General features: G+C 35.9%; 3 protein-coding genes, 1 long non-coding RNA gene and 1 other non-coding gene across 5 annotated transcripts; 1 reads left to right on the top strand and 4 right to left on the bottom strand.

The window, feature by feature from the left end:
• Positions 1-17971: 17971 nt before the first annotated feature.
• On the bottom strand, positions 17972-22883 carry LOC141689720 (nitrate regulatory gene2 protein). The gene is made up of 4 exons (XM_074494078.1): positions 21646-22883; positions 20476-20651; positions 19350-19573; positions 17972-18945 (listed from the first exon to the last, which is right to left on the bottom strand). The coding sequence occupies exons 1-4, from the start codon at positions 22685-22687 to the stop codon at positions 18150-18152; spliced, it is 2238 nt and encodes a 745-aa protein (XP_074350179.1). The 5' UTR covers positions 22688-22883; the 3' UTR covers positions 17972-18149.
• A 908-nt stretch (positions 22884-23791) lies between these two features.
• LOC141693934 (uncharacterized) lies at positions 23792-27119 on the bottom strand. Its single transcript, XM_074499124.1, has 6 exons — positions 26810-27119; positions 26574-26706; positions 26251-26354; positions 25523-25667; positions 25278-25418; positions 23792-24840 (listed from the first exon to the last, which is right to left on the bottom strand). The coding sequence occupies exons 1-6, from the start codon at positions 26848-26850 to the stop codon at positions 24010-24012; spliced, it is 1395 nt and encodes a 464-aa protein (XP_074355225.1). The 5' UTR covers positions 26851-27119; the 3' UTR covers positions 23792-24009.
• A 9073-nt stretch (positions 27120-36192) lies between these two features.
• TRNAH-GUG (transfer RNA histidin (anticodon GUG)) lies at positions 36193-36264 on the bottom strand. Its single transcript has one exon. It is a non-coding gene; the product is annotated as a tRNA-His (tRNA).
• Positions 36265-36311: 47 nt separating this feature from the next.
• Positions 36312-37625, top strand: LOC141693880 (uncharacterized). Its single transcript, XR_012563297.1, has 4 exons — positions 36312-36447; positions 36548-36603; positions 37342-37383; positions 37486-37625. It is a non-coding gene; the product is annotated as an uncharacterized LOC141693880 (long non-coding RNA).
• Positions 37626-39386: 1761 nt separating this feature from the next.
• LOC141692801 (pyridoxal 5'-phosphate synthase-like subunit PDX1.2) lies at positions 39387-40637 on the bottom strand. Its single transcript, XM_074497743.1, has one exon. It carries the CDS (start codon positions 40451-40453, stop codon positions 39530-39532), a length of 924 nt encoding a protein of 307 aa, XP_074353844.1. The 5' UTR covers positions 40454-40637; the 3' UTR covers positions 39387-39529.
• Between the last annotated feature and the right edge of the window lie 31452 nt (positions 40638-72089).

Raw genomic sequence — 72089 nt, 5'->3', positions numbered from 1 at the left:
CGTGATTACTTGTTATGTGAAATGTAAATGAATGTATAAACTGTATAAATATGCTTACCTATTATGTGTATATGTGATATAAGAATAATAGGAAAAGAAGATGATACGATTGGGGTAGAAAGTTAGACGTTCTGAGAAACGTCAAGAACTGATAAGGTTTGTAATTGGGGTTCATTTTGTATTGTAGATTCGGAAAGCGAAGTCGTTCGAACTAGGAAAGGAAAAGAGGTTTTAGGTGGAAGTAACTCGAACCCCGTGAAAAAGGAAAATTTTTTGAGGCAAGTAACTCTGCCCTGTTATTGTGATTTGATTATAGAGAATTGTTGATGATATGCATTGATAGAGTAAAGGACCTCTTTAATACTGTTATTGAATCATATCGATAAACCCTGATATTAGTTCATTTGTTTCAAGTACATTTACCCTGTTCTTATTTCCTGTTATCCTTACAATCCTTTGATGCCATGTAATTTGATGAATCTTTCCTACCTGATTCCTTGTTAACCTACATTCTTATAATAGTAAATGTGTGCCTTGATAACGTACTGTTCCTTGATACTACACTGATAATAACTTTGATAATACTTGTGCTTGATGATTGATCATTTTTTCGACTTACGTACCTTTCGTTTTCCCATTTGCTTATTTCTCTTAAATTCTTGAATTGAACCTAAGAATGATTTTCGAATTGAAAGAGTCCAAATGATTTTAAATGCTCGTAATGTTAAAAAGAATTTAGTTTAAAACTTCTATATTTTTCAATATAAAGATTTTCAATGAATTACTAAAGATTGGATAGAGACGTAAGAGGCTAGCGGGGCTAGCAGTCACGTAAGAGTCTAGCGGGGTTAGTCCAGTATTATAGGCCGAAATAATGTCATAGGTACCTTAATGACCTGATGGAGGTCAGTACAGGCTGATCACCCGTATTAAAAATAAAAGATGGATATTCCAATTAAGGGTTCTATATTGTTAAAATAAAAGTGAAAAATTTATAATTTGTGCAATGAGCACCATTTAATGCAATTTGATTTGAAATTGAATAGTATTGATTGAACTTCTTAAAGTTTTGATAATCCATTTGAGAACCATATCACTTGATCTTGAAAACTGATTATACAGAGCTTAAATCTCCTTTTTCCTTGAATCTTTACCTTGAAATTATTTCCTAATTATTGTTAAGATACTGCCACCTAGTTTATCGAGAATAAGAATGCCCTTATTGTTTGATATTTAGAACTGTTTATTAGTTACTTGCTGAGCCCTTTTAGCTCATTTATGTGTGTTGATCTAATTATGGTAGTTAAGGAAGAAGATGGCCAGAATTAGGCGCACCGCTCGTAAGAGTATTCCTGGCGGTCCATTTTGTACCATCAGATTTCAAGTGTCAGATCATGTAGATGCACTGTGAAAAGGCGATGTTAGTGGATGGGAAATATATTAGATGGTTCAGTTACTTTTGGGTTATCTGGCGATTACAAGTCGGAATCGTATTTTGGAATTATGTATAAAAGGGTTGTAAATATTATAATTTCTAGTTGGTAGTTGTAATCTTGTCTCATATTTTATCCTATTTAGATCCTTATAGCTTTTGGGGTTTAATTTATTTCTGCTGCTATATTATATTAGTATATTAGTATTGTGGGTCCTTATTCATAACCCCGAGTTTGAGGGCGTCACAAATACACCATTATCTTTCTCAAGTAATGTTACTTACTTTTTTAAAATGTATGGTAGGAAATAAATACACACACAACTTTAGCTAATATTCTTCATAAACATCTGACCATATTGGTTTATATTGGTGTTTAGATGCGCCTTTACACGCCACAGATTGAAAAAACAATTTCGATTGAAACGGATAAATTTGATAAGATTTATGTATCAAAAGCAACTAGGAGGAGCCAAACATGTTTAGAGATATGCATATGTTAATATTGAACAATGGAGGAAGAAAAATTACCAAGATCAAGAATAAAAATTCAAGAAGACTTAAATTAAAATAACGATTATTAAACAAAATTAGAAGTGTACAAACTACTATATTATGCAGTAGTTCAAACAAACACGTACATTTTTGTTGTGAATATGTTGTGAACTTGATGATTACCTAAACAAAACATCTAAGTAGATTTTACTTAGTGAAATAATGTAGCACTCGATGGATAAGAATTATAGTCCTGATGGATAACTCAGTTTGAGTACCGACGGATGAGTAATTTATTATCCATCGAGTGAGTAGCTTATATAATGATAAGTTTGTAGCACAGTGTTGTATGCACCTTTGTATAGAATCTGTAGTAGCATATAAGTCATGTTGACTTTAACTAGATATGCAGAATAGGTTGATTAACTGTACATAAGCAATGTCTTGTAATTCTGTATAAGTGAAATGAAGTCAAGTGCCAAAATAGCTATCAACGGATGCTTAACAAAGCTTCGACGGATGATCAAATGACTTTCAATGGATGTTCAAAATAGCAGTCGACGGATGATCAAGTAAGTCATCGACGGATGATCTGAAAGTCGACGGATGATAATATCAAGATTCAAACATCAGTTGAACAGTAAAAGCTGACACATAGCCGTCGAGATTGGATACAAACACTGTGGAAGCCTATTAACTGGGTCATAGAGGACGAAAAGCAGCAAAGATCAAGACTGTTAGATTTTATATTTATTCAGTTCTTTTGACTTTGTAATCTTGGTAACATATATAAACCAAGAGAGTAGCAAATATAAAATAACTAAGAAAACTAAGTGAGCTTAGAAAAAAAAACACAGAGAAATCTTTGTAAGCACTATCTTTAGCATTTCTTGTGTTCTTAGTTGTTCTATCTTGTAAAAGCAGCTGTGAGCATTTCTGCACACAGAGTTCTCTCGATATATTAATATATATCTCTGGTGGAATTGTTTAAATCCATCAGAAAGTTTTTAAAGACTCTTGTTTTTAATTACTCTTGTTTTGATTCATTAAAGTTTATATTCCGCATTGTGCTAATCAAAACAGATATATCTATAATCGAGTTGAACATTTTTATTTCAAGAAAAAAGATAAAGAATTCCATTCAACCCCCCTTCTGTAATTCTTGCTATATTGTTAAGGGACTAACAATTGGTATCAGAGCAAGCTCTTAATCTACAAAGAGTTTAAAGATCAAAACAATTCAGCAAGATGAACAAGAAAGATGTTGGAGTCAAGATTCCTTTTCTGGATAAAGATAATTACCATCATTGGAAGGTAAAGATGCATCTTCATATGCTTTCTCAAGATGAGGCCTATGTGGACTGCATAGAAAGAGGCCCTCATGTTCCAATGAGAGCTGCAACAGGAAATGAACCATCAGTTCCAAAGCCAAGGCATGAATGGTCTGATCCTGATCTTGAACAAGTCAGGAAAGATAAAAAGGCCATGAACATTCTGTTCAATGGTGTTGACGCAGATATGTTTGATAACATCATCAACTGCAAGACTGCCAAGGAAGTTTGGGACACAATACAGATAATCTGTGATGGTACTGAGCAAGTAAGAGAAAATAAAATATAGCTCTTGATTCAGCAATATGAGCATTTTCACAATGAAGAAAGTGAGTCACTCACTGACATTTTTAGTAGATTCCAAAAGCTACTAAATGCTCTTAAATTGCATGAAAGAGTCTATGAGACTAAAGACTCCAATCTGAAATTTCTCAGATCTCTTCCAAAGGAATGGAAACCAATGACAGTCTCATTGAGGAACTCACAAAATTATAAGGAGTTTACTTTGGAGAGACTGTATGGCATTTTGAAGACTTATGAGCTTGAAATAGAGCAGGATGAAAGAATGGAGAGAGGAAAGAAGAAAGGAGGATCCATTGCACTAGTTGCTGAACTGGAAAAGGAGAAGGAAGTGAAGATGGAAGCTGTGGAATCAACTGTAAAGGCCTGTGAAAGCAAGGGTAAAGGGCTAGCTGCAGAAAGTGAAGATTCTTTGAGTCAAGATGACATGGAGGACATTGATGAGCACCTAGCATTCCTTTCAAGAAGATTTACCAAGCTCAAGTTCAAGAAGAACTTTGGAGCTGCCAAGCCAAATAGAAACATGGTGGATAAGTCAAAATTCAAGTGTTTCAAATGTGGCTTGGCAGGGCATTTTGCAAATGAGTGTAGAAAGTCAGATTCCAGTAAGAAGAGATTTGAGTCTGTGGATTATAAGCAAAAATACTTTGATCTACTCAAACAGAAGGAAAGGGCTTTTATTACACAAGAGAATGATTGGGCAGCTGATGGTTTGGATGAAGATGAGGAGATCAGCTATGTCAATCTAGCCCTTATGGCCAAGTCTGATGAAACAGAGACAAGTTCCTCAAGCAATCAGGTGATTACTACAAACCTTGCACATTTATCTAAAGCTGAGTGTAATGATGCAATAAATGACATGTCTACAGAATTGTATCATTTGCGTGTTACACTTAAGTCCCTCACTAAAGAAAATGCTAAAATCAAAGAAAACAACTTGTTTTTGAGTGAGAGGAATAATGTGCTTGAGTCTCAGTTTGTTGAGTTTGAGAAACTAAAAATTGAGTGTAGAATTGCTAAGGAGGAAAAATAATACAACTTGTTTTTGAGTGAGAGGAATAATGTGCTTGAGTCTCAGTTTGTTGAGTTTGAGAAACTAAAAATTGAGTGTAGAATTGCTAAGGAGGAATTAACTAAGTCCTTGAAAAAGGAAGAAATTTTAAAGAAGCAGCTCGATCGTGAACAGGAGGTGATTAAAGCATGGAAAACATCCAGAGATGTTCATGCTCAAATCACCAAGGTTCAAGGAATTGAGTCCTTTTGTGATGAAGCCTGGAAAAAGAATAAGGAGAAACTAGAACCTATTTTGGTAGATGGATTGCTGACAGATGTAGACTCGACGGATGATGAGGACTATCCGTCGGATAACAAAATGTGTTATCCGTCGAATGATAAAAATCCTCATCCGTCGGCTGTGAACAAACCCATTAGTAAAGCCAAATTAACCAAGCTAAATGAAAAGTATGGGTCTGTTTCCAAGAACTTTGTTTCAGGGGAGTCAAGTCAAGCCAAGAATGGGAAGAAGGCTAATGTTGGTCACATGACTGTCAAACAGTTGAGTGACAGACTTGAGAAGATAGAGGTAAAAACAGAAACTAAAAGGAAAAACAATAGAAATGGTAAAGTAGGGATTAACAAACATAACAACTACACACCTGACAGATATGCTCCTAGAAAAATCTGTGTTAAATGTGGTAGTATAAATCATTTGTCTGTTAATTGCAAATCTGCCATGCCTACTCCCATGTCTGTTCAGCCTCAATTCTCTAACATGAATGCCATGCCTCCCATGTCTGTTAATGTTATGCCTACACAGAACATGAATGCACAGTTTGCTAATATGCCATTTACACCTAATCTATATTATGTTGCATACAATATGCCTCAAATGCCATTTAACATGCCTTACTGGAATAACATGTTTGCACCAAGCATGCCATTTCCTGTTAGCCATAACATGCATAATAATTCTGTAGCATCTAGTGGTTTCAAAGGCCCAACCCAAATGACTAAGGAAGAATCTGAAATTCCTATGTCAAATGAGTTAAAACCTAAGAAACAGAAGAAGAAAGCTAACAAGGCAGGACCCAAGGAAACTTGGGTACCAAAATCAACTTGATTTGATTTTGATGTGTGCAGGGAAACAGAAGGAATCTTTGGTACTTGGATAGTGGTTGTTCAAGACACATGACTGGTGATTCTACCCTGCTCACAGAGTTTAAAGAGAGAGCTGGCCCAAGTATCACTTTTGGAGATGACAGCAAAGGTTATACTGTGGGATATGGCTTGATTTCAAAGGACAATGTCATCATTGAAGAGGTTGCCTTAGTGGATGGTCTCAAACACAATCTGTTGAGTATCAGCCAGCTTTGTGATAAAGGCAACTCAATAACCTTCAACAAAGAAACCTGTGTTGTGATTAATAATCAAAACAACAAAGTGGTTCTCACTGGTGTGAGAAGAGGAAATGTGTATCTAGCTGACTTCAACTCAAATAAAGCAGAATCTGTAACTTGTCTTCTCAGTAAAGCAAGTCAAGATGAAAGTTGGCTATGGCACAAGAAGCTATCCCATTTGAACTTCAAGACCATGAATGAGCTGGTAAAGAAAGAGCTAGTTAGAGGCATTCCTCTGGTGGAGTTTATAAAGGATGGACTGTGTGATGCTTGCCAAAAAGGGAAGCAAATTAAAGCATCATTCAGGAAGAAACTTGATTCTGCAATTGAAGAACCTCTGCAACTGCTTCACATGGATTTGTTTGGACCAGTCAATGTATTGTCAATCTCAAAGAAAAGATTTTGCCTAGTAATTGTAGATGATTTCTCAAAGTTCTCTTGGACCTATTTCCTAAAGTCCAAAGATGAAGCTAGTGAAATCATCATCAATCACATAAGGCAAGTTAACAATCATCCTGATTTCAAAGTTAGAAGAATCAGGAGTGACAATGGAACTGAGTTCAAGAACTATGTCTTGAGAGCATTCTGTGAGGAAAATGGGATCCTGCATGAGTTTTCAGCAGCAAGAACTCCACAACAGAATGGAGTAGTGGAAAGAAAGAATAGATCTCTTATTGAAGCTGCAAGGACAATGCTTGAAGAATCAAAATTACCAACATATTTCTGGGCTGAAGCTGTCAACACTGCATGCTACACTCAGAACATCTCTCTGATTAATCAAGCAAAATGCAAGACACCTTATCAATTATTCAAGAACAAGAAGCCAACTCTGAACTTTCTTCATGTCTTTGGCTGTAAATGCTATATTCTGAGAAATCAAACTGATCAAAATGGGAAGTTTGATGCTAAAGCAGATGAAGGAATTTTTGTTGGATATGCTGTTGGTAAAGCATATAGAGTCTACAATCTAAGAACCAACATTGTTGTTGAATCTATACATGTTGTATTTGATGATAAAAAGATTGAAGGACTAAAAGATGGAGATTACCATGAGAGCCTCAAATTCGACAATATTGAGATGGTCAGTGAAGAAAGTGATGATGAAAGTGATCAAGAAGCAGTGTCTAAGGATAATGCAGACAAATTTACTACAAATGAAGCACAAAACTCAACATCCGTCGAGTTACATAATGCTTCATCCGTCGGAAGGCAATCTGTATTATCCGTCGAAAGACAACCTGCCTCATCCGTCGGTACTCAAAATTCACCATCCGTCGGGTTATCAAAAGGAGCAGGAAGTCAAGGCAGATCACCCATAGAAAGCACCCCAATTTCAAATCAAAGATCCACAAACTCAGGGGGAGTTTCTAGCAATCAAAACTCAATCACACATCAAGACAACATTGAGGTCTCTTCATCTAGGGCTAATCTACCTTAACCAAGAAAATGGACAAAAGATCACCCCTTTGAACTGATTATTGGTGATGTTTCTTCCAGAGTTCAAACCAGGGGAGCAACTCAAGAAGAATGTCTAAACAGCAGCTTCCTGTCTAAGGAAGAACCAAAGAAGGTAGAAGAAGCCTTATTAGATCCTGATTGGATTTTAGCTATGCAGGAGGAGCTAAACCAATTTGAAAGGAATAAAGTATGGAAGTTGGTACCCAAGCCTAAAGGAAAGAATCCAATAGACACCAAATGGGTATTCAGAAACAAGATGGATGAAAATGGCATAGTAGTAAGGAACAAAGCAAGATTGGTTGCTAAAGGCTATTGTCAGCAAGAAGGGATAGATTTTGATGAAACATTTGCTCCTGTTGCAAGACTTGAAGCCATCAGAATCTTCTTAGCCTATGCAGCCCATGCCAATTTCAAGGTCTATCAAATGGATGTCAAAAGTGCCTTTCTGAATGGAGATTTGGAGGAAGAAGTGTATGTAAGTCAACCTCCTGGCTTTGAAGATCCAAATTTCCCAGAGTATGTCTACTATCTATTGAAAGCACTTTATGGACTGAAGCAAGCACCTAGAGCCTGGTATGACACTTTATCAAAGTTCCTTTTGGAAAATCACTTCACAAGAGGTACTGTAGATAAAACTTTATTTTTCAGAAATGTGAATGGCTCTAGCATACTTGTTCAAATTTATGTAGATGATATTATTTTTGGCTCTACAGATGAGAAACTTTGTAAAAAGTTTGCCAAACTGATGCAAAGCAAGTATGAAATGAGTATGATGGGAGAACTAACTTACTTTCTTGGTTTACAAGTTAAGCAAGTTAGTGATGGAATATTCATTAGTCAAACTAAATATATTTTTGATCTTTTAAAGAAGTTTGATCTAATGGATTGCACATCTGTAAAAACTCCCATGGCCACTGCAACTAAGCTTGAACTAAACACTACTGAAAAGTCTGTGGATATTTCAAGTTATAGAGGCATGGTTGGCTCACTTCTGTACTTAACAGCTAGTAGACCAGATATAATGTTTGCTACATGTTTGTGTGCTAGATTTCAGGATGATCCTAGAGAGTCTCATTTGATAGCTATTAAAAGAATTTTCAGATATCTCAAAGGAACACCAAACCTTGGCATTTGGTACCCTAGAGATTCTGGTTTTGATCTAACTGGTTATTCAGATGCAGATTATGCAGGTTGCCGAATAGATAGAAAAAGCACAACAGGAACCTGTCAATTTTTAGGAGACAAGCTTGTGTCCTGGTTCAGTAAAAAGCAAAATTCAGTTTCTACTTCTACAGCTGAAGCTGAATATATTGCTGCTGGCAGTTGCTGTGCACAGATTTTATGGATGGAAAATCAATTGCTAGACTATGGTTTGCAAGTTGAAAGGATTCCTATTTTCTGTGACAACACAAGTGCAATTGCCATCACTGAAAATCCAGTGCAACATTCAAGGACAAAGCATATAGACATCAAGTACCATTTCATAAGGGAACATGTAATGAATGGTACTGTAGAGTTACATTTTGTTCCAAGTGAGAAGCAACTTGCAGATATTTTTACCAAGCCACTGGATGAATCCACCTTTTCTAGGTTGGTAAGTGAGTTAGGTATGCTTAATTACTCTTGAATTTATCTGAATTATTCTTGCAAGTTGAAAAGAAGCCATAAATTTAGTTGATTTTTAGTCTTGGATGAAATTTTGGCTAAGTCAAAATTTGTCTCTCGACGGATGACCATTATCCATCGGGTTGAGTCATCCGTCGATATACAAATTGTAAATAAAAATCAATTACTTTTCTGGAATATTTTAAAGCTCGACGGATAACATTTTATCCTCATCCGTCGAAGTGTCTAAATCTTAACCGTTAATTCCCTGAACATTATCCATCGAGTATACTTACAGTTTATAAGCATTACACGACGGATAATGGGTGGAATTTTTTAAGTTTATTTTAAAACGGTAATTTTAGGCAGTTTCTATTGGGTAATTTATTTCTTTTTATTATTTTTATCCGTTGAGTTTGAGCAAAGTATAAAAGCCTATTTCATTCTAATCATTTTCTTTTATCATTCTCAAATTCAACTGTCTTATTTCATTCTCTCTCAAGCAAAAATCCTCTTTCTCTTCAAGCTTTTCTTCCCTAACAATGGCACCCGTAGTAAAGATCATGTCACAGACTGGGTTCATCTATGAGAAGAACAACTTCACTGCCTTGGTCAATAAGGGGATTCAGCAATCTGAAGACTATCATAAGATGATGGACTTCGTGAAGAACTGCAAGTTAATTTTTGCTATGCAGGAATCACCCACAATTTATTGTGAAGTTGTTGAGGAGATGTGGACAACAGCAATCTACAACTCTACTGACAAAACCATCACTCTGACCATCAAAGGTAATATTTTATGTATCAATAGTGATGTCATAAAAGCATGTTTCAAGATTCCTGATGACAATGTTACTGCACCACACACTGACACTGATATTGTCAATATGCTAAATTCCATTCATTATGCACTTCCTACTGCAAAACTAAGTGAAATTAGAAGACTGGGTCTTAGAAAGGAATGGAGTTACTTGTGTGATGTAGTAACTAAGGTCTTTTCTGGAAAAATCAGTAATTTTGATTCTGTGAACATTTCCATGCTTAACATGCTATACATGCTAGTTACAGACAAATATTACAACTTAAGTGATCTGGTTGTGTATGAGTTAGGTTACAAACTAGGTGACTTAGCCAAAAGAGGAAAGAATATTTACTATGCTAGATTTTTTATGCTTTTGGCTAACCATCTTTGTGAAGAGATTGTACTTGAGAACCCAACCAACAAATTAGCATGTTGGGTTCAAGAGAGAAGAATCATTGCAGATCTGAACAGAGCCAACCATCACAAGGATGTGCCAATGTTCTATTTTCCTGTAATGCTGGCACCTCAGGTAAGTGAGGTAAGTTCATCTACACTCTCAACTATTCCAAACCCTTCTATTTCTTTGACTTCAGGCATAGCTATGGCAACTGTGACAATGACCAAACAGTTGCCTACCAAAGATGCCAAAACAACTGCAATTCTTAAATACAAATCAAAGAAAACCCCCTCTGGTATCTCTCAAAAGGTACCAGTTGAAAATTCTACCAAACACAAAGAGGGGAGTGTGAAGGAGGGTAAGATAGGTGAGGGAAAGGGTGAACATCAAAGAAACCCCAAGGATAAGGTTGGAGAGATAAGTGAATCCCAGCCTAGCCACACTGTAGTTTCCCAACAAACTGTAGTGCTTAAAAAGGACAGAAGCTCACTTCTAGCTGCATCCTCCCAAAAGGATGTAGCTATTGAACAAAGCTCTCATCCAAGAGCACAGGCCAAGAGGGTTAGGGACACAAGCCTACACCAAACTTACACTAGAAAGAAGAAATCCAAAACAACTGGGGATGCACAGGACACACACTTAGTGCAAACTGGTGCTAAAGACACAGTCCCTGCACCTTCTCAAATTCAGATTGATGTGGCTCCAATAAATGTGGAGTCACATCCAAAATCTCTCTTGATAGAAGCCACTGAAACACAATACTCACCAACCAACTCACTGGAAGTGGACATGATAAACACTTCAATTCCTGATTCCCCTTCTTTAACTCTGTTGGGGAAGCCAAAATCTAGTGCAAGTGAGCATCATCTTTTAGATGATTTGTTGGCTCACTTGCCAATTCTTTCTGATTCGATTGTGACATCTGTGCCTCAAATAACTTCAATCAACACAGAGTCAACAATAGTTTCTCTTCCCACCTCATTCATTTCTACTCTCTCGATGGATATTGCTCATCCGTCGAGTAGTGATTGTATCCCGATGGATAAGCTTAACAGCAGTTATCCGTCGGATAGCTTTACCACTCACCCGACGGATATCATTTATCCGTCGAGTGTCTCTGCACAACTTCAAACTTCAATAATTTCAAGTGCAGAAGATTTAGTGGTAATACAATCACTCTTAGGACTGAGAGAGGAGAGTGTATTGAGTGAGAGGCTGGGTTGCTCCCAGGCAAAAGGAGAGGAAAAGAGTGAATCTCAGCAATCCATTCATTCAGGATTGGCAAAAGTGAGTGAGAGGAGTCCCACCTTAGTAGGTGAAGGTGAGGGTGTGAGGGTGGGGAGCCAAGGTGAGACCCTGATGCAACAAAAGAGAGAACATGAGAGAAAAGCAGGTACTGGAGCAATAAGGATGGAGCCAGCCATTGCTAGTGAGTCAATGATTGTGGATGATGCTGAAAAGGAAAGACAATTTCAGCAACATTACAAAGCTGGAATTGATAACATTTCCTTGGATGCTGACACTTTTACTCACCCTGTTTCAGCCTATCAACTGTTGGCTGCTCAGGGCAATATGGAGGCAGAGCAAACTTTACACTTAGTGCACACCACAGAATCTCTTCAAAGAGATAAAGCTGTTGTCAACAGGATGCCTCCTCAAGCTGGTGAGCCATCTGAAGAATTTGGAGTAAATTCTGATGATGATGACTCTAGTTCTTTGAATGGAAGCATGAACTTAGGGGGAGCTGAAGGCCAAAGTTCTGCTTTAAGTTTAGCTGAATGGGCATGGGCAAAGGACTTTACACCAGGGCAATTTGAGGTGTCTTTGGTAAGACAAGTAACAGCTATTCAGCAAGCCCTTCAGGAAGTTTCAGATGCTGGTACCAAGGCTGTTCTTAAAGCTCATCTAGACTCCTTGCATTTAATGAAGATCCAACACTCCAGACAGAATATCAGTGTGGATGAATTGAAAAAGGAGATAGCTGACTTAAAGACATACAACTCTGAGAAACTGGATTCACTAATGCTATATGGTACCATGCATGATTTATTACAAAGGTTGAGAAGAGAATCAGATTCTGAAAAGAAGATAGCCAAGCTGGAGACCAGAGTTCAAGTTATTGAGAATTCAGTGGCCCTACTTCTTCAAAATCAACAGACTCAGACAAATCTTCTCATGCAACTGGCTAAAGCACAAGGCCTAACTCCTTCACTTGATAATAACAAAAAGGGGGAGAGAGAATCAAGTAAGGGGGAGAAAGGACCAACTAAGGGGGAGAACATTGTAGTTCAAATCAGCAAAGTAATTGCACCTTCAATTACTATCTCCAAGCCACCAGTTGCAGATGGTATAGATCTTATAAATGCAGCAGCAGCAAGTTTGAAAGATGCTGATAAAGAAGAGTTGACTCTGATCAACTGGAAAAAGATTGATGAGGAAATACAGAGAAAGTTTTAATTAGTCAAGGAACCAGATCAGTCAGCAATCCATCACTCTCATGTCAAGCCAATCAATGTGAATGAGATGAGCATGAACTATCTGGAGAAAGGACAATCTTCCTGCATCAAGACCACAAAGGCTGAGATGATTCTTAAACCAAGGGCAAACTATCCAAAGTCATCTTTGAAGAACCCTATGGATACTGTGTATGAGACACCCAAGCCTGATGAAAAGAAGCTTCTGTCAAGATCTATTCTTCTCTACAAAGATCCAGCTGATTCAGCCTCAAGAGAGAGAATTGCAAAGATATTCAGAAATGGGAAGGAAATTTGTGTGGTAGCTGGACATCCACAATTTGCTCAAGCAAAGGAAGAAGAAAAAGCCAGATTGAAGCAGGAAAAGAGGCAAGCTGCTCTAGATGCAAAGAAGTCTAAACAAAAGAAAGAACAATTTGCTATCTTGACCAAGCTACAGGTTGTGAACTCTTCTCAACAAATTCCCTCTCAACCAACTCAAGCTACTGGATCAAAGAAGAAGATTGAAGAACAGAAGAAATCTCCAAGAAAGAAAGAATTGGCTAAAAGAACAAAAAGAAAGTTGGATATTGTTAACAAGGAATTGGAAGATCAATTTCCAATGGAATCCACTAAAGCTGAAACTCAAGCATCAAAGCCCTCTGTGGTATTTGAAGACATAAGGGTGGTAGACCCCTACAGGAACATACATGGAGAGCCTATTGTGCCAAAGGATGAGCCAATAGAGTGGGATAAATTACCAATTCCTGACTTCAACTTGCCAATTCTCACCAAGCCAAGAAGGACAAAATCAAGGGCAGTCAAGAAAGTGAAGCTGTCACCTCTCAAATCCAAGGCAGTAGTCAAAGCTCAACCCAAGATCAACAAGGGAGACTACTTGTACTTGTGTGACATCAAGGAATTTTCAGACCTAAACCTTTATCTGGAGGAGCTGGATGAGGTAAGTGCAATTGATGCATACAGAAACCTACCTGAAAGGTTGGTATTCAAGTACAAAGGAGGAAGGGAGATTCAGTGGCCTCTTCACAGGATACTTCAAGAAAGCCAAGCTGTGTTGATCACAGTCTATTCATCCTTCAAGAAAAACTTTGGATTTAATGTAACTGCAAGAAGATTAGTATTGAAGAAGATTGAAGAGCTAAGGAGTGTTAGAGTCAAAGATGCACTACCCAAAACTCTTATCATCCCATACACAGGGAGAAGAGTGCATCTAAGGCCCTACTGGCTGATGGAATTCATGGATGACAAGGGTGTGAGAAGATTCTTCAGACTAGAAGACCAATTGAGTATCTCTAGCAATGAGACTCTTTTGGAAATGCAAGAAATATTAGATCTCTCAGAATTTGATGAATTAGAATTCCACAGACAGCTCCAGAATTAAATTGAAGAAAACAACAGAAAGCTTAGAAGAAGATCCAGACCTTCAAGAAACTAGAAAAATCTGCTCAGGCTAGAGGAGCATCTTGAATTGACTGTGAGCCAAACCTTGTATACCTTGTTTAAATTGAAGCACTTTCAGTTTTGTCTACTTATCTTTAAAGATATATGTTTAGGATGTTTTGTTATCATCAAGTGTCTCTTAATTTATGGCTACAATTCCAGTAGACATAAATTGGGGGAGATTGTTGTGAATATGTTGTGAACTTGATGATTACCTAAACAAAACATCTAAGTAGATTTTACTTAGTGAAATAATGTAGCACTCGACAGATAAGAATTATAGTCCCGACGGATAACTCAGTTTGAGTACCGACGGATGAGTAATTTATTATCCATCGAGTGAGTAGCTTATATAATGATAAGTTTGTAGCACAGTGTTGTATGCACCTTTGTATAGAATCTGTAGTAGCATATAAGTCATGTTGACTTTAACTAGATATGCAGAATAGGTTGATTAACTGTACATAAGCAATGTCTTATAATTATGTATAAGTGAAATGAAGTCAAGTGCCAAAATAGCTATCAACGGATGCTTAACAAAGCTTCGACGGATGATCAAATGACTTTCAACGGATGTTCAAAATAGCAGTCGACGGATGATCAAGTAAGTCATCGACGGATGATCTGAAAGTCGACGGATGATAATATCAAGATTCAAACATCAGTTGAACAGTGAAAGCTGACACACAATCGTAGAGATTGGATACAAACACTGTGGAAGCCTATTAACTGGGTCATAGAGGATGAAAAGCAGCAAAGATCAAGACTGTTAGATTTTATATTTATTCAGTTCTTTTGACTTTGTAATCTTGGTAACATATATAAACCAAGAGAGTAGCAAATATAAAATAACTAAGAAAACTAAGTGAGCTTAGAAAAAAAAACACAGAGAAATCTTTGTAAGCACTATCTTTAGCATTTCCTGTGTTCTTAGTTGTTCTATCTTGTAAAAGCAGCTGTGAGCATTTCTGCACACAGAGTTCTCTCGATATATTAATATATATCTCTGGTGGAATTGTTTAAATCCATCAGAAAGTTTTTAAAGACTCTTGTTTTTAATTACTCTTGTTTTGATTCATTAAAGTTTATATTCCGCATTGTGCTAATCAAAACAGATATATCTATAATCGAGTTGAACATTTTTATTTCAAGAAAAAGATAAAGAATTCCATTCAACCCCCCTTCTGTAATTCTTGCTATATTGTTAAGGGACTAACAATTTTTATAGCAATTTATGAATTGCGCTTAATGGTGGACAACAAGGAACTCCGCTACCGAATCATATTGTTTCCGCCTAATGTCAAATATCCAAAAATATGTCCAACACCAATGTCATCACAACTCTCATATACACAAACAAATACGTCTTAATATACCGGATAATAACATGAATATACCATCAATAATTACATTTTAATTAACATAAATATGCTTAATTTAGATTATGTCCATGCATTGCACACACTGTAGAACTAGTTTTTACATATTAGCTATCAATGCATATTTATAACTAATATCTTCTGTTACCTAAACATATCACATTGTAGTAGATTATAGATGCAATTACCAACTCAAACATATAAAATCTCTACTAACAATGTAAAAAATAGTCTCAATTGCTTCTATCCACAATTTGAACCTTGACATAATAACGAACTAAAACATACTTCACAAATCAAGCGCAATCAGAGATAGATTATGCAGACTGCAGAGTACCATTTAAAATACAATTAAAAAACGCAAAGAACACGATGTCCGGAGGCAAAACCTGTCTAACATACTGGTATAATCAAGAAATCAACTAACATATGCTAAGTTATGTGTTTAACAGAATAATCGGGGTATTGTCGAGTAGCATATATGTTAGCATCTTCCTTCAATCTCCTAGAAGGACTTATAGTTACCATTTATAATTTTGGGGAGAATAATTGGCAAAAAACATGTAATTGACCATGCATGTGCTGATTTATATATCAGTCATTAAAGTGAAAAAAATTAATATAAACCACCGTAGCAATTTACACTAATTGTTATACAACACAACACTATAGAGACTTCTAACTGTTAAAACATTTATTTATATATAACAGAGAAACAAAATATGAACCTGAGAATAGAGAACAAAACTAGCGTGCTGTTCTATTTACTTAATGCAGAAGTAATACAAATAAATAGAGAGTGAACTAGAGTGGCTAAAAACAAGGGTCAGGTTGAAAACTAACTCTCCTAATGCAACTACACGTTTGAGACTTATTCCTTCAGTTCCTACATTGACTCCACGATGCAAAAGACCAGCTCAACCATCTAACTGATGCCTGACTATTATAAATAAACAAAATAATTTATTTAAAACAAATAAACAAATAAAATAATTAAAACAAGTTTAAGATTATTTTTTCAACATTCACCCCCATAATCTTAAACTTATGAAGCACTTCTCTTCATTTTGTGATGCACTTCTAACCACCATTTGTTCATTTTGTGATGCAATTCTCACCACTATCAAGTTTGATGCATTTCTCATCAAAAAAATTTTAGAGTACTTCTCTCCAGGGTGCACTTCTCACCCACAACTCCATAGGAGTGGTTCTCCCTCGATCAAATGTGTCATGTCTTTTTCGTCCATTTGGGATCTACAATTCTTTGTCAGACGCCCGTATCTTTTGCATTTGAAACATTGTAGCTTTCCTTTGTGCCAACAGTCTTTTTCTTCGTGACCCATCTTATGACAATGGTTGCATTGAACTTTGTTGCCTGTGCCTTTTGAGGATGAGGCTTTAGCTAATAGGAGTCCCTCATTTTTTTTCTCCAATTTCTTCCTCCCTCATTGATCTCCTTTGGTCCACGGCATGAAGTGAATTGATCAATTCTGAAACAGTTAATTTCGAGAGATCTTTAGTATCTTCAAGTGAGGAAATTTTAGTTTCATACCTCTCGGGAAGAGTCACTAAAAGCTTGTCCACAACTCTTTGACTTGAGAAGTCTCCACCAAGTAATTTGATTTGGTTAACGATGGACATCAACCTACTCCCATATTCCTTGACGCCTTCATTACTTTTCATTCTCATCATCTCAAACTCTCTCTTGAGGTTCAGAATTTGCATCAGTGTGGTTTGTTAGTTGCCTTCAAATTCTTCCTTAATTTTTGTCCATGCTTCTTTAGGAGTATCACAACCCATAATAGTTGTAAAGATCTCTTCCGACACAGCCGAATGTAGACATGAAAGTGCATTTGCTTCTCTTGCCACTTCTTCATCACGTTTTTTGATTTGGGTTGTTGTTGGATTTTGTGGAAGAGGGATTGGCTCAACATCACTCTCAATTGCTTCCCACAAACTCATAACTTTCAAATATGATTTCATTTTGATAGCCAATGAATTATAATGATCTCCTTTGAATAATGGAATAGAGACCGGGAAGTTGTTTGATGCCATGGAATATTAAGGATAATATAGGTGTATCTATAAAAATAACTCACAAGCCCTAGATCATGAGGCTCGGATACCAACTATAACCTTTATTTATATATAACAGAGAAACAAAATATGAACCTGAGAAAAGAGAACAAAACTTGCGTGCTATTCTATTTTCTTAATGCAGAAGTAATATAAATAAATAGAAAGTGAACAACTAGAGTGGCTAAAAACAAGGGCCAAAAACTAACTCTCCTAATGCAACTACACTACACGTTTGAGACTTATTCCTTCAGTTCCTATATTGACTCCACGACACAAAACTAATGCCCGACTATTACAAATAAACAAAATAATTTATTTAAAACAATTAAACAAATAAAACAATTAAAACAAATTTAAAATTATTTTTCCAACACTAACAGGACTTGACGCTTTACCAAAAATTTGGGCCTACTACTATTACTATTTTTTCCAGTATAGCTAAGTATCTCAGTTTGGATGCTGTTCATCTGGAACATGTAGTTCATGAATTATACAGGTTATGAGAGATCTCTGAGAGATTTTATACAGAACACAAAATACAAACAAGCTACACTTTTACACCTATGAAATCTCATTTATATTACGGGAAATGGATACTGATCTCAAGTCTCTGTACATTTCTGAACAGGAATAAGAAAATTCTGTCATTGACCTGAATAGCTCCGGCAAACGAGTTTTTAGACTTGTCAGAGACTTATCTCGGACTTGAATACACAATTTCCTATACTCTTCTTCCTCGTCTTCCAGCCGTTTCTTTACTACATCCACAGCAAACTGCCGCTCTGCAATGTGATCTTTATCGATTCCACTATCTGCATCCATTTCATCTGGCCCTGTCCTCCGCTGCATTTGCTTGTTATACCAATCCTCTAATTGTTGCTGTTTGCGAGATAGCTCCTTTCGTGTGTCCTCGCATCTGTCCCTTTGTTTCATCTCCTCCTCCTGATATTGCATTATAGTGTTCACTACAGCTGCAAAATTATATATAGCAGTTCTTGCTAGCTCCTCGGGTAGCTTGTCAAGGTGATCATGCCAGACGTGGAGGAGATGCTGAATTGGAGGATTTTGGGGCCTTTGAGGAGACGAAACCTTCTCCCGCAAGTTGTTATCTATAGGAATGAGATTGATTCTCAACCAATTGCTTAGTTCTTTTATGTATCGTTTCTGTTGTCCCATAAGTTTCTCAAACTGTAAATGCCACTCTTGGCAAACGCCCCACAGCTGGACTGTACGTTCATGGTGATGATCACTTGTTTCTTTTGCAGCCTCCTCGGAAATGAAAAGAGACCCTAGGGCCTGTACAATTCTTGACTGGCTCTGGTGGTGCATCTGCATCGTCTCCCACATTGTGGCCATCCTACATTAGCAAAAAATTCGGTCATGCTTCGAGGTTAAAGATAATTAAAGAGCACCGGCACCAGGTATACTATTTTCTGCTATATAAACTATATAGATGCGAAGGACAGGAAGTGCACCTTCGTCTACACCAGAAAGCAATATAAAGCTTATGCCTAAGTACATGAAAAGGTGCAAAGGGTAGTTGTAAAAGTATATTTTCGTCATATCAATTCATGTAGCTAAACCAAGCATATAACATACTTGTAAAGTTGGATCATTTTAGCCCACTAAAGGGATACTCCTAGGTCATGAGTCATGATTTGTTGGTGTCTGACAAAATGGCAATTACAATAATAAATGCATACATAAATTCACAGCAGTACTCCAACATATGTCCAAGACAGATTGCAGGACATAACTTACCCGTCAACAAGTGCTACAAGTTTTGGGTACAGTTGCTCATCACGAAGACGATTTATCTCAGAAACAGTTGAATCCATCGACTGCATATCGACAATATATCTTGTATGCAGACGACTGACTGCTGCTTTTGCTCTTTCCAGTGATTCAGTACTGGCACCGCGTTTCTTTAACTTGTTCAGTGAAGCAACTTTTTTTTGATAATCAAGTTTCATCTGCTCTCCTGCCTGTGGATATCAGTCCAGCATGTGAGAGTTAAACTAATGCTCTTTTGAAAAAAAATTCTACTGTTACGATTCTAACAATATTACATACTGAAGTAAATAAGACACTCTAAGTTTGAGAAAAAGAATGACAGAGGCATATTGGATACACTGTTTGGATGAATTTTAGTGTAGGTTTTGCAGTTTATTGTACCAGCATTACACTAGTCTACACAAAACTTACTAAAAAAATTTCATAATTTACAGAAATTGACAATTTACTTGACACCCAGCATATATATATATTCAGATGAGAACATATAAAAGGTAACAGAGGAAAGTATAAGAACATACATATCAATAAATTTGGGCACATCAAGAAAAGAATTAGTCAAGCAAGATGCTCCTAATGCACCTTACGTTAACAACATAGCAAAGATGGATAGCTGATGCAGGAAAGAATATAGAAACAATGAAACTATTTAAGGAACTCAAATCAATAGAGACCTAATAAGACAAGGATAGAAGGTAAAGTAAAAATACTAGAAATTACCCTAACGGACTAAGGTCCTTAAAAACAATTAGGCTTATTAAAATAACCTAGTACATATTTACTAGCCCTGCATATGCTAATATCCATACATTATGTACAATATACTATTTACTAAAATAAAAGACCTTTTATTTTTTATTCTTGTTCCCCGTCAATAGCTAACTTTACAGGGGAGCAGGTATTTCAATTTTCCCTAATCAAGTATACCAACCGTTCAAATTACACCTTATCCACTGCACGAAGACCGATATAAGTGTTAATATGCCCGATATTATTTACTAAACATTAAGTTCGGGAGAGGTTTCTGATAAATTGAAGGAACTAGTATAACCCCCTAAATATTTAAATGTATGCCTAATGAAGAATACCATACCTTGACCTCATCATAAAGTTTTTTCTCCCATGCCAGCATCTTGTCCAAAACTGTAGCATGCGTTTCATTCTCTTCAGAATCGAAGTCATCATCTTTCTCTTCTGTATTTATTAAACCTCGAAATGACCTATTCCACGTGATGACACGCATGACCCTCGCAGAATGATCAATGTGACCTACAAAATACCACATTCACATAAATGTGAAGTTTAATATTGAATGATATGCGCTCCTCATCAACAGTTTCTATGAAAAAAATGTGATCCTTTCCATGGGTAATTCTTCTGCCTTAAAATGTCGATGAGCAATACGGACTAACATATCATACTTCGTAATTAAAAGAAGCAACATCAAATATAATTTTCAAACACAAACAGGTTTATTATTTACAACTGCCAGATACTGAATTGGGGTAAAAATCTTGACCATTAACTTTGTTAAAGATACACATGGCGCTTATTGCCAGCATAAAAACAAAGGTTCTTTCCATCATTCTTTATCAACAGCAGTATAAAATATTTACAGCTTTAGCATCATTATAAATAAAGCAGGGGTATCACACTAATGAGATTAGTATTGATAGTCTAATATTTTCAATGAGTTTATAGTTTGTCACCTGTGGTATCTATCCAAAATTCCAATCTAGAGGTGGGAGTCATTGACCAAATTCACTATGCTGAAAATATGAATATGACATCTTTCTGAAATTTAAGAATAAATGCCAGAACCTTGTGCAATATGTATGGACATGTAATATAGGCCTAAGGCCCTAAAAGCATTCTAAAGATCACCATTTATGAAATAGTTATACATATATAGGAATGGGACTTTAAAAAAACAAGATGTCTCATCAAGCTTGATGCTACGCAAGAATGGTATCACTTTTAAACAAAAAATTCTTGAACGAACAACTAACTAATCAAGGGGTATCAAATTATTTATTTACTTACATAAGTTGGCAATTAAAAAAACTCTCCTGCCAAGATTTTTTTTTTCAGAATCTACACTAGCAATGTCCACTGCATAGTCCATAGAAAAATTGAACATTATGGTTTTCAGGGCGACATACTAATTAGTGAGTACTAAATTGTCCAATTTCCACCACATAACAAAACAAACACCAAAAATACTTGAAAAAGAAAGCAAAACCAAAAATAAAACTTAAATCACCTCTATTATCCGCAAAATTAGAGTGGTAATGCAACCGATTAGCCTCCAACATCTTGGAAACCTCATGAGCACTCTCAAACGCCTTAAGAAAACAATCATCAATGTCACTAAAAACCTGCAACAAATTCAACCCTCCACCACCTTTCCCACTCCTTTTCCCATCCATCGGAGCTGCAACATGCCTCACCTTCTTGATCACTTTGGCAGCTGCCTCTGGTGGAGGCGGCTGCGGTGGCAATTCCAACTCCCTCTCCCTCTCCTTTTCCCTCTCTTTTGCGGCCTTTTCAGCAGCAGCAGCAGCAGCCTCCTTAGCTTTCCTTTCCGCTTCAGCAGCTGCAGCCATCCTAGCCCTCTCCTCTAATGCCTTCCTCTCCATCTCCTCCCTCTCAATTCTCCCCTCATCAACCTCCGCTAAGCTCGGATTAGGCACATTCTCCATCGGAGCGAAAAAGAAGTCCCACGACATCCCATTCATTTCAGGACTTGGCGGCGGAGGAGGCTCCCGATTCCTCCCCACCGGCGCATTAACCGGTAATTCAACACCACTCTTCCCACCACCACCACCGCCGCCGGCACCGGCACTTCTCGTACTCCGATGCTTCAAATCATGCCCACTCTCCTCATAAAACACCTCCTCCTCTTCGTCGTCGTCCTCCTCCTCATCCCCTTCCTCAATAATCGGGTCGGATCTCGGGTCAGGTTTCGGAATCGAAAATTCCGGCATAGTCGCCGCCCGCTGAAGCGGATTCGCCGGAAAATTAGGCAAAGGAGGCGGCGGAGGAGGCAAAGAATCATAAGACGGCTGAGAAACCGCGGGAATTCCAGTTCCGGCGAGAGGAGCAGACGTGGCCGTCGAAAACTGAAATTCACCGTTAGCATAGTCACTGAGAGCAGCGCCGGTGTTTTTCAACGCCATGGTGTAAAGAGAATGAGCGGCGGCGAAAGCGTTACGAGCAGAAACAGCTTCTTTCATGTGGTACTTTCGATCTTTGCATCGCGTAACAGTTTCTTCTTTGTCGATCTTGGATTGAGTGCATCCCATTTGATCTGGAAGCTTCTAGAGATTTGTGTGAAGGATGAGAATGAAAAAGGAAAGTGGTGGGAGTGTGAATAAAGAAAGTGGGCTTAAACAACGCCACTTTCAATGTGGATCTATCTGTGTCAGTGATCCCCCCTTTTATGTACTTGCTTCAAACGACTGCGTTTAACAAACTGCCCCCCCCCCTGCAATTGCAATTCCTACCTATCGGATTATCAACTCGTTATCTGATCATTATAATTACGATTCAGGACAACTCATTTCCTATGATAAAAAAACAAATAATAATAATATAAATATTTCTTGTAGGCGGAATTCGAACATAAATATGGAGCAGTGTATAAATAATATAAAAATATTTGTTGTTGCGGGGTCTGAAAAGGGGAATTTGAGTAGTATATATTATTTTAGTATTTGAATTTAACGGTCCTGATCATTTGATTAAAAAGATCTGATGGTGATAAATGGGGATAACTAAACCAACCAAAAAAGGTATATCAAATTATACCACATTTCCGTTATTATAATATAGTATAGATTGCACCCTCACATATGATATTTTTAATATTTTATATTTTTTGTAATAAATCAGACTTATATACCTAAATATTAATTTTCAGAAATTTTAAAACGACGCAAGAATCGTAATGAGTAAAAATATAATCCATGTGAATAAATAGAGAAAATAAATTGATGGTGAAAATCGAATCTAGTAAAAGATCATAAACCCTGCGAATAATAAATGAAAAGAAAAGGTAGAGGGGGGAAAAGTGAATGTAACAGGAAATGGGAATAAAGTGGAAGTGGGGATTCCACAACCATAACCAAGGAATAGAATAGAAACTGAGCACCGACTAAAGAAAGATAATACTGCTTGCTTTCTTTCTTTCTTTTCCTTGCCATTTTGCTGCAGCCTACAACACATTCGGTGATTACACACCATCACACAACTAAACTCTACTCTATCTTTTGCCAAGTATTATTACTACTAATTACACTCTGTATTATTTCTTCTTGTAAGGGGCTTCAATTACCCTATTTTTGGCATTCCAATCCTTATCAATTCAACACAGCCACAAATACTATGGAATACAACACTAGGACAAATCTAAAAAAATCAAGAAACCTTGATTACATCTGTCACAACTATATGTTTTATGCTACCATATTAATATATAAATTTTCCAATCAAATCCGTTTACAGATATGTCTATAGAATGTTAACTGCTATGAGAAACTAGTAGGTTTCTTTTACTATGGAGTGCCCCTTTTAACATATGTATGAATAAATTTTTGTAAGGAATTAGACTGTGTACACAAATACTTCATTTTGCCTCCCCTCTAAATGCAGCAAGCCGAGCTACGAAATCATCATAGTCCGGTAGTTTGGGATGAATGTGACCGTTAGCATTCATGTCCGTCTCATAAGAAGTAGCGCGAGCGTGTCCCCTTTTTGTCTCTACTTGACTTGTTACCTCAAGAGGCAACGACGCAGCTCTGCTTGGAAGACCAAATTCTCTGCGTCTGGATTTTGGTTCTTTGCTTGCTTCAGGAGTTGCATTTTTGTTACTGTAGTGCATCAGAAGCTTATCCATCTTTCTTTCCTCTTCATCTGATAGATCACGGCCATTTTGGTTTGCATCTTCTTTCATTGTTCTGTCAGGGTTGTTCATTCTTTGATCGCCTTTGAAACTGTCAATGTACTCCTGCTCTGGTGGAGTATTTAGAAGTTTTGCAGGTCTTCTCCTCACTGACTTTGGTGTTGCCGTCAATTCTTTATCCAGTTGAACATCCAGATTTCTTGATCCTTTCCCTCCAGCATCAGATCCATTAGGAGGAACATCCAAAATGGGATTAGTTTTGCTTACAGATTGTCTAGTATAAGGAGGAGGAATTGAACTGTAACTGGAGATACTCTTGTCACCATCCACTTCTTCCCTGAATGAACTCCTAACAGGATCCTGTTGAACAATTTGATCTATCTTCTTTGGCTGAAACCGATTGCTGGGAGTTCTCTTGCTTTTTATAAATTTATTTTCATCTTTTGAAACTTCATCTTTTTTGTCCGAACAAATGTCCTGCTCCCTTACTCCTAAAGTTACTCTTTGATTGTTTTGCTTATTTCTATCAGCGACACTGCTGTTCTTAGACACATTCTGCAAAAAAATTAAATAGCTGGCATTAGTTTAGCTTGAAAAAGATCAGTAAACGCAGAGGTCACACCACATTCTCGTCAACCTTATTATCATAAATGAACAGTAATCATAAATGAACAGTAATTTCGACTCCTCATACATATCACAAAACTTTCCGTCAGGAAGCATGGCATAATTCATATTATTTTTTAATTGCAACCCCAGCACCACCACAAAAACCTCTGACGGAAGTTGCCACCAAATGTTTAATATTGTCAAACTTCCGATTTAAAAATATAATAAGAGGGAATACATTTTAAGGTACAAAAGGATAATTGCTTGTAGTTTTAGCCTAATATAACTGCAATTTTTTCCATGCAAAGGTCCCAATGCTAGGCTTAGAAGTTTTGGATTTAAAAAAATAAGTACATAAACAAAAAGATGTGCAGAAAAATTACCTCCTCAACTGCAGGTGGCTTGTATAATTTCTGCTCTAAAACCTTTGAATTCCACTCGATGCCAGATTCATGTGCTATATCTTGCAACAACTGTAACCTTTTATCCTTTGAATGAGGCAATGACTTCAGATTTGCAACAAACTGGAACACAAAAATTACCCTTTTAGTTTCACTTACTAGAAAGTATATAATTAGAATTTCTTTCTTATGGAACATGTCATCTGCACTTAATTATGGACATTCACCTCTTTGTTGGCATAAGATTCAAATAACTTCCCATATCTCTCCGTAAATAGGCTTCTGAGTTCACGAAGCTCTGGCAAATCGGCAAATCTTGCAGCTGCAAACATCAAAGATGATACAGCCTCTCTACAATCCTCAGGACATTCCCTGCAAAAAATACATACTGACATCCGATAAGCAAATCGGACTTGCAATAAACTGCAGTGCGAAACAAAGCAACCAAGTACATAATGTTGGTCATAAGATTCTCTTTCGATTAATTATGTTTTCAACACTGATTTATTCATCATTCCAAAACAGGTATCATGTTTTGAACATAACTAACTAGCAATATGGTTACCACTATCTCTGAAATTCACAAATCAAATATGGAATATATACGCAATATCAATCTAATGCTGACTGTATTCTAAACAAAGAATAAACTTGAAAAGCCTACAACTATAATTTCTAATACATTGTAAAGTAGTAAAATACAAGCAGAGCAGCTACATACAGCCTGTAGACACCAAGAAATAAAAAATGTTGGGCTGTCTTAGACCAAGCAAGAGCCTTATTATCATTCATAAAACATACAAAACCACATATACAGATATGGCCTTTTAAGATTACAAGGATAAAAAAAACATTAAGAATTGATATGCTTCAAGCAAACAAGGCATTATCAAGCAAGATTAAGAATGACTAATGACAACACGAACACAAAAAAAAATGTGCAAGAAGAAATTACCTATTCTTACTCATGGCAGAAATATGAGGATAGATGCATGAACAGGCCAAGTCAACAAACTCATAACATGATGACAGATTCATCTCCCTAAGAAACCCTTCAGCCTGAAATCATCATTTACATGAATACAAATCTAAATTACAAAATTGGAGGTGGGGCACATATACGTCCTGAATGAAACACATGTCTGTGATTGACGCAATGGTCATGCCTGTAATTGACCCAATGCTCAAGTGTCTACTTGATATCGCAATGTTATGTAGAAGCCTTGTGCAATTAAGGCAAGAATTACATATAGAAACAGGAAATGAAAGAAACATTACCCTTGAATAGGCATTAGAATCAAGACCGTTTTGAAGAAGATCAGCAATATCAATCTTCAAATACTTCTGCATTGCACATCTTTTCTTCTTTATCATCTCAAGCCTTGTCTTTGTCATTTTAATCAAAGACTTGCTGCATCCAAAACACAAACAAAAACATACTAATTACAAAACTTTTCATAATCCAACATCAAGAAAAGAAATATAAAACATGGGATCAAGCTTTGAACTCTCACCATTTGGTCTGAAACTTGCTTTTCAACAACCCATCAAACATCTTGTTATCTCTGAGAAATCTTGATGTCTAATATCTTATGTTTTATTAGTAAAGAAAATAAACAGAACAGTGATTTAAAGAAAGAATATGAAGAAGCAGCAAAATGTTCTAAAAATGTAAAATCAAGGTACGTCAAGAATCAAGCATTAAAGAGCATCAAGAAAAAGAAGGCTTTTAAGAGAAAAGAAAATCAAGAATCTATGAAATAAGAAAGTTAAAGAAGAGATGATTTGATACTCTTATACAAGACAACTAACATTAAAATACAATGCATTATACAAAACTGATGCTAATGAATGAGTACATGTATAATTATTAGTAGTGATGATTGGAGAAGCTAGCTTAGCAACAAATGGACTCTTATTACTCTTGCCAGAGAAGGCTTATTTTGTTGTTTTGACGAAAAAGGACATGGTTTGTTGGAATAGTAAGGGTGAAGTGGCGGGATATGTGAGGGTAAATTAGGGAGATGAAAATTGAATGTTTAATGCGGGAATATAGGGGCCCATGGGAAACGAGACGTATATCTAGCTAAGTATGAGACGGACAATGACAAACATCATAGTCATTCAAGAGTAGTTTTCGCTGGAGACAAACGGTTGACGTTCCGGCCGTTATTGGGTGATTTTGATTTAATTTATTTTTTAAGGTCGAAATTGATGGTTTATGATTTTTTTAATTAATTATTTTTTTTTTTATATTTATCGCTTTCAAACATTCAAGTTACAAATTTACGAGATGAACGGCACTAAGCTACACTGTGAGACCTTGTTGAATTGCAGAACTTAATAGTTAAAATATTTAAATTAATAGTTAAAGTACGTATCATGTCGAGAATGTCATAACATTTTTGTTCATAATTATTATTTAAGTTTATATGGTGTTTTTGAAATTATATTCATGTTTTAAAGGCTTACGCTCTTTCAATGACAATCATTAGTTTGTGGATCACTCGAATATAAGTTAAAATAAATAAATTACAAATTAATTAAAATAGATTTTAATTATATGTAATTTTACGTATATTTATCAGAAAATATTTTAAAAAACATATAAATTTGATATTGTTTGTGATTTTTATTTTAGGAACGTTAGCTAAACCAAGAGTCAAGTAATAATGTCTTCATCTGTTTGCAATTTTTGAGTGAGGATAAGAAAAGGGGTCACCCATTTTACGTGTTGCTCTGTGTATGAGCTTTTACCAGTGATTCACATGATATTAAAGGCAATGTAACATATGAAATGTGAGAGAATTATTCTATTTTGGCAGAAAGCAGATCTTTTTTTCTGATTGGATTGCAATTTGCTTGCCAATTGGATAAGAAGAGTTGGTATGAAAAATGTTAGCAACTTTTCCAAACACGATTATGCACTCACTAATAAAAAAGAGTCATTTGTTAGTCAGGTCATATGATAAAAGTTTATAGGATATCTAACGGTCTAGCAATATTCCATGTTAAACAATCACAGTATTAATAAAGAAAAAAAATTATATAAGAAAATTGAGAGTGAGAGTTGTTTTCTGATTTTGCTCGCAAAATGGACAATATTTGCAGATATATGAGAATTTATGAACTTACCAAAAATGTTATTATAATTTATAGCTGCTCTAGTTTGCAACCCTATAGAATAATTTAGCGGGAAAAGGGTTGCTAGTGAAAGAATGTGTTGCTAGTAAAGACTTTTGCCGTCTGTGGTTAATGTTATAGCCAAATTTTGGTATTGGATCATCTCGGATCAAATACGGGTCAATTGGAATTGAATTGAGGCAAGAAGATGAATAATTAGGTTTTGGTCTACATTGTATGAAGCGAAGACGCGCCCTGTATATGTAGGATGCGTCCATGATTGTGTAGGCTGTATTTTGGGTTGTCATGTAAAGAGATGAGGAGGAAGATATTGAAAGGAGGAGGATGCGCCCAAGGCGCAGGACGCTCCCTGATAAGTATAAATAATGGGATGAGCTGTACAGGTAATAAGGTTGTCATGCAAGCAGAATATGTGTATTTTACAAGGGGAGGACGCGCCCTGCTTCCTGGAGATGCATACTTTGGGATGGTTGAGCTTGTTCTCATTCAAGAGAAAGCAAATAGAGATACTTGGAAGATATAACAATATGTGGAGTTCGTAGCGACAGGACGCGCCCAATCGTTCAGGACGCGTCCTATGTGTGAAGAATGCATGATCAAGAGTAAGTTTAAAGCAAGACAAGCGTGGAAGGAGCAATGGAGGATTATTTTCACTAACGTATTTGTTGCAGGTACTCTTTGAAGAATTCCCTCCTTGAGACGGTCAAGGAGGGGGATGTCCGTGAAAAGCTTGAAGGCTTCCAGGGGTATGCCTGATGATTGAAGACCTCCTCCTGTATTCAACGGGTGTCCTCGTTGGGGATGCGGGGTTAACTTTGGTGTGTGCTTTGGGAACTCTATTCTTGTATTCAACGGGTGTCCTCGTTGGAGAACTTTGGAGTCATCCTGCACTTTGCACCCAAGAGCTTGGGATCACCTGTCCTGCTATCTGGTGGGTTATCCTCATTCGGGGGACAGGGACGCGTCTGGCATTTGGGGTGAACCGTGGTTATACCTGCGTTCGTAATTCAAGGGAGATAGCTGTAGCGGAATGTTATCCTTGCGCAGGGAGATGCATTATCCGTGAAGTCCTGCGATTACAAACGAGCCTTGGGCCTTCGCGGTTGGGCCTCATAGTTGGACATTCCTAAAGCTAGCGGAAGATGGATTCTGGACCGGGTCTGGGAATAAGAAGTCTAAGCCCATTAGATTTCTTGTTCCCCAAGAACTACGTTGGCTTGATTCCCTATAAATAGGGATACGTAGGCAAATTGTGAGGGGTCGGAAGCGAGAGCCATAAGGAGCCACCACCAACCCTAAGCAATCTCAGCCCCCAATTTATCACAACCACCACACTCCGCTCACTTTTCAAGCGAAGAACCACCATCGTAGATCTTGATTCCGGCGACGAACCTCAAACTTTGTTGATACCAAATTCCTCCGTCAACAAATTGGCGCTAGAAGGAGGGGTGCTGATCAAGATCATAATCTCAGGAGGAAGAGATGTCTCGTCACGATGAAGGTTCTTTGACGCAAGAATTGAAGGATAGCCACGGAGGAGTTGCATACAACGACCACGAAGGAGATCCGTAAAATAAATAATTTTGGCCAGGGGGGTCGAAGGAGATTTGAATGTAGTATTCACGGCCACGAGGGAGATCCACGGATGATGATTTCCAGCCATGAGGGTTGAAATTTACAACCATGGCCCCAAAGGAGCAAAGTTGGATGAAAAATTCGGATTTGGTGGGTTAAGCGATTTGCTTACACTGTTTGGGCCGTATCTCGAGTTCCGTAAGTCAGATTTGAACGATCTTACAGCCTACGCGAAGCTTATTGAATTCTCTTTAATTCAGAGATGATATGGATATGACAATCCAAGTTGAGCAGCCCAGAAACAAAGGAAAACAGCAGCTATGAATTTTTACCAAAAAATCCTATTTGGCTTAGAAGATTGCAAGAAACCCATTCCATTAAGAAGATTGGGAGAAACCTATTTGGTATAGAAGATTGAAGAATCCTATTCTAATTAAAATATTGAAGAATTCTATTCGATCTAGATTATGGGAGAATCCTGTTCTAATTAGAAGATTGGAGAATCCTATTCCATTTAGAAGATTGGAGAATCCTATTCCAACGAGAAGACTGAACAATTCTATTTGATTTAGAAGATTTGAGAACACTATTCAGTTAAGAAGACTTAATCAGGCGCAAATCTGAGGACGATCGGGAGGAGAACACTTCAAGAAGAAGGCATTACTATCATGAGCTAGTCATCGCCTTTAACAAGATCCCTCAAGGTAACATTCCACTAGTTTCGTTGTATTTTCCATTACTTGTTTTTGGGACTTGTGCAGGAAGAGGATTGGGAAAGAGATTTGGCATGGAGAAAATCCCCACAAACTCTTAGGACGCGCCTTGATTAAAAATTTGGGCCCCAGATGACTTCCAGCAAATTCCAGGAAAATTCACCGACTGGACACGTCCGTCCCTCTAGGACGCGTCCTCCAGGTAACATTCCAAGTTCCATATTAATTGTGTTTATTGTAGGTAGGAAATCTTATCAGGAAAAAATCTCATAAGTTACCAAGTGTTGCGTCACAATATATGAAGGCGCCCCCTCTGCATGTGAAACATTCAGTGGAGAATTGCCCTCCCAGGGCGCGCCCTCAGAAGAAAAAGTCTATGGAAGTTTTCAATGAAGATGTCATGATAATCATATGAGTTATAGTCACTAATTGAAGAATGGCTCGACTGGAACTAATTCCTCATCTTTCAAGACGCGCCCTTTCCTTAAGGCGCGCCCTCGAAAAAAAAATTGATGGTGAGGTGAACTTTATTGACCACAAGGAGAATCTTAATAATTGGAATTTCGAGAGAAAAGAATCTATCAGAGTAGAGGTACCATGAATCCTAAGACGCACCCCTTGATTGTCAAGGTGAGGCCCCAGGACATGAATGAGCTCCTCCATCTAAGGATATAATGTTATATCCTCAACAGTTATAAGTAAACTCTCCAAGGCTATCTCTCTCAAGGCGCGCCTTCATTGAAATACCCATGTGATCTTCCTCGACATTATATACATGATTTATAAAGAAGCAAATGAAGTACAATGATCGTCCTAGTATGTCGAGAGTTTAGTTTCAGCGAACGCGCCCTCACATCCTCAATAATCTGAGTGAGTTTTCAGGACGCGCCCTGAGCATATCTGGCTCATATGTTAAGGCTTCTACTTTCGATATGACTACCAAGGTCATCTGGTTGTCTTTAGCAAAAAAGGAATGTGGGAGTTGCATTAGTTCAGATGAGGAAGATGAGGCTACAAAGTACTTTTGACAAGGTGCACGCTCGGGGGGTAGGTTACCTCTCATTAGTTATGTGGTGTTACATATTGCCACATGAGTAAGGTACATGGCTTTTCCTAAAAATAAGAGAGATGCGTAAGGTCGAAAAAATACTCATGTTTAAGGAAACGCTCAACTTCAAGAAAATGTCTCTGTGAGTGAGATGCCCTTTATCAGATGTCACTTCGTGAGATGCCTCGTTGGGAGATGTTTCAACAAGAGATAGTTTCTGCATCGCTTGAGCTTTGTTGAAGATAAAAGCCTTCTAAAAATATTGATATTTGATTTAGTTTTGTTACATGAAGATTTTGTAGAAGACCCTTGTCGAGGTAGATGCTCCTCTTATAGAGGACGCGCCCTCCAAGGATGTTAGCTTGTCGAGGTAGATGCGTCACTTACAGAGGTAGCTCCCTCAAAGAATGATTTCCCTTGACGAGGTGGATGCGTCTCTGACAGAGGACGCGCCCTACAAGGATGAATACCCTTGTCGAGATAAGACGCTCCTCTTAGAGAGGACGCGCCCTCCAAGGATGAAGACCTTGTCGAGATAAGACGTTCCTCTTAAAGAGGACACGCCCTCCAAGGATGAAGATCTTGTCGAGATAAGCCGCTCCTCTTAGAGAGGACGCGCCCTCCAAGGATGTTAGCTTGTCGAGGTAGACGCGCCTCTTACAGAGGTAGCTCCCTTAAAGAACGATTTCCCTTGTCGAGGTGGATGCGTCTCTGACAGAGGACGCGCCCTCCAAAGATGATTTCCCTTGTCGAGGTGGATGCGTCTCTGACAGAGGACGCGCCCTCCAAGGATGAATACCCTTGTCGAGGAGGATGCGTCTCTGACAGAGGACGCGCCCTCCAAGGATGAAGACCTTGTCGAGATAAGCCGCTCTTCTTAGAGAGGACGCGCCCTCCAAAGATGAAGACCTTGTCGAGATAAGCCGCTCCTCTTAGAGAGGACGCGCCCTCCAAGGATGTTAGCTTGTCGAAGTAGACGCTCCTCTTAGAGAAGACGCGTCTTCTAAGGGTGATTCCCCTTGTGGAGGTGGACGCTCCTCTCATAGAGGACGCGCCAATGATACCCTTGTCAACGTGGATGCTCCTCTCATCGAGCAAGACGCTCCTCGTAAAGAGGACGCGCCCTCTAATGATGTTAATTATTTGAGGAAGACGTCGCATCTTTAAAGGGCGCACCCTCTAAAAATAGATGATTGAAGAAGATTGTAAAAGTTTTGACTTTGATTTGAATAAATGAATCACGTTATTTGTGGAAAAGATGAGATCAACGGTTTGGAGTCATGATTTGGAAAGAAACAGGAAATCAAATATAGAATGGTATTGTGTCATCGGTGGAAGGATCACTATCACCAACAAGACACGTCCTCCTTGCGTCAAAGATTATTTATTACTTGAAGATCAGAGAGGTAGTGTTTTATTCTGGTCGCGCTTTCCTTAGAGTGCGCCCTCATATGATGACCCTTTCAGTTTAAGGCGCGCTCATGGGAGACCAATATTGGGATGAAAAGTTAGAGAACCCTCAAACCTTTGTTAATGGATTGTGCTTTTCCAAGGTATGTGAGGTGCACACTTTTGTACAAATTCTCTTGTTTCTTACGCCGAGTTAGCTCATGTAAGCTTAGAGATATGGTACAATAGTGGTAAACCTCTCTAGACAAACCAAGGTTAAAGTTATCAAGAAGAGAAGGGGTATTCATAGGTGAAGGCGGGAAGAAATGTGAATGACAATTGTGAACGCGACAAAGAGTGAGAGCGCGCCGTCATGGTCAATAAGGAGGATAAGATTCCGAAGACGCGGCCTTAATTGAGAATGTGCCCTCATAGAGGAAGATGCGGAAGACGCATACTCATATGAGTGGAGGATGACACAAATTTTTGCTTGGATGTAGATATTAGAATTCCAATTTTGTTTCCAACTTCAGATGGAATTCGGGAGGTAGTTGTTATTGCCAAATTTTGGTATTGGATCATCTCGGGTCAAATACGGGTCAATTGGAATTGAATTGGGGCAAGAAGATGAATAATTAGGTTTTGGTCTACATTGTATGAAGCGAAGACGCGCCCTGTATATGTAGGATGCGTCCATGATTGTGTAGGTTGTATTTTGGGTTGTCATGTAAAGAGATGAGGAGGAAGATATTGAAAGGAGGAGGACGCGCCCAAGGCGCAGGACGCGCCCTGATAAGTAAAAATAATGGGATGAGCTGTACAGGTAATAAGGTTGCCATGCAAGGAGAATATGTGTATTTTACAAGGGGGGGACGCGTCCTGCCTCTTGGAGATGCATACTTTGGGATGGAGCTTGTTCTCATTCAAGACAAAGAAAATAGAGATACTTGGAAGATATAACAATATGTGGAGTTCGTAGCGTCAGGACGCGCCCAATCGTTCAGGACGCGTCCTATGTGTGAAGAATGCATGATCAAGAGTAAGTTTAAAGCAAGACAAGTGTGGAAGGAGCAATGGAGGATTATTTTCACTAACGTATTTGTTGCAGGTACTCTTTGAAAAATTTCCTCCTTGAGACGGTCAAGGAGGGGGATGTCCGTGAAAAGCTTGAAGGCCTCCAGGGGTATGCCTGATGATTGAAAACCTCCTCCTGTATTCAACAGGTGTCCTCGTTGGGGATGCGGGGTTAACTTTGGTGTGTGCTTTGGGAACTCTATTCTTGTATTAAACTGGTGTCCTCGTTGGAGAACTTTGGAGTCATCCTGCACTTTGCACCCAAGAGCTTGGGATCACCTGTCCTGCTATCTGGTGGGTTATCCTCATTCGGGGGACATGGACGCGTCTGGCATTTGGGGTGAACCGTGGCTATACCTGCGTTCGTAATTCAAGGGAGATAGCTGTAGCGGAATGTTATCCTTGCGCAGAGAGATGCATTATCCGTGAAGTCCTGCGATTACAAACGAGCCTTGGGCCTTCGCGGTTGGGCCTCATAGTTGGACATTCCTAAAGCTAGCGGAAGATGGATTCTGGACCGGGTCTGGGAATAAGAAGTCTAAGTCCATTAGATTTCTTGTTCCCCAAGAACTACGTGGGCTTGATTCCCTATAAATAGGGATACGTATGCAAATTGTGAGGGGTCGGAAGCGAGAGCCATAAGGAGCCACCATCAACCCTAAGCAATCTCAGCCCCCAATTTATCACAACCACCACACTCCGCTCACTTTTCAGGCGAAAAACCACCATCGTAGATCTTGATTCCGGCGACGAATCTCAAACTTTGTTGATACCAAATTCCTCCGTCAACAGTTAAGAAAAAAGAAGAATGATTACTAGATTATAGTTGTCTGTGACTTAAGATTAACGTGGCCGTCACTATACTTTGCACTAAACTAACCTTGGAAAGAATTGATAAAACCCCGGATTAAACTTAAAAAAGATGATATAACTTTGCCAGTTGTTCGTATCATCAAGATATAAAGATTAGTTGTAATTGTGCCAATTGGATCTGATTTGATTTTTTTTTTTGGGGGGGGGGAGTCACGTAGTCTTGTCAAGATTTTGAGGAAAAGAGAACATGGAAAGAATCTAGTTGTTGGATGTTTCAACTCTTCTAACTTGCATTTGACGATTAACTAATACAACTTAATGAAGTTAGGTGTTTTAAAGTGGTTAATCATGTGAGGTTTATTTCATGTTTCAATAGACCCTGGAAGAAACTACTGTCATAGTATCACGTTAATTTACAAAGATTTTTTTTACAAGACATAATTATTCTTTTGGAAGCATACTAAAATACATGTTTATGAACAAATATGAAAAAATAAATTTTAAACAATTGCCAAATAATAAGTAAAGCCGAGAAAAAAGCAATAAACTTAAATTAGTGGAAGACTTGCGGCGGATAAAGGGGTTGCCAAAATTGTGGTAGTTAATGTTTAATATATGAAGGATAAAATAAGTAAATGAAGAACAAGTCCATGATTGCAGGCGAAAAATGTAACATAAATTTTTAAAAGGAATGATCAACAACAGCCAACATCACAACTATTGTGCTACTAGGGGTAGTTGTAGTTAGTGAGCATACCCTGCCTTGGGCAAATACTAACTCAAAGCAGCATTGCTTGATTGATATGATATGTGCCAAAGAATATGGATTACGTATCCAGTGTGAAGTTGGAGAATGAAGAAAAAAGGGAACCTAACTTTAAGTGGAGTGGAGAATGTATAGTTGCGTTGTTAGTAAGTAAACCTCTCCTACTTTTGTTTGTTGACCCAGTTGCACAAGTAATTCACTAACCCCCCATTTTTTCATATCTCCAAAGTCCTTTATCACTGACTTGCTTGCTTTTGGCCTTTGGGGTGGATTCAGACTACAATCAACTTTACAAAATGTACTAATATTTACTTATTTGCCTCACTCTCATCCCAGCCTACAAACATATAAAATTAATCGTAAAAAAAATGAATTTGTGGCTGCTGGGATTCGAGCCCAGGTCTCCACAGCCACAACGTGGAATTCTTACCACTAAACTACAGCCACACGATGATATAAAATACCTCTGACTCACATAAAGATCATAATAGCAACTGCAGATTGAGACTACTAGTATAATTTCCATTTCACACATTCCCACCCCTTTTTGTTCCACCTTTCTTCTTCTCTTGGACTACAAAAAACCCTAACCCTAAGAAAAAACCAATCAAGCCATGTCGTCCAAGCAAGGTAACGCCTCCTAATTAATGTTAATTAAACACCATCGACCTTATTAATCTCGATGATTTATTTATTTTAATTTATGTTGGGGGGGGGGGTTGTTGTGCAGGTGGAAAAGCTAAACCTTTGAAGGCTCCCAAGGCCGAGAAGAAAGAATACGACGAGGTCTCTTTTCTCTAAATTGTTTGGATAATTGTTTTTATTTTATGTTAATTCTGGATAAAAAAATAGCTTTTATTCTAGATTTCTTCAATTTCTCTTAATTTATGTTAATACACTAGTCTGGCCTTTTTTCCGTAAATATTTTTCTTATGTTGTTCGCCTTTTTAGTTATGAGTCAATGAATGATTAGTTGCTACTGAAATGATATTGCCATGATTTCTGCTTTTGTGTATCTTTGTATTGGAGAAATTGAGACACTATTCGAATTTTTATTTTTCTTCTCTTTTAGTTTCCGTTTCTGGATTATTATTGCATTTCAATTTCCTGACCCTTGAGTGTGATATAAAGCTACAAGCTGTTTTTATAATCGAGAAGAGCACATAGATAGATAGCATCTCAGTCTGTCTGTTAGATTATTGTTCTGTTATGTTTATTGTTGTGATTCAGTGATTGTGCATCACATATGATGTAAATTTTACGATAATACTAGTCCAAGTAGTGGGTGAGATAGTATTAGCACTGTACACTGGGATATGATGTTTATTTAAAAGGTGCGCCTAAGATGTTCCAAGTATCGTATCTCTTCCAAATTTGAATTGTAAGCGTCCAAAGAGTTGTGTCCAATTCTAGTACCAATTTGTTTTAAGAGTTATAGAGAAAACAGATGCTTGTCTTGACTACATCTGTAGTTATGGAACAAGTAAAGCATTGTCAAGTACTAAAGTCTATTTGTCCATGCAGGATGATTTGGCTAAGCTTCAGAAGAAGAAGGAAGAGGAGAAGGTAATACTAGTGTTTCCATCTTATTTTCCTGACACTATCCATTTGTTTTCTTCTCCGCTGTATCATTGAAAATGGTGCTCTGGCTACCCTTCTGTTCATCAGGCGCTGAAGGAGCTTAAAGCTAAAGCTCAACAGAAAGGTGCATTTGGAGGTTCTGGGCTAAAGAAAAGTGGGAAGAAATGAAGCTTCAAGATCAATGAATATGAAACTTGTCTACAATGTTTCTATTATCTATACTGTGATTTGGTTGGAAAACTGATTTGTACTTTGTACTAAATTCAAGTTGAATATTTATCACATTATCTTATGTAGTATAATAAGATTGTTATTGCTGTGGTAGAAATGTGATAAAAATTAAATCCTTTTAAGCATTTGTTACCACTGAGATGAAACTGCTGTGGTAGAAATTTCATTATTTCACTTATTCGTCCAAGAGACCTATTTTTGCACGTCCTTAACTCTGAAGGGTTGTGATTCAAAAGTATTTCATAGGAATGTTAGTATGAAGTATCTCCTCTTTGATTTACATTACAAATGACATGGGTAGACTCTCTAATTTCCATCCGGGTTAAACATGTAAATAGGAAACAATGCATACTCAATACTAGTTCCAGAATTGAGATGAAAGTTGGGCATGTACATGGGATTGATAATATTGCAGTACTGCATGTTCGTGTACGGCCTTCAGTAAATTCAGAAGATTAGCCATACTTTGTTGAATTTTCCGGTACATAATTGACTCATAGTAAGGTAGCCTTCTTTTTCGAAGTTGGCTTTGGGTTTAATCAATGATAAGACCCACAACTATTGCCTGTAATCAACAAGCAGATGAAAGTAGTTGAGTTGAAATATCCGGAAGCACTAGGCTCATGCCAATCTAGGGCTAGGCTGAGCATTCGGTCGAAAACCGAACCGAACCGAAATAACCCAAACCAAATTAGTAATTTTTTTTTAAACCGAACCGAACCGAAATTATTTAAAAACCGACCGAAAAACCAAACCGAATTTTTCCGGTTTATTCGGTTCGATTTAGAAAAACCGAAATTTTAAAAACTCAATATAATGATGTTTAAATTTTTATTTATGTTTGTGATAAAATAATATTTAAAAAATGGTAAAATAAATAATAAAAAAATGCAATTAACAGGAGGATCATGAACTTCGTGGTGTGCAAGTGACACTGACACTGCTATCTTAAACATTGGTACACAAATATTTTTTTTAAAAAAATTTCTTCGTGGGACATGAGTTTTGAAGGGATTTGAGTTTAATAAGAAGGATTCCTAGAGAACTAACAGTAGCTATAGAACACAACATGCAAAAAACAAACCTAACTCGAATTCAGATTCAATGATCTTGAATTCAGATACAATGACTGCAATATCCTAATTAACAAGCAAATTGTTAACACAAACACTATCATTTTCATGATCAAAGTTCCCCCAATTTTATTGTTATACTTATAATAGATAATAGATGTTGTATTATATAAAAAATATAATTCAAATGTATGTATATATAATTCGGTTAATTCGGTTAAACCGAACCAATATTCTGACAAACTGAACCAATCCGTTTTTATTTCGGTTCAAACCGAAAAACCGAATTAACCGAAATTCTGAAAAAAATTCAAACCAAACCGAACCAAAATTATACGGTTCGGTTTTTTGGTTTCGGTTCGGTTTTGCTCAGCCCTATACCAATCAACCAACCACATTTTCAAAATGCTAGAAGCACAATGTTCACTGCCACCAAAATCATCCCGGTTTCAGAGTTACTGCTGGGCATCCATATGTAGAACATATGAAATAACACTAGAAGAAGGCTGTGACATAGATCACCGCAGCCAAAACAATGATGAGCTATGGTCAAAGCTCGAAATGGCAAGATCAAAAACTTTCTGATGCCAAATTGCAATCTCAACTAAAAAAACAGGGTACATAACAGAGCACAAATAAAAGCAGACAAATTCATGAACACATCTAACAAATTAACTCTAAATCTTAAAAAAGTTATTATCGTTTATACTTAATATTATTTCGTTTCACATACAAAACAAACTACACACTCGAGTTGACTGAACACCAACTCTCAGTCTCTCATACACTCAATTGAAGCAAAATCAGAACAGAACAAGAACTTCCAGCTAGTACGTACTGCTGCTGTCAAACTGTTCAACACTACTCTCATTAAGATTAAACCTAGACATTGCCTCATTAAACCCCGAACTGACCTCTACCAGCACACGCGGATCACTATAGTTCCTAACAGCCTGCACAATTGCCCTCACTTTCTTGTACGGATCAGCAAAACTAAAAACCTCCGGTCCAACAAACACACCATCACATCCCAACTGCATCATCAATGCAGCATCCGCAGGAGTCACAATTCCCCCAGCAGCAAAATGAACTACAGGAAGCCTCCCCATTTGCTTAGTTTGCGCCACTATATCATAAGGAGCACCAATTTTCTTTGAAAACGCGAAAACCTCATCATCATCCATGTTCGACAAAACCCTAATATCCCCCATCACTTTCCTCACATTGCCAACCGTCGCAACAATGTCACCTGACTTATACAAATCCCCTTGAGTCCTGATCATGGCAGCCCCTTCTCGCACTCTCCTCAACGCCTCTCCCAAATCTCTACACCCGCAAACAAAGGGGACACGGAAATTATGCTTATTCACAAAATGGTTCTCATCAGCAACAGCAAGAACTTCACTTTCATCAATATAATCAACCTCCACAGCTTCAAGAATCTGCGCTTCAACAAAATGCCCAACACGGACTTTCGCCATTACAGGAATGGAAACAACCCTTTTAATCTCTTTCACTAAACACGGATCAGGCATTCGAGAAATGCCTGATTCAACAACCTCCGTGACAATAACACAACAAGCTCCAGCAGATTCAGCGATCTTGGCCTGATCAGGGCTCGTAACCTCTACAATTGCGCCTCCACGGAGCACTTGGGCAAGCCCAACTTTGATTGTGAATGAATTCTTCTTCTTATTGGTGTCGGTGATAGCGCTGTTGGTGTAGATTGTAACGGCATTGTCATCCGCCATTGCAGACGAAGTGTTTGATGTAATGCTTGAGAGGAGTTAGAGAGTAAATTAAAGGACTGAATTACAGCTTACAATGTTGATTTTTTGTTTGAGATTTGAAGTGGGGGATGTTTGGTAGTGAGGTGACATTAAAAAAAGGGGTGGGGGACGGTGTTAATTTGTCAGTTCCAGAAGTCTCCACGAGCTTTCCTGATAATTGTAGCATATTCGGACTTCGGAGTTCTATGTTAGATCGCCTAAATTATTTAAATTAATATAAATAAAATTACTCCTTCTGCCCCTGTATACTTGTAAAAAATTAAGATAACTTGTATTTTGGGAAGGAGGGGTAGTATTTTTTGAATAATTATAAATTAGTTTATAACTGTGCGATGCACGAGCTAATTGTCACATTTGCAATTTTTTATTTTATTATTTTATATAAATTATAAAAAATAATAAACGTGTTGGTGCATTATTAAGCGGCGGTGTATGCATTTCATATGTATTTCCACTTTTTCGAGATTGAGATTAATGAAGTTCAAATATTTACGTATTATTTTTTATATGTCATATTATTATTATAGGGTTCAAAATTTAGATAATTAAAATCTTAAAATGTCTTCCACTACGGTTTATAGGTCGCTTTGCTGCGCCGGTGCAAAACTTATAGGAAATTGGGAGTTTTGAATATAAGTGGTATATGTGGATGCCTTGGTAGGTCAGAACAGACAACCCATAGGAACAAGATCGTACCTCTCTAGCCATTGTGGGATAATGCCGGCTGGCTTCATGTCCCCACCTCCGGACCTCTTGCCATTGTGGGATATTACCACCAGCCTTCGTGTCCCCACTTCAGGCAACTTGACGCATCAAGCTTTCGAGAGTCGGCTTTGATACCATATGTGATAACCCCGGTCAAATCCCGAACCTTTTTTGAAAACCGAGTCAAGTCCCGATTACGAGTACGAAATAAGCCGAAACATACTGTCCTGAGTGCAACCAATTTGGGTTACGACAAGCCCACCACAGGCCCCCAAAAGATCATGATTTGTTGCTGCACATAGTAGTAGCAGTTAGAACCGGCAATTTCGTACACGACACGAAAATGACACAAAATAACGGGTTTGGGTTGACATTTTTGGTACACGAACACGAAAGTACACAGATAAATTTAGTGTCGGTTTTGGGTTTACATTTGGATACATGACATGAAACGAAAGTACACGAAATAAATAAATATTTAAATAAATTTATCAAAATTATTTGAATACATATATCTTACAATAATATTTTACACATAATATTTACATAAAATAGATACAAAATATATTCAAATTTAAATTTTAATAAAATTTGACTGCATTTGAGCCTTTATGACTTATTTACTTAACACTCGACTAGTAAAATCTTAATATTTAAATAAATAAATATATATATATATATATTCTTTATTTTTACTATTAATTTTAAATTACATGAAACGTACACGAAATGAAGGTACACGAACACGAAACGAATTTTTAACGGTTCGGGTTTGGGTTAGGCATTCATGACACGAAACATGAAATTACACGACACGAAAGTATACGAAACGAACGAATTGCCGGCTCTAGTAGTAGTACTTTGCCTTATAAACTGAACAGAAGTCACAAATCTCCTCGGTGTGGGACTGGGGTGTTATAAAAATGTAGCCCTATTTTTCCTGAGCATGTGAGTAAGAGTAGAGGAAAGTAAGCCACCTGCTGCCTAACTCGCTCGCCTACCATACAATACATTGAGTAGGGCAGGCTGACTCAGCCGCTTACTTATACTAATGTAGGGCTAAGTAGCGCCTTTTCCTTTTTGAATAACCCGTTCTCGTTATCTTTCCGCACAGAGTTAGCCGGGGCTTCTTCCTCGAGTCCTGTCATGATCGCGCACTTGACGAAAGAGCTTTATAAGCGGCATTGCCCTTCTAGCTGCAATGACTTCCTTCTTGCCCGGGAACAGCGGGACCTACGTAGGGAAACCTGTGGATGGATTGAATCATTCGCGATTGTTTTTTTTTAATTTTTTTCTTTATTTATTAATTTTTTTATATTATAATTTGAATTACTAAAATTAATTTTAAAAGCATTTGATTATCTATAAAAGAGGTAAGAAAAAAGTTGAGTGCAAATAAAAATTAAGTTGGATAGTAATTCATAAGTTTGTAGTTGTATTACTTACATGATTTAATTTTTTAATAAAATTATATTTTTTAAAAAATTTATTTTGGAAGGTGTTAACATAATTTTTAGGAACGTGTTAACCAACTGACCAAACGAAATCATATTTCGCTTATAATAGTATAGATAGTATAGATACGTATCTTACAAATGAATATCTATTATCATAATTATAGGAAATGAGAGAAAATCAAAAACAAAATATGAAACAACAAAAAATTTATATAAAAAATTAAGCAAGAAATATCGAATTTAGAATCTCCAGACAACAAGAGATAAGAAGTTATCTCATCGAACTAAAATTAGAATAAGTGCGTAAAATTACAATAAGTGCGATATTAATTTAAGAAAGACATATAAGACTATTTTATCGTTTAAATCTTGTTACGATGATTAGACTAGAGATGGCAGTTTGTACCGAACCGATGGATACCCGATCCGTACTGATCCGATCGGGTTTTACCGAACCCGAATATTTCGAGTTCGGGTTTTCTAGTTCGGGTTCGGGTTTGGGTATGATTTCTAAACCCGAACTCTTTTCGGGTCGGGTTTGGGTTTAAGGCATCCCGTTTCGAACCCGACTCGAAAATCCGAAACCCATTTCGTTCTTACCCGAACCCGACTCGAAACTTGTGTTAACATTTAACTAATATTTTATATTTTGAAAGTATTAGTATAATATATGATATCATATATTACTAATATTAGTAGTAACATATTATACTTTGTACAATATAAAGTATAACGTTAGTGTACTACTACTGTTAAACATGTTTTCAGTAGTAGGGTTCAATACAAATATACTACAGGACAAGATTGTTGCATTTTTTAAACAATAATTTCATCCTTATAAATTCTGATCCATTGCCTACTCTGAATCCTCTTATTCAACCCCAAAAAAATCAATATCGTTAGATCTATGAACCCTTTACTCGAATAAGATCCCATTAATCCTTTAATAAAATTTGTGGGAATCAAGGTGCAATTTTGTAGATATCTATAAACTAGAACCCGAACCGAACCCGAATAAAACTCGTTGGGTTCGGGTTCGGGTTTGGTGATTCAAGTTTTTTCTTTGGTGATTCGAGTTTTTTCGGGTTCGGGTTCGAGGTTGAAAAAAATAATTGGGTTCAGTTTTGGTTTCCGCAAAACCCGTTTCGACCGACCCGATTGTCATCCCTAGATTAGATAAAGAGGAAGCTGTTCTTTTTTGTTGTGTAATACTCCCTATGTTTTTTATATGATATTTTAGGTTTTCTTTCTTGTTTATAAATATATGACGTTCTCTCTTTTCAAGGATATGTGTATAGTATTTTACCATTATTGCCCTTATTTACTGCTTATACTATTTTCAATAAACCTAGAAAAGTGAAAAGTCTGGGTGATTTATTCATATCACTAACCCATGATCTTTATATAGGACTATAGTAGAGGAGCATTATACATACATATACATACATTTTTATTTATAAAAATTCCATGAGTGCAATGAGGAATAACAGTGATGGAGAAGAGAATGAATGTCCATTGAAGTTAAAGAAAAATTCTACAGGTAAAGCTATTCGTGAAGAATTAATAATAATGTCATATATATACATATCTAGTGTGTGTTCTTTTTTTACCACATGATGATGATAATAAAGAGCAGATATAACACCCTCCAAAACCGGGGTATAAATTTGAGACATTATTAACAACAATTACCAACTAAACCTGCACAAGCGGAATATAAATATAATAATTACCCCGAACTATCACTACTCAGGATCTTTTAAGGTCTGAGTTTGAAAACAAGAACCACATACTACACTTTATTACAAACCCAACTAAATAAAATCTGTCTCAAGAACTCTCTTTGTTACAAAACTTTATTCTATCTACAATCTCACTACACAACTTTTATTCAACTACACAAGACTTTTATTCAACCCAACATTACTAATTATCCTGCTACACCTGATCTGGCAATTCAAAGCTCTCTTCGGGAATAGGAAGGAACACTCTTGGTATAAGAGGGTCCCGCTGCTTGACTCGCTTCTTGACTATGCGGGTCCTGATGGGTTTCATTCTCTACCTTAACTGTAAAACAATAGGAGTAACAATAAAAATGGATGAGCCAAAATTGCTCAACAAGCCTGCAACAAAATATATAGTATAGAGAAAGAGAAATGAGTGAACCAATAAGCTGCTGGTTGGAACAACCATCTGAATCTGTATAGGATAGTAATTTGCCAATGCTGGCGAGTACCAAATGAACAAGACTGGAAACAAGAACCAACATATGCACTATAACCTGCTGATCAGTCAGAATATAGTGCAGATCTATACCCAACTGCATAGACCCAACCAACATAAGGAGTACTCAGGCAACTATGGCCTATTAAATAATGGTATGGGTAAAACCCAGCCTGTATAGTAACCATCCAGTCCAAGGCTTAGCATCCGGAATAATCGGAATGCTATTGATATATCCCAACACCAGGATATACCAGAGTATATGTAACAAGGGTAAAGGAATTGAAATATGAATAGGGAATTCAATAAATTGGGTGAATCAAGAATTGAAATAAAATTGAAAACAAGCAATAATAAATGGGTAACAGTGTATATGAATAATGATTATCAAAGAGAACTGATACGATAGAAAAGAAATATAAATCACTATTCTGAATTTAGAATAGGGGAAAAATTTGCCTTGCGCGTACTTAACCTGGTTTAACTCACCGCCTTCTGACCCTAGCTTGCTTTGCCTTGCTAAATTTGAACAAATCATGGAAAGATAGGCGTTTAGATAACTTACTATATACGTGTATCTTGAATTGATATCACGCAACCTTATCAGTCTACCCATGCGTTTCTATCTGACTCGCATATATACACATACATTTATACAGCACATCTATTCACATAATCACGTAAAGCACGTAGCACATAAAGCACATAATCAATTTCTAGATTTATAATTATTTTTAGAATCAATTCTAGACTTATACCTGCATTACTAGTCTTATCTGATTTTATTATAATTTTTCGGGATTTATTCGGCTCAATTATACCCCTATTAGGACCTACGAACTATCAATTATCACCCAACCACTCTCTTTTCGGAAGAAATTATAACTTACAACTATTTTTATTGGATTTGTCTCATTTTTCTGAGTCTAGAGGTCTTCGTTTCACTCAAATCGGACTAACGGTTGAATTATTATGAATTAAACAATATTTAATTAATTAATAATTAATTATAAATAATTAATTATAAGTAAACAATCCTTAATTATATTTTTAAATAATTAATTAATAATAATTATATTTTAAAATAATTAATCCCTAATTATTAGGAATTATTATTATTTATTACAAATTATTATTACTTATTCAATCAGATCGATTTTTTACAAATAATCAATCAACTTAATTAACCGATACGCTATTTATCGAATAACTACGAATTACTCGAATTATAAATCACTTAACGATTAATCACTCGTATAACTACGAGCTACTCGCAATTTTCGCCTAATTATCGAACTATTCTATTATTATTGAAACTCATACGATTCGCTAAACAGATAATTACCGATAACTATTTATACGATACGAATAATTATTACAATATTATTCGAATAACTAACGCTCGAATAATAATTCTAATTATCGAATCATTATTCGCACTATTAACTAATTATTAGATTATTAATCACCTCATCTAATTATTTCTAATCCTCATTTACTAATTAATTACCTAATTATTAATTAATTACCTAATTATTAATTAATTAGATAATTAATAAATAATTAGATAAATAATTAAATAATTAATTAAATAAATAAATTCGAATTTATAATTTAATAAAATAATTCAGAAATTATAAATACTATTTTTCAGAATATAAAACTAATTTTTAATTAATTACTAGAATTATTAAAACTGATTTTTAATTACCAAAATATAAATAAATCATTAATTTAATCAGAAACACAAAATCAGGAACAGGTTTTGGGTTGCAAGGATCAAACCCGGGTCGAAACCGGGTTGCAACCGGGTCGTCCCCAACCCAAACGGGTCGGGAAGAACACCGGCCAAAAACCCAGAACCCGACGCCGGCGTTTGATTCCGGTGAGCACGAAACGCTTGATTCCATGCTCGATTCTTCTGTGGTTTCGAAGCACAGCAATACCACGACGTCCCCCCAGCCTTTCTCCTTCGTTTTCGTCGACCACAACGGCCGGAAACGCGATGAACACGGCGGCGGCGGCTAAACTCCGGCGAGCTCGAAACGGACTCCAACAATCACAAACCCGGTACCAAACGACAGGAAAAACGACGATCTACACGACTATGCTAACAGAATCATTAAACAATCAACAAAAATCAAAACCCGAATTCAAAGATTAAACCCGAAATAACAAATCAAAAATCAAGAAATCAATCAACAAAAATGTTGACATAATCATAAACTACGAATCACCAGCTTCAATTTGACTACTTACATGAACGATTTGGACTCCGGAATCACCTTCAAATTCACAATTGATTTTGCTGCCCTGTTCTTGACCAAAAATCCTAACCCTAATTCCTTTTCTGATTTTCTTTTTATTTTTTGATTTTTAAGTATAATTAACTGATTTAATTTCTAATAAATCAGGTATTTATATTTATGAAAATAATACCCCTAAGTAAAATTAAGGGTCTAATTATACCCCTAATAAAAATATTTGGCCCCAATTTTTATAATTTTTGGGTATTAATATTGAATTTTTAAATATTCAATAAATATTAAATAAATACTAAAAATTCCCAAAAATTGTGAAAATTACAAAAATATAAATAAAAATGATATATAATAATTTCATGATCATATAAAAATAAAAATATAATTTTTGTGGGGTTTTTGATACCCGAAGGGGTCCGGAAAAGTCGTTTTTCGCGAAAAAGGTCAATTTGTAAAACGTCTAGGGGTTCAGAATAGCGATATGGTATAGGGCATTTTTAATAAAATAGAGCCAATGATTTTGTTTGAAATATGGGCTTTTAAAACATAGTTTTGAGCTGTACAGGTTTTGATATAATATATATAACTGACGATAAAACGCTCAATAAATATCAGAAACACGTTTGGATCAAAACAGCCAACACATAGCACATAGCAGTTAGGGTTTAACAACTTAAAACATTTAATCACATAATAATACACATAATTTATCATTATTATAATATAATACAAGCGTAATTCCTCGGTCGTTACAGCAGAGGTTTATGGATACTTCTAAGAATACACAAAAAGAGTATAAACCATCATTGGATTTGAACATGCACCCGTTTGACCTCAAACAATTACCAAAAGAAGAGAGCATGTATGAGATAGTGCATGAAATGTCACCAATATATTTTCCTTCTGTATTTAGATTATAAAAAATTTTGAATTCAGGTTGCAAATATATTCATGTACCCATCCATTTTGATTAATCTTGAGTAAAAAACCATGTTAGTACCCCTATTTATTTGTAATTTTGGTTGAAAAGTTCTTTTTCTCTCTTTTGTATTTGCTTTAATTTTACAATTTCTTTAATTTTACATTTATATTTAGATATTTTTGTTTGAAAAATAGTTTTAGAAATAAGCAGTAGTTCTTATATATTCATTTACCCCATCATTTTGATTAATCTTGAGTAAAAAAACCATGTTAGTACCCCTATTTATTTGTAATTTTGGTAGAAAAGATCTTTTCTTTATTTTGTATTTGCTTTAATTTTACAATTTCTTTAATTTTACACTTGTATTTAGATATTCTTGTTTGAAAAATAGTTTTAGAAATAAGCATTAATTCTTATTTTTTAAGTCAGACTAAAGGACAATATATAATAAAAATTTATCTTTTTCCCATTATTTACCTGTAATTTTTTAAAATATAATGATCGACAAAAAATAACAAAGTCATGACAATATTTTATCTTAACTTACAAATATAATAAATTAAAATTAAGAATTTATATAAAGACTACAAAACTAATAAAATTAAATCTCAAAAACATAAATCAAAATAAATATTGATTATATTTCAAAAATTAAATCCATCACTACATCTTTATATAACTGGGCATCACATTTTAATTAACATGGTAGTTGTCATTTTCTCTCCAAAACACCTTTTTCATAAGGGGAATTTTGTAATTATTGCTCCCCCTCACCTTAAGTACACAACATGCATGACTGTAGTGTCAAAAAAATTCTATTTGATATCAAAACGTATCAAAAGCTTTTTTATATTTCTGTCGTCAAGTCTTCAATACTTTTACAGGCTTTCTTGTACTTCAAAATTGGATAGCTCTAAGAAAACCAAGATCCAATACATTTAGATCAGGAGAATTTGGAGGTTGACATTTTATTCTTATGTTAAAACCAGTTCTTCTCACAGCTTCACAAAATTCTCTATCATTAGGATCAATATGTGTTCTTGCATTGTCCTGTTGAACAATGATGGTAAGATTACCACCTTCTGTTGGCCACTTATTTACAATAGCAGACACCATATTATTAATAAGAATAGATCGTACTTTGTCTCTTGTACCAAAGTCATAGCTTTTGTCTCAAGTGTCCCTGCAGCTCGATTCACGCTACTTCTTTTTGCCGGCTCTCTAGTAACAAATGGAAATATGCCATTTTTCCCCTAAATTATGACTCTACCTTGTTCATCAATCGTGGCCTAGCTATAGCTGCTAAAAATATAACTTTTCTCATAAAATTTTTGCTCTTGCATGTCCGATAAGGATCCTTTTCATCGAGTAAAAGATAATATGTCTCATTTTTTCTAGACATATTAAACCATCTTTTATCGATATGAATAACATTATACATATACTTGAACATAGGATAATGTGGTAAGCTATATTCTTTGAGCATTGATAAACAAAATTGTAATCTAGCCTTTTTGTTCTAATCAGTCAACTGTTGTTTGATTGCATTCGTGTGTCTTCTAATTGTACCATACTTTTATAATTATTATAAAAGAGAGATGGACGAATGTTCATACCACTTGTTGAAGCACAATTGTTCTTTGTTGGAGTGGTAAGTTTCTAAATCGCTCCCCATCAATTTCTAATCTTTTACGACCATAATTTATGTCTTCCTGTGTAACACACTGTTCATTCCATCACCTTCATTTTCCTTTGACCTCTTCCAAATTCTTTGAACCGTACGTAATGGCACTGAAACATTTCTGCAACAATTATTGTAGATTTCTTTTTAAGTTTTCCATTAGCATTTTTTCTAACAAAACTGCATAAATAGCTTGTCTTTCATCATTTGTGGTTATTCTTTTTTTTACTAATACTTCATCATCACCAGCCCCCGTTTCACCTGAACAAGTAAAAAAAAATTAAAAATATCAAAAATCTATAAAATTTTCAAGTAAAATAAAAGTAAAACTAAAATATGTTTTGTTACTCTCTGAAGATAAAAGTTCAATTGTATCAAACAAAATTTGATCATCATTAAATAGAGAGCCATCTAGAAAATCATTCCCATCTGTGATACAGAAAAAAAATTGAGTTAACATGTAATCTTATTAGCACACTCTAAAATATTAAAAAACACTAAATATATGAAAGAAAATTAATACTTCATCAAAAAGTAAAAAAAAATCCTACAAATATAATTTGTTGTACAAGACATGCCTGTATAATGACAAGACTAAGTCACATTGATAACCCTAAAATTTAGTTATTTGATAATCAATTTTGTATTATGTATTGTATTTCTTGAGTCTGTAAAAAGGTTTAAAAAATAGGCTGGAGGATTTTTCAGTAAACAGATTCAATCTAAGGAATAAACTCTGGAAAAAGATCAAGTCATGATCATGCCTCATAGAAAAGTGTAGAAGCTTGGAGTTGAATAAAACTGTTCTATGAAAAATGTTCTAAGTCAAGATATCGACAAGTCACAGATAAAGTTATATCGAGAAGTCCAGAATGACTTATTGAGAAGTCCAAAATGGCCTATAGAAATGTAATAACTCTAATTTTTGAGACCTTGTAAAACGTTTAATGAATAGTAACCCTGACAGACAGGAAAAACTTTTGAGCCCACACTATGTAGTGCATGAGAAAATGAGTTTCGGAATTGATATTACGACTATACGTACCAAATGAGTGTATGTAAACGCTATTAGTTTTCGAAGAAAACGAACTTTGAAAATCGACTGTATTTACGACTTATCGAGGATTACGAGAATCACAATATAATTACGAGATTAAAATCCTACGGATTTATATTCAAGTAGGATAAATAAAAATATAAGGAATAAATATGAAATGAATGACATCGCGAACCAATTACGAGTAAGTATTACGGAGAACGTTTAAGTAACCGAGCGAACGCGTAAATGATTAAATAAACGTAACGCACTAACTAAATCATGGTAAGGAAGCAACCATGGTTACTTCATCAAATAGTGAGCTAACCATAGGATGACCAAGCTAGCAAAATAGTGTGTTAAGGAAGCTAACCTTGTAGTTAGCTTGTAAGCTAGCAAGCTACAAAGATATGTCCATGGATTTGGAAATAAAGAATAAACCTAGAATGCCACAAGTGTGATATGTCCATGGATTTAGAAAAATAGTGTGCTAAGGAAGCTAACCTATAAGTGTGTGTGTGTGTGTGTGTGATAAGTGTGGGGTCGTGAAGCGTGAGTATTTACATATAGTAGTGTGAGTTTAGATGGCGTGACTTCCGAGACTCCTGACCCCGGGTTTTGGGGTGCCACAAGAGAAGTCTCCGATATATCGAAAAGTCAAATTAAGATGTAGAGAACTGGAGATATCGACAAGTCATTTCTGCATGTAGAGAAATCAGAGATATCGACAAATGAAATGAAGATGTGAAGAATTGGAGATATCGACAAGTCAATTTCTCATATAGAGATCTCAGAGATATCGACAAGTCAAAATATGTATATAGAGATCTCAGAGATATCGACAAGTCATTTTTACATGTAGAGATCTCACACATATCGACAAGTCATTTCACATGTAAGGATCCAGAGACCTCGACAAGTCAAGTATACCTATAGAGAACTCAGAAATCTTGATAAGTCATTATACTTATCGAGATGTCACTTCTCTATAGAACAAACTGGAGATCTCGACATACTTCTCAAATACAGAATGCATACAAGTTTAAGCAATATTATCAGTCAACAAACGATCTATTCACTAGATTGAAAAGTCTACAAAGTAGCTGGAAGAATACAAGATCAAGGGCCATTATTAACTGGACAAAGGATGGTCATAGACCTACAAGATTCTGCACAAATTTACTAAGCTAGAAATGAAAATAGAAAAAGGTTACTTTAGAAAGTAGTTTAGTACATTTTAGTGCAAGTCTTGTAAGCCCGTGCTGCTAGTCTATAAAGCATGCACTGGTCCTTAGTTCACTTGCAACAAACAGATCTAGATTTTTGTGTATTCTCTCAATATAGAAGATGTGTTCTTATTTTCTTAAGAACCCCGAATTTGTAGCAAGACCAACTTAATTAATACAAATTAAGTGAGTTTTGAAGATACTGTATTTGCTGGTTATTCTGTAAACACAATATCTCTGCAAAATCAAAACTTCTTTGTTCACCTAAAATCCTAACATGTTTAAAAAGGTTAAAAATCCAAGAAACACATTCACCACCCTCTGTGTTGCATTCAATATCTAACAAGTGGTATCAGAGCAAAATTTGAAAGTAAACATATAAAGATCTTGGAAGAATGAGTGCACAAAAGATAAACAGTATTAAGCTACCAGCCTTTGATAAAATCAACTGTACACTTTGGAAGAAAAAGATGATGCTATTCATAAGGGTGGCCAATCCTTTGTATATCCAGATTCTCAAAAATGGCCTATTTATCCCCATGAAAAGGGTTGATGAATCTACTGATGAAGACATGGTCATTCCAGCTCATTTTTTCCCTAAAGACCTTTCAAAATACACAGAGCCTGAAAAGGAAAAGGTCTCCCTGGACAGTGGCCTGCAACTAATTCTGATAGAGTCACTTGACAATGTTATGCAAAACAATATTGTCAATTGTGACACATCCAAACAGATTTGGGAGAAGATTAAATATCTGCATGAGGGTACAGAGGAAGTAAGATCAAATTAAAGGAGAATACTTGTGTCTCAGTATGAGGGTTTCATCGCTAAGCCTAAAGAAGGAATTACTGAAGTTTTTGAAAGGTTCAACAAACTGATAAATGACTTGTAACTTTATGATAAATATTATGAAGCTGAGGATGTTAAACTAAAGTTTTTGCTAGCTCTTCATGACCACATTGAACAAAAAATATCAGCTATTAAAGAAGGAAGATACTTGAGCAGAATGACAGTAGAAGTCTTGTATGGAATCTTAAAAACATATGAGCTTGAGATGTTACAAAGAAATTCATTGAAGGCAAAACAAGGACATATTATTAATGGATCCAGTTCCTTAATGGTCAATGATAGTGAAGCAAGTGAAGATGAACAAGATGCTCAAATTCCAGTCATTCATGCTGTGGAGTAAAAGAATAAAGGACCTAAAAAATAAGTTATTTTGGAGCTAGAGGAAGATGAATACTACACCCTTGCTGAGCTAGATGAGATGGATCAATCAATGGCTTACCTGGATAGAAAATTCTCTTACATCAGAGTTAAAAGCCAAGGTTTTTCAAGAACAATGGACAGTCCTCAAATAGCAATAACCGGAAACCAAAAACTGAGTATAACTCAGCTAGCAAAGGTGGCTACAAAACTGGATCTTTTGACAGATAAAAAATAAGGTGCTTTAACTATGATGAATTGGGACACTTTGCAATTGAGTGCAGGAAGCCAAAAGAAGTGAAGAAGGATAAAGCCTATTTGAAATTGGAAGCAAATTATGAAGCTCTCTTGAAGAAACAACAGGGAAAGGCTTATATAGCTGAAGGCAAGAGTTGGGATGACATCGATGTAGATGATGAGAATGAAGAATTTGGAAATTATGCACTTATGGCTCTTGAGGCAAGGAGAATCATCCTTATCAAAATCAGAGGTACCAACTCTAACTATCATTGATTTAAATACAAGCAAATATAAAGAAATTATTAAAAAGATGAGTGTAGAGATGTTTCAAATCCACACAAGCATGGTGGAAGCTACTGAGGAAGTTAGTAGACTGTCAAAGACAAATCAGAAGCTTGAGATTGAAAATCAAGAATTGGAGCTCCAGCTTGTTGAGCTTAAAACAGTCAAGCAAGAAAATGAATACCTGAAAAACAAGCTCAAGTGTGCAAGTGAAATTGAAGCTGTGTTGAGGGAAAATTTGGAGAAGAAATAGGTAAAATTGAAGTATTTCAGAAATGCATATCAGTTGGTTGGACAATACCATGATAAAAACAAACCATGTGCTAATATAGCTATTGGTTTGGGCTTTGATGCCTTGAATAGTAACAAGAAAAATGAAGGTGACAAAGGTAAGACAATTGCAGATCAAGATGTCCCAATTATGCTGAGAAAAGTTGATGCACCTTTGTTCAAGACATGTGAGGTTAATTTCAGTGAGTTTGATTTGGTCATCAAGTAAGAACTTGCATATGAAGACAATGAAAAGAAAAATGAAGAAACCACTCCTTCTACTAAAATAAAGAAGAAGCCCATAGCCAATCAATTTCTAAGACACTAATCAAGGAAATCAAGACTGAGAATGCAGAAAAGAAGAAGAAGAACATTAATGGGAAAATTGGATTGAACAAGAGCAATAACTTTATATTTGTTGCAAATGCTCCTAGGAAACAATGTCAAAAGTATGGCTCAACCAATCACCTAAATTATATTTGTATGAAGGCTATTAGTGAGCCAAAAGTGGGAGCATACAAATACAATGAAGCAAAGGCAGAAGACCCATATACATTCGGTGAAAATTTTGATTACATTCCTTGCAATATGAAAGTAATGACAAGTTGTCATAAACTGAGAGTAGATTTCAAAGAAGTTAACCTTGGATCTACAACTAAAAAGAAAAATGCGAATCAATCATTGAACACTGTTCTTTATGAATCATCAAATTATACTTCTGCAACTTCTATTAAAAAGAAGAAAGTACCCAACACTGTTTGGGTAGCTAAACACACTTAATCCTCGTTGTGTGCAGGGTAAAATGAAGAGAGTCATATGAATCATTGACAGTGGATGCTCCAGACATACGATAGGTGATAAGGCCTTGCTATCACAATTTGAGGAGATGGTTGGCCCATTGGGGACTTCTGGAAACAACAACAAAGGGTTCACAATGGGATATGACAAGTTAATTTATGGGAATGTTGTCATTGAAGATGTAGCACTGGTAGCTGGTCTTGAGGTGAATCTCCTGAATGTTAGTCAATTCACAGATAAAGGATTCAAGGTTTCATTTGACAAATGAGACTGCTCAATTATCAGCAAACTGACTGGTGAAGTTGCTTTGAAAGGAGCAAGAAAAGAAAGCTTGTTTGTTGTAGATCTATACTCAGTAAATAAGGATAATATATGTTGCTTCTACACCAAGGCATCTATTGAGCAAAGCAAACTGTGACATTAAAAACTCTCTCGCCTGAATTATAAAGCAATTATCACCTTGGTGAAAAAGGAATTAGTGAGAGACATGCCAAATCTGGAATTTGCTCAAGATGAAGTTTGTGAGGCTTGTCAAAAAGGAAAAATGAAAAGGTCCAGTCACAAAAGCAAAACTGTGAATTCCATAACTGCACCACTGTAACTTATTCACATGAACCTATTTGGACCAGTTAATGTCTTATCTATTTCTAGAAATAAATATGCACTTGTGAAGGTGGATGACTACTCAAGGTACACATGGGTAGAGTTATGCATTCAAAGGATGAAATTCCACACATCAAGAAGATTGAGAAGTAGGCTGAAGATTAAAATTATGTGAAAAGATTGAGGAGTGGCTGTTAGTGTTTGTGCCCTAGAGACAACACTATGATATTTTAGTTTAAGACATTTGGATTAGTAATATTTATGTTTTATCGATTATTCCCTTTATAATTTATTAATTCTTAATTTACTGCGATATAAATGTTAGATTAATAAATGTCCTTGGAATATGATATGCAATTCTATATCTCCAAGTATGTGCCTTAGAAATGAGATTATGATAATAATATCAATATTCCTAAAGGTCCCTAGTCGAGTATTATTATTAAGGGACAATAATAATACATTAAGATTGGTGTGTTTATTGACTGATGATCACATCTCATTTATCATAGGTATAGCGATACTAAAGTAAAAAACACAGGCATATGTAAATGTACATGGTGCTGGATAGACCCGATGTGAGATTCTACATGTCTATTGTGTCATAAGTAATTCTCACAGTGATAATGATGTAATGGTCCTTATACCTGAAGTTATTATATATCTATATGAGAATTAATATACATTGATTCCATTAAAAGTTATCCTTGACCACATTTAGTAAAAAAAAGTTATCCTTGACCGGGTAATGATAAAAGTGGATATTGGGTATATTATGAATCGTATGAGAAATATGAATGATCTAGATGAGATTTAACCCTCCTATTTATGAGTGATATTATTGGCCTCTTGTGTGAGATAAACTATTAAATGCGTGGTCACGCCCAAATATTGATTTGATATGATAGTCTACTCATTGATCAAGGAAACTTGGATTAAATTATGATGAGGATGACACATTACATGCCTCTAGTTTAATCTATAATATTTGGTTAAAGGGATTATATTATATTGTACATTATTCACGAAAGGTTTAATCGATCACCGATTCAATTATTATTATTTGGGTAACAATGATGTATTACTTGATGCCGCTCATTGTTTATGATATATTAGATTTATAATTCGTTGTCAACGTAATAATAACCTATAGGGTCACACACAAAGAATGCTTGAATGATTATTTAATTTAAATAGGATTTAAATTAAATTAAAGTAGTTCGAATTATTTATAATATTAATTAAGTATGACTTAATTAATTAGATAAATAATGATATTCAAATTTACTAATATCAATTATGAAATTCAGTTGTTAAATAATTAAGTGTGACTTAATTATTATACAGATAGAAATTTCAAATTAATAATAACTCCTAATTAGTTAAGAGTTATAATTCTTTTTCTACTCTCTATATAATATCTCTTGTGTGGCTGATTTTGTGTGCAAGATTTTTACTAAAACCCTAGCCACCAAGAGAGAAGATAGAGAGAGTAAGAAGAAACGAGTTTCTGCTAGTACACATCCAATCCTTGAGTTCAAGCATTCGTGTGGATACCGATAGAGTGTAGATTGCGAGAGTGGGATGCGTGGTGATTGAACAACCAATTTATAAAGTTTCTTAAGATAAACAGTCTGATCTACGAATTAAATATCTATTTTTCGCATAGATCCTGCAGCGGGTTTCAAAAATTCTGGTTTTTCACATTTTTAATCACTGTTTCCGTTGCATTTATGTGCTCGAAACCCTTTAGTGACAATAACACAGAATTCAGGAATGTAATTTTAAATGAATTCTACAAAGACAGGGGTATTCGTCAAGAGTTCTCAGCTACAAGGATACCTCAGCAAAATGGGATAGTTGAAAGAAAGAATAAAACTCTAGTTGAGGCTGCTAGAACAATACTGCAAGATGCCAATTTGTCAATAATTTTTTGGGAAGAAGCTGTCAACATTACATGCTACACTCAAAACACATATCTCATCAACAAAAATATTGGCAAGTCACCTTACTCAATTTTGTCAAAAGGAAGCCTATTGTCAAGCATCTGCATGTGTTTGGAAGAAAGTGTTTTGTTCCAAAAGACAACTCTGAATATGTGAAAAAATTTGACTCTAAAGTTTTTGAAGCAATTTTTCTGGAATATTCATTGGAGAGAACTACCTACAAATTTTATGTGCTTGAACAAAAGAAAATTATGGAAAACATAGATGTGACTTTTGATGATGACAAGTGTCCAGACTTAGAATGCCTTGATGAGAATGAAGCTGAAGTCCCTAAGTTTGAAAATCTAAACATTAATAGTGATTCTGAAGATGAAGCTAAGATCAACACAAGCAACATAATGAATGAAGAGTCAACTGAGCAAGTGAATCATGAAAATGGAAACCCATCTCATACACCTGAATTTGATGGTACAAACCAGGGGGGAGAAAGAGGAGAAAGTTCTATAAGTCATGCCAATGGTGAAGAAAATGCATAAAATTTAAGTCAACAAAATCACACCAGAAAATGGGATAGAAGTCACACAAGAGATGCAATTATTGGTGATCCAAATGCTGAAGCGAGGACTAGAAGTGCAACTGTAAATGAATGTTTACATGCATGTTTTTTTTCACAAATTGAGCCTAAGAAAACTGAGGAAGCTCTACTTGATCCCGACTAGATATCTTCCATGCAAGAAGATCTAAATCAATCTGAGAGAAATAAAATTTAGAATTTGGTTCATGCCCCAAAGAACAGAAGCATAATTGGAACAAAGTGGGTTTATAGGAACAAAATGGATAAAAATAGAATTGTGACAAGAAACAAAGCAAGGTTGGTTGTAAAAGGCTACTCACAAGAAGGAGGAATTGATTATGATGAAACTTTTTCCTCAGTTGCAAGACTTGATGAAATAAGGATCTTTCTTGCATTTTCTCGTTGTCACACAGCTGCCCGCTGGAAGAGCCACTCGCTCTGTAGTGTTGTCACACAAGATAAGCACGCCGCCCGCCTGCTGGCCGGGAGAATCAAAGTTATATTCCCTGCACACTAAAATTTTAAAGTGTAACAAATGGATGTAAAGAGTGCATTCCTTAATGGTGAGTTGGAAGAAGAGGTTTATGTGCAACAACCACCTGGCTTTGAAGATCCAGAATTTCCAGATTTTGTTTATCAACTGCTAAAGACTCTCTATGGATTGAAGCAAGCACCTAGAGCTTGGTATGACACACTGTCAGAATTTCTGCTTAAACATGGATTCACTAGAGGAACAATTGACAAGACTCTATTCTACAAGCAACATGGTGGTGATATGATCCTAGTTCAAATTTATGTGGTTGATATCATTTTTGGTTCTACAAATGAAAAATTATGTCAAGATTCTCAAGAATCATGCAGAGTGAATATGAGATGAGCATGATGGGAGAATTAAGTTACTTTCTTCGACTCCAAGTAATCCTAAGAAGTGATGGAATCTTTATCAGCCATATCAAGTATTTAAAGATTTATTGAAGAAATTTTGAATGGTTGATTGTTCACCTGCATAAACACCTATGTCTACAGCTACAAAGTTGGATGACGATAAGAAAGGAAAAAGTGCAGACATTTCAGGTTATAGAGGAATGATTAAATCTTTGATGTACTTTACTGCTAGTAGACCAGACATTATATTTGTAACATGTCTGTGTGCAAGATTTCAAGCCAATCCAAAGGAATCACATTTGATGGCCGTGAAAAGGATTTTCAGATACTTAAAGGGAACACCAAACTTGGGACTATGGTATCTTAAGGGAACAGGATTTGAAGCTATTGGATACACAGATGCAGATTTTGCTGGATACAGGGTTGACAGAAAGAGCACTAGTGGAAGCTGTCAATTTCTTGGACAATGACTCGTGTCCTGGTACAGTAAGAAACAACAATCCGTGTCAACTTCCACAGCTGAGGCTGAATACATGGCTTCTAAAAGTTGTTGTGCTCAAGTGCTTTGGATTAGAAATCAATTAATGGATATGGATCAGTCTTACACAAGATTCCAATTATGTGTGACAATACTAGTGCTATATCTATTGTTGTTAATCCAGTTAATCATTCTAGAACTAAGAACATTGATGTAAGGTATCACGTTATTAGAGAATATGTTACAAATGGTACTATTGAGCTCATTTTTGTTCAAACAAAAAAATAATTAGCTGACATTTGCACTAAACCTTTGGGTGAAGCAACTTTCACTAGACTTGTTGGTGAAATTGGAATGTTAAATTCTTCATCTTAAAGGCAAGAACTGTAATAACAGATTAATTTCTGATACATTAAAATTAATTTAATTTAATTATATATTAACTGGAATATGATTTATAAATATTTCAGAATTCTCTGTATATTTTTCAAAATTTTACTTGGAATTTTTCAAATTCTAAGAGAAAATGTCTAACTGTTAATTTACATTTTTAATATGTAAAATTAATATAAGACAGAACTGAAAAGAACAAAAGTATATAGAGAACTGAGTTTTTGATAAGTCTAAATGACTTCTAACAAGTCATTTTTAGACTTCTCGATAAAGTTCTCGATAAGTCTTTTTCCCGACTTCTCGAAGAACTTCTCGACATGTCTTGTAGAGATCTCGACATATGCCGGTTCGTAGAGTTCTATACAAGTATACATATTAGACTTCTCGGTAACTTAGAACTGAAATAATTTAATTTAATAAATTATTTTAGTAAAATACTTTTGATATAAAATCATTCTAATTTTATTTTGATTTATTTAAATAAAAATTGGAAAAATTCAGTTCATTCAGGACAAACTGGGTATATATTTGACATCTCGATAAGTCACCAACTACTTGACTTTCACATATGCTAACCAGGCTCCTGATAGTTTCAAATGTTTTGTAAAGTTTCTTTCTGAGTCATATCTTGCAGGAGCTCTTACTTCTAATCCAATCCAATCATGTATCTGGATTGTAATATATAATAGATGATGTCAAAGATTACTGGAGCTAACAATGTCATTAGCATCTATGATCTGAGTAGAAGATTAATGAACAGTTATTTTCAGTAATCAGTTAAGCTTGGGGTCAACCCTAAGTAAGTTGCATTGTTATCTAAATTTGTATTCTGTACTTATAACACTTAAAGTCTGTAAAATTGCAAAGGAGCAGACTGGAATCTTTTTCCTAAAATAATATCAAGCCTAAGGATTCTATCTAGAAGAAGATCATGCCTCAGAAGAATTTTGAAGAAGCTTGGAGTTGAATAAATCTGTTTGGAGAAAAATGTTCTAAGTCAAGATCTCTACGAGTCACAGATTTAATGTTATAGAGAAGTCATTAGTGAACTCCAGAATGACTTATCAAGAAGTCATTCAAACTCCAGAGAGTATCGATGGATAAGCAATATCTACTTGACGGATGAGCTATATATCCACTCGATGGATGAACAACATCTACTTGATGGATGAGCAATATCTACTCGACGGATGAGCTATATATCTACTCAACGGATAAGCAATATCCACCGGGAGTGGAGAAGTTAGGAAAGCTACTCGAGAACTCAAGAAGATATTGATAAGTCATTCCTTCACTAGAGAACTCAGAGTTATCGACAAATCTATATTCATTCGAGAACTCAGAGATATCTACAAGTCAAAGTGAAGTTATGAAGACTAGAGATGTCGACAAGTTGAAAACCTCTACAAGCCAAACTTATTATGGAGTGCTAGAGATCACGATAAGCCTATGTACTTATCGAGATGTCAAGTATTCTATTAATTCAAACTGGAGATTTCGAAGTACAGTCTCAAAGTACAGAATTGCAGATCAGTTCAATATCCAAGATAAACAATCAACAAACAATCCAACAACTGGATTGACAAGTCTACGAAAAGCAGCTTGAAGAGTGTGCAAGATCAATGGTAAAGATTAACTGACAGAGGAAGATAAAAGTAAACACGGGATGCTAAAGATATGCTAAGCCAAAAATGGAAGATTTGCTTTTCTATAAATAGAAATGTGCAAGTGACAGTTTAGAAAAGTTAATAGCATGTTTATTATCCACTGTATAAACCAGTAGTTAACTGAGATATAAAGTTAACACTGGTCCTCTAGTTAGTGGTAACAATTTAGATCAAAATTCTTGTAATACTCTCGAGAAGAAGCTGAGCTCTTTAACTTCGAAGAGCTTAGAAATTTTGTAGCAAAACATCTTAATTTTTAATACAAAAATTAAGTGAGTTTGAAGATCTGTGTTCTTTATTTTGTGCAAGTTTAATTTCTGCATGAACAGTTTTCTATACAAGATTTAATTTACTTTGTTCAACCATTATCTTTCAAGAAAAGCCTAAAATCAGAAAAACACATTCACCCCCCCCCTCTGTGTGTGATGCATTACCTAACAAGTGGTATCAGAGCAAAATCTGAAAGAAAACAGATTCAAGATCTTGGAAGTATGAATACACAGAAAATCAATAGCATCAAAATTCCTACCTTTGACAAAGCTAACTACATTCTTTGGAAAAAGAAAATATTGTTGTTCATCAAGATGGCCAATCCACTCTATGTGCAGATTCTCAAGAATGAACCCTTCACTCCTATGGTAAGAGTTGAAGAATCTATAGATGGAGACATGGTCATACCAGCTCATTATGCTCCTAAAGATCCAGCTGAGTATTCTGACCCTGAAAAGGAAAAAGTCTCCCTGGACAACAGTTTACAATTGATATTGATTGAGTCACTTGACAATGTGATGTACAATAACATTGTCAACTGTGACACTGCTAGGAAAATATGGGAGAAGATTGAAATACTCTGTGAAGGAACTGAGGAAGTTAGATCTAATCAAAGAATGATACTGATTTCACAATATGAGGGTTTCATGGATAAGCCCAAGGAAAGCATTACTGAAGTGTTTGAAAGATTTAATAAGTTGATAAATGACTTGCAGCTTCATGACAAGTACTATGAAGCCGAAGAGGTAAATCTAAAGTTCTTTCTTACTCCTCCTGATCATTTGGAACAGAAAATCTCAGCAATCAGGGAAGGGAGAGACTTGAGCAGGATAACTCTGGAAGTTCTATATGGAATTCTCAAAACCTATGAACTAGAGATGATTCAAAGGCAATAATTGAGATCTGGCCAAGGACATGTTGTAGATGGTTCAAGTGCTTTAATAGTAAATGAAGGCCAAACATCCAATGATGAACCAAGATCTCATATCTCAGTTGCCTCAACAAGTGAGCAGAGAACAATTGATTCACAGGAGCAAGTCATACTAGAGTTGGAAAAGGATGAGTACTATACTCTTGAAGAACTGGATGAGCTAGATCAGTCAATGGCTTATCTGGCTAGAAAATTCTCTAACATTAGAGTAAAGTAGCCAAGGTACTTCAGGAATAAAGGACAATCCTTCAACAAAGACAACAGCTGGAAAGAGAAAGGGAAGTACAATTCTTATAGCAAAAGTGGTTATAAAACTGGATTTGTTGACAGATCTAATATAAGGTACTTCAGCTGTGATGAACTAGGCCACTTTGCTACAGAATGGAGGAAACCCAAGAAGGCAAAGAAAGATAAAGCTTATCTTGAACTTGAAGCAAAGTATGAAGATCTTCTGAAGAAACAACAAAGTAAAGCTTATATTGCAGAAGGTTAAAGTTGGGATGACTCTGAGAATGATGAAGATGAAGAACTTGGAAACTATGCACTCATGGTCTTGGAGCAAGGAGAATCATCCTCATCTAAATCACAGGTACCAACTCTTACCTCCACTGACTTAAATGTGAATCAATATAAGGAAATTATTGAAAAGATGATGAGCACATAAATGTTTCACATTCATAAAAGTATGGTTGCTGCTAATGAAGAAGTTAGCAGATTAACAAAGTTAAATGAGAAGCTTGAAAGTGAAAAACAAGAAGCTGAATTGTTGACAGTGGAGCTTGAAGCCTTTAAACAAGAAAATGGCTATCTGAAAAACAAGTGTAAGTGTGCAAATGAGATTGAGGATGTGCTCAGAGAAAAACTGGAGAAAAGTGAAGTAAAGTTAAAGTCCTTCAAGAATGCATCTGAATTGGTTGGTCAGTACCATGAGAAAAATAAACCATGTGCAAACATTGCCATTGGTCTTGATTATAATACCCTAAACAACAAGAAGAAAAACACTGGTGACAGAGGAAAAGCAACAAAGAGTGAAAACATTCCAGTAATGCTGAAAAATGTTGGGTCACCGGTATTTGTGAGGTAAACTTCAGTGAAGAAGAATTGATTATCAAGCAAGAAATTGCAGATGAGGATAATGAAAAGAAGAATGCAAATTCAATTCAATCTTCCAAAGCTGAAGAAAATCTTATGGACAACCAAAATACCAAGACTCCTGTCAAAGAAACCAAGATTGAAGATGCAAGAAAGAAGAAGAAAAATAGAAATGGAAGAATGGGGAAAAACAAAAGCAATAATCTGGCCTATGTTGCAGATATTCCTGGCAAGAAGTGTGGAATATGTAATTCTACAAATCATCTAACTCATCTTTGTAAAAAGGGTGTTAGTAAGCCAACTGAAGGAACTTACAAATATAATGAAGTAAATTTAGATGATCCCTACTCATCCTGTGATAAGTTTGATTGCATCCCTTTTAACTTGAAAGTGATGAAGAGTTGTCACAAACTGAGAGTAGACCTAATATAAACATAAATTGAGTCTACACCAGAAAGGGAAAATGCACAACAATCATTGAACTCTATTTTATCTGAAACAAATCACTCTACTTCTGCTAAATCAGTTAACACGAAGAAAGTACCCAACACTGCTTGGGTTACTAAACACACCTGAATCTCATTGTGTGCAGGGAAAAGTGAAGAAAGTCATATGGATCATTGAGAGTGGATGTTCCAGACATATGACAGGTGATAAGGCCCTGCTATCTGAAAGGCATATGTCATAGCCTACTCGTTTATTCGAGTATTTAACTCAACTCAAATAAGAATGTAATAAGTAAATAGTGGATTAATCATCAGAGAGATCTCACAATGTAACATCTGTCAAAGAATAAAGAAACATTGTTCATCTGCAGACTTGAAGATTCACTGGAAGAAGTTCAAGAATTTGATCATGCCTCAGTGATATAAATCAAGATCGTGGATTTAATCAAGTGACAGAGATCTCGTCAAGGTATCATTTATTACAAGGATTCAATCAGAATATCAAAGTCAAGACATGAAGAAACGTCACGAAAGTTAGTCACTCATGAACCAGACAGTACATCGAGTGTCAGCATTGAAGTGGCGGAATTGATTCATAAGTCTCAGTGACTTTCAGAAGATTGTCAGAAGAATGGATGCTGCTAAGGGTTAGTATTAATTCTCTATTAATTAATTAAGTCATATAATTTAATTAAGAAAATAAATTATATCTGCAAAGATTAATTTATTGATTAATTGAATTAAATTGATTAATTAATTTAGAATTAATATTAAGGATTTACAAGATTTTAATTGGTTTAAAATCTGCTTAAATTCAGCAAGACAATTCATTTGAACTAGTATGACAATCGGTATGACAATTGATAGTCATACCGAAAGTCATGCCAATACATTTAATTGTCTTATTAGAATTTCTGTTTAGATTAAAATCAGTTATTAATTCAGCAAGACAATTTATTTGAACTAATATGACAATCGGTATGACAATCTATAGTCATACCGAAAGTCTTGCTAGCTCATTTTTAATTGTCTTGCTAGTTGTAAACATTGTCCTACCGAAAGTCTCACAAGCTTAAAGGATTGTCATTCCAATTCAATCTACTCGGCTGTGTTGTTTAAAAGAAGCAGAAGACCAGTTCATAAAAACAGAAGTAGGCAATCAAACAGAATACATACTCAAGAACAAAAAGAAAAAGGAGCAGAAAAATATTACATCTCATCTGCAACTTCAAGATCAATTTCTAGATTGTAAAGTTAAATCCAATCAACTAGAAATACTTATCTTGTTCTTGTGTATCAATCTAGCGGATTAAAATCCCTAGAACTTAATCTCAAATCGCATTTAGCATTTGATCTTTTAATTACAAAAATAGAAAAAGTTCATGTCGAATTTATTCTAGATTTGTAATAATTGATTTGAGATTAATCCCTTGTAACCGATACCGTAGTTGTAACACCTTTCAAGTTTAATAAAAGTTTTATTTAACTTGAATTTTGTTTCACAATTTTATTCCGCATTTTATTCGACTAAACGGTATTGTTTGCATTCAACCCCCCCTTCTACAAACAAATTGGGACCTAACAATTGGTATCAGAGCCTTCTGATTAACGTACAAATCTAGATCCTAGACTTTTGTGTTTCTTTCACTTCTTGAATTTTTTATTCACTCAAAAAATTCATAATGACTACACAAAAAGTTGGAACCGTTAAAATTCCACTTTTCGATAAAGAAAATTATGTTATGTGGAAGAAGAAGATGCTACTGTTTTTACAGGTCGCTAATCCCAAATATTTGCAAGTGTTGAAGAAGGGTCCAAAAATTCCTATGGTTATGGAACCAGAGGTAATAGAAAATGATGTGGTGATCACCAAAGCGAGAACTTATGTGAAGGATCCTGAGGACTTCTCTCCTGCTGAAATAGAAGAAGCTTCCCTGGGTGCTAGCCTTCAATTAATCTTAGTAGATTCCCTTAATCCCCTGATGAATAGACATGTGATGAATTGTAAAGATTCCAAACATATCTGGGAAACTATTGAGATTATTAATGAAGGCACAGAGGAAGTTAGGGAGAACAAACTAGAAATCCTAACCTCTGAGTATGAATACTTTAAATCTAATCCAGGAGAAGGAATCACTGAAGTGTTTGAGAGGTACAATGCATTGATCAACAACCTGAACATTAATGGTAAATACTATTCCATCAGGGAGGTCAACAAAAAGTTCCTTTTAACACTGCCAACTCATCTCGAACATAGAATCACTGCCATAAGAGAAGCAAGAGATCTGAGTGAGATTTCTTTGGAAAGGCTCTATGGTGTGTTAAAGACTTATGAGTTGGAGCAGATTCAGCAGAAGGAAGTTTACGGGAAAGGAAGAGTGGTCAGCACGTCTACTGCTCTAGTAGCTGATGAACAACAACAACAACCACAATATCAACAACAATCTCAACAGTCAGAAAGAATGGTACAGTCTTCCAAGGTTGAAGATAATGTGATAGTAGCAGAATTTGATTCTCCTACTACAAATCAATCAGGAGATGATTATTATTCCTTGGAAGAACTGGAGCAATTGGAGGATGAGTCAATGGCCCTGATTGTCAAGAGATTCTCAAATGTCAGATTCAAAAGGAATCCCAAGTTCAAGTACAAGTCCAACTACAACAGATTCCAGAAAGGTGGATCTTCATCCTCTAACACCAGCAGTGGTGGGTATAAAACAGGGATGGTTGATCGAAGCACCATTCGATGCTTCAACTGTAATGAGTTGGGACACTTTGCCACAGAATGCAGGAAGCCAAAACAAGCTAGGAAGAACTCTTACGATTCTAATCAAAAGAGTAAATCTGAAAGGGCGTACCTGGCAAAGGGAAGAAGCTGGGATGATACTGACAGTGAAGATGAAGAAGTTGGGAATCTTGCTCTCATGGCTAGTAATGCAAGCACCTCATCGTCAAGAAAAGAGGGCATTAAACAGGTACAACCGGTAGTGTGGATTCTTGACAGCGGATCGTCAAGACATATGACCGGAGATAGAGCCCTGTTATCAAATGTGGTTGAGAAAGCTGGCCCAGTGGTTACCTTTGGAGATAACAACAAAGGTTTAACGGAGGGATATGGCTGTTTGCTAGCTGGAAATGTTATCATTGAAAATGTATATGTTGTGCAAGGACTTGAACACAATCTGCTTAGCATTAGTCAGTTCTGTGACAACGGCTACAATGTTTTATTCGACAAGCTGAAGTGTCAGATTCTGCACAAGAAAAGTGAAAAACCCTCCTTAATGGGAATCCGGAAAGGAAATCTGTTCGTAGCTGACATGAACTCTGGAAGCAATCTTGAAGTCAATTGTTTCTATGCAAAGGCATCGTCAGATGAGAGTTGGCTATGGCACAAGAGACTTTCCCATCTCAATTTCAAAACAATGAATTCTCTTGTCAAAAGAGAATTGGTAAGAGGTCTGCCTCAGCTGGAATTCTCTCCAGAAGGACTATGTGAGGCTTGCCAGAAAGGAAAGTCAAAGAAAGCAAGTCACAAAGGCACTGACACATCTTCCATAACTGGTGTTCTGCAATTATTGCACATGGATTTATTTGGTCCAGTTAATATCCTTTCTATGTCAAAGAAGTGTTACTGTCTTGTGATAGTTGATGACTATTCCAAGTATACGTGGGTTTTATTTCTTCACTCTAAGGATGAAACACCACAAGTTGTGATTGATCATATCAAGATGATTGAGTTAGATTCTAACGTCCCTGTTAGAGCAATAAGGTCAGATAATGGGACAGAATTCAAGAATGCACTTCTAAATGGATTCTGTACAGACAAAGGGATTACCAGACAATTTTCAGCTCCTAGAACCCCTCAGCAAAATGAAGTGGTAGAAAGGAAGAATCGTACATTGATTGAAGCTGCAAGAACGATGTTAAGTGAATCAGGTCTTCCAATGTACTTTTGGGCTGAAGCTGTCAATACTGCATGTTATACTCAGAATCGAACTCTAATCAACAAAGACTTCATGAAAACTCCTTATGAGATTTTGAATGAACAGAAACCTTCTATCAAATACTTTCATGTATTTGGTGCCAGATGCTTCGTGCTCAAGGATGGAGATGATCGTCGTGGTAAGTTCGAGGCAAAGGCATATGAGGGTATTTTTGTTGGATATGGAAGAAGATCATATAGAGTGTATATCATTGATCAACACAAAGTAACTGAAAGTGTCAATGTTACATTTGATGACACTAAACTCCCTAGTATCCAAACTGAAGATCCTTCTGAGAAACTGAAGTTTGATGATACGTCAGATTCAGAATCAGAACATGGTCAAGAACCTGAGGTTGTTGCTGGTGAAGAACCTGTTAATCCTGATGATACTCAAGGTAATAGTGATGGAAACTTTGGCAACAATGGAGATACCACTGCTACTGACGGAGAATCTTCAAGTCAACATGGCAACAACTCAGGGGGAGATGCTGAAGGATCATCTAGTAGGACACAACATCACAATGAATTTCAAGGCGAATCATCAAGATCAAATCTTCCAAGACAGATTGTCTGGAATAAAGCTCACCCTTTTGAGTTGATTATTGGTGATCCAGATGTTGGAGTCAGACCTAGACGTGCTACTCAAAATGAGTGTCTGTTCTCAGGATTTCTTTCTGAGATGGAACCTAAGAAAATTGAAGAAGCACTGACTGATCCAGATTGGGTGATTGCTATGCAAGATGAACTCAATCAGTTTGAAAGTCAACAAGTCTGGAAACTGGTACCTAGGCCTGTACACAAGAAAGCTGTTGGTACTAGGTGGGTATTCAGGAATAAACTAGATGAAGATGGTGTGGTTACAAGAAACAAGGCAAGACTGGTAGCTAAAGGGTATTCTCAAGCTGAAGGCATTGATTATGATGAAACCTATGCTCCAGTGGCTAGACTTGAGGCCATCAGGATATTTCTGGCATTCGCAGCATTTTCAAACTTTAAAGTTTATCAAATGGATGTCAAGAGCGCCTTTCTGAATGGAAAGCTGGATGAAGAGGTATATGTAGAGCAACCTCCTGGTTTTGAAGATCCAGATCATTTGGATTTTGTCTTCTTTCTTTTCAAGGCTATCTATGGGCTAAAACAGTCTCCAAGAAAATGGTATGACACACTCTCTGAATTTTTTATTGAAAATAGCTTTATTAGAGGTGTCATAGACAAAACTCTCTTTTCTAAAACACATAAGAAGGATACTATATTAGTCCAAGTCTATGTGGATGATATAATATTTGGGTCTACTAATGATAATCTCTGTAAGAGATTTGCTAAGTTAATGCACAGCAAGTTTGAAATGAGCATGATGGGAGAGCTGAAGTTCTTTCTTGGATTACAAGTAAATCAAAGATTAGATGGAACATTTATTTGTCAATCCAAGTATCTCAAGGAACTCCTCAAAAAGTACAATCTAGAGGATTCTGCATCAGCAAGGACTCCATCAACTACAGCTGTCAAGCTTGGATTATGTGAAAACTCCATTAAGGTAGATGTCACAAGCTACAGAGGTATGATTGGCTCGTTACTCTATCTTACTGCAAGTAGACCAGATATTATGCATGCTACATGTTTATGTGCAAGGTTCCAAGCGGATCCTAGAGATATTCATCTCGTTGCTGTTAAACGAATCTTAAGATATCTTAAGGGAACCCCAAATCTAGGTATTTGGTACCCTAAAGAATCTGGTTTTAACCTTGTCGGATATACAGATTCAGATTATGCAGGAAGTGTTGTTGATAGGAAAAGCACCTCAGGAAGTTGTCAATTCCTAGGAAGCAGGCTAGTCTCTTGGTACAGCAAGAAACAGCAAACAGTTTCCAACTCAACGGCCGAGGCTGAATATATTGCTGCTGGAAGCTGCTGTGCTCAGATCTTGTGGATTAGGAACCAACTACGAGACTATGGCTCTGTATTGAACAAGATTCCTATTTTATGTGACAACACAAGTGCAATAGCCATCACCAACAACCCTGTGCAGCACTCGAGGACAAAGCACATTGACATCAGGTATCATTTTATTAGAGAGCACGTCATGAATGGTACTGTTGAACTATTTTTTGTTCCAACAGAAGAACAAATAGCAGATATTTTCACTAAACCACTTGACGAATCCACATTTACCAGATTAGTTGGTAAATTGGGCTTGTTGAATAGTTTTAGTGATTAATTTAGTTGATATCTGAGATCTGTTCTTGAATGAATTTACAAATGAATTTTTCATAAATGAAAAATTCATTTGCAAATTTATGTTATCATTTTATCATATTTCTTGCTTATTTCTATGTAATATATATTATCTTATCTATTTTTATTTTCCCTTCTTGTTAATTTAAAATATCTCAGAATATTTTATTTTCTCTAAAAATATTTTTCTATGAATTTTATTTGCTAAAATTCAACAGAAATCTATTTTTGGAATAAAAATAATAAATTCTGATATATTGTCTTTGGTTCTGTAAATATTATAGGTCTGTATTTCAGTTTTGCTATTTTGTTATATAATTTCTGTACATATTTGATTGTCTTTCTACTGAAATGACAATCGGCAAGACAATTGAAATTGTCTTGCTGAAAATCATTTCAGTACTTATATATATATATACTTATTTTCATATTAATTCTGTGTGAAATCCTTTTATTTCCAGAATGACAATCGGCAAGACAATTGAAATTGTCTTGCTGAAAGTCATTTGCGAATATAATTGTCATTTCAGTGTTTTTCAGTATAGTTTTATACTGGCAAGACAATCGGTATGACTATTGATTGTCTTGCCAGTTATAAACATTATATATATATATATTTTTATTTTATTTTATACTGGTATGACAATCGATATGACTATCAGATTGTCATACCAGTTATATATTATCACTTGTTTTATTCTTATTCTTTTCGGTTATTTTCTTTCTTTTGCCTGGTATGACAATCGGTATGACAATCCAGGATTGTCATACCAGCTGTTATATAAAGGCGTTTGTTGTTTTTTTTAACCATCACAACAGTTTTCTTTTCTTTCAAAAATTCGAACAGTTTCCTCATTCTCTCTCTTCTCTCTCTTCGATCAAAAACATCTTCAAATCTGTTTTGATTCTCCTTTGCTCGAGTTTTTACTCAGCTTACTAATTCATCACTTTGTGGTATATACATACAAGTATATACATACAAAGGTGCTGTTGAATTTTTGTTAAATCTATATTTTATTTCGATTTGTGTTTGTTGATTTTGAGCATTTTTATTTCTTATTTTAATTTCTGATTTGTGTCGTTTGGTCTTTCAAAACTGTGTTTGTGATTTAGGAATTTTAACGAGATACATTTCTGTCTAAATTTTTCGATTATAATTAATTTAATTCGAATTATTAAATAAATTTAATTAATTCGAATTTTCTTAATATTATTCTTAAAATTCTGAAAGCGTGTGTCTTATTATTATTTTAAATGGCTCTCAATTTCCAAATTGTCGCGCATAATCAGGTTGGTTATTTTAATCCGGAAAAATGTGATGTTGAAAAATTTAAGCCATGGATTAGATTTTTAAATGACCATTCGATTGTTAGCTCTGCTATTAAATCAAATGTGATTTTAAACGTCGATCTACTTAGACTGATTTGCACAACCTCTACTGTGGCCGATGATTCAAAATCTTTTTCATTCACCGTCGCAAACACACAGTATGTAGTTGATGAAACAGTCGTCAATCGTGCGTTAAATTTTCCACTAGACAATTTCTGTAATTTACCCTCTGAAAATGATATCACAAATTTTTTCAATACTATTCACTATCAGGGGGTGATCAATTTAACCAAACTCTCTAAATCAAATTTGGTGTCTGAATGGGATATTTTCTTCGATACACTTTCCAAAGTGTTTGCCAACTGCACAAAATCCAATTTTCATAACATCACTTCCACTCTGCAGTATATTGGTCTTGCGGTTGTTTTCAATCAAAGGATCAATTTTGGCAAACTACTTTT

The sequence above is a fragment of the Apium graveolens genome, chromosome 10 (assembly GCF_009905375.1).
Source record: "Apium graveolens cultivar Ventura chromosome 10, ASM990537v1, whole genome shotgun sequence".
In the NCBI taxonomy this organism is placed as follows: domain Eukaryota; kingdom Viridiplantae; phylum Streptophyta; class Magnoliopsida; order Apiales; family Apiaceae; genus Apium; species Apium graveolens.
This window is presented reverse-complemented; position numbering and strand designations above follow the sequence as displayed.

Bases quoted from the DNA above. Each gene is read 5' to 3' on its own strand.
- LOC141689720 (XM_074494078.1), bottom strand. From the start codon at position 22,687: ATGGGATGCACTCAATCCAAGATCGACAAAGAAGAAACTGTTACGCGA. The intron at 19,574-20,475 runs GTATGGTATTCT...TGATATCCACAG, and splicing joins AACTTTATGATGAGGTCAAG to GCAGGAGAGCAGATGAAACT. The intron at 18,946-19,349 runs GTAAGTTATGTC...TTGCTAATGTAG, and splicing joins CTTGTAGCACTTGTTGACGG to GATGGCCACAATGTGGGAGA.
- LOC141693934 (XM_074499124.1), bottom strand. From the start codon at position 26,850: ATGTTTGATGGGTTGTTGAAAAGCAAGTTTCAGACCAAATG. The intron at 26,707-26,809 runs GTGAGAGTTCAA...TTTTGGATGCAG, and splicing joins AGCAAGTTTCAGACCAAATG to CAAGTCTTTGATTAAAATGA. The intron at 24,841-25,277 runs GTAATTTTTCTG...ATTTTTTTGCAG, and splicing joins AGCCACCTGCAGTTGAGGAG to AATGTGTCTAAGAACAGCAG.
- LOC141692801 (XM_074497743.1), bottom strand. From the start codon at position 40,453: ATGGCGGATGACAATGCCGTTACAATCTACACCAACAGCGCTATCACC.